The following is a 72,089-nucleotide window of genomic DNA, read 5'->3' as shown; positions in this document are numbered from 1 at the left end:
TAGGTCAGCAGATAGTGAGCCATCTTTTGGTGCTGACCCATAGAGGAACTGGAGACTTCTCCTGAGTGGCCTTCAGGTTTACAGAAGGTGCCTTCGTACCCAGTACCGTCATGATCTCCAGATCTTCTCAGCTTTGTTCCTTCATTTTTCAACTTCAGCAAGTTTGCCAGATAGTTAGGGTTTATGAAAATGGTCTTTTCTCTTACCACAGTTGCCAGATAGTCCTGGTTATCATCAGCAACTCGGAGATTGTGGTAGAACTCCCTTACTAGGTCAGGATAAGTGTGATCTCTAATGGAGAACAGTTCTGTCCACCCATTCTTCGATATCCATTCGCAGAAGGGTTGCTCGGATGTCACGAAGTTCTCAGAAACCCATCGTGAGAAGTCCACTTTCCATTCGCTAATGTTACCAAAGACCTTGGTATAGGTTCTGGCCTTGGTCAATTTTCCTTTGGAGGAGGCAGCTTGCCCAGCTTTGCCTTTGCTCGGCGTAGTGACCTTGGTAGTTTCAGGCACAGAAGTTTGCCTGGAGGGTTCATCGGAACTGGTCTTAGGGTGACCGGCACCGGAGATGTTGACGGAAACTTGAGTCATAGTTTCAGAACAAGTTTGGGAAGCTTTGAGAGTTTTTAGAGAGAAAGCTTTGCCTTTGAATTCGGTAGATGTAAAGAAAATAAAGAATGGGGATTTACCCATTATTTATAGCGGTGAAGAGTGGATCTTATCGAATCCATGTGTCAGTTTTGCCTTGGGATTGTCAACCGATAAAGATCCTGGCTTTTATGACACATTCGGTGCATACGTCATCCTAGGTGGATATTCGCGTGCTTAAGCATTTAATGCAACGGATCTAATCACTCAGCATTTAGAATACTAAGCGTTTTGGATTCTGAGTGGTCAGTAGTATATGACAGGATGATTTCTCAGTTTAAGATTTACTACTCGGTGTGCATATTGACTCAGTATTGATGTGTATTTTGTGTTAAGTACTCAGCATAACAATCACTCAGCATGCATTTGCGTAAATCATTCAGCATAGTAATTCACTCAGCATAAATTTACATTTTAGAACAGGAATTTACTGAAGAGGATTAAACATACCAATGGCTTCTCTCAGTATGCTGAACTGTTCACGAGCCAGTGGCTTTGTGAAGATATCTGCAAGCTGCTCATCCGTTGGGACGTAGGTCAGCTTTATCTCACCTTTGAGTACATGGTCTCTAATGAAGTGATGCCTTATGCTGACATGCTTCATTCTGCTGTGTTGAATTGGGTTCTTTGATAGATCAATTGCACTTTTGTTGTCGTATTTGACCTCAATTGTCTTTGTTTGAACACCATAGTCTTCAAGCTGTTGCTTAATCCATAGGACTTGAGCAACACAATGACCAGCAGCAATGTACTCAGCTTCAGTGGTAGACAAGGCTACTAACGCCTGCTTCTTGCTGAACCAAGATACAAGACAGCTTCCTAAGAAATGACATCCTCCAGAGGTGTTTTTCCGTTCTAGCTTGTCTCGACCGTAGTCAGCGTCAGTGTATCCAACGAGTGTAAAGCCATGTGTATTGGGATACCACAAACCTACGTTCACTGAGCTTTGCAAGTATCTAAGGATTCTTTTTACAGCTATGTAATGAGATTCCTTAGGGTTAGATTGATATCTAGCACAGTAGCATACTGAGAACTGAATGTCCGGTCTACTGGCTGTTAAGTAAAGTAGAGAGCCTATCATACCTCGATACAATTTGCTGTCTACTGACTTACCATTCTCGTCAGCGCAGAGGACAGTGTCAGTGCCCATAGGAGTGGATATTGGCTTGCAATTTTCCAAGTCATATTTCTTTAATATCTCCTTGGCATATTTAGCTTGACTGATGAAGATGCCATTCTTTCCTTGTTTTATTTGAAGTCCGAGGAAGAAGTTGAGTTCTCCCATCATCGACATTTCAAACTCAGTCTGCATTTGTTTGCTAAATTCCTTGCACATTGATTCGTTAGTTGCACCAAATATTATATCATCAACATAAATTTGAGCCAGCAGGGTATCTTTACCCTTTCTCTTAATGAATATGGTTGTATCAGCTTTGCCTCTGACATAATTTCTAGTCAGCAGGAAACTGGTCAGCCTCTCATACCAAGCACGTGGTGCTTGCTTGAGGCCGTACAGAGCCTTTTTGAGTTTATAAACGTGGTTTGGGAATTTTGGATCCTCAAACCCTGGAGGTTGATTAACATAAACTTCCTCATTTATAACTCCATTAAGAAATGCACTCTTAACATCCATTTGGAATAATTTAAAGTTCATGTAAGATGCATATGCACATAAGATCCTAATAGCTTCTAGCCTTGCCACTGGGGCAAAGGTCTCACCGTAGTCAATACCTTCTTGCTGACTGTAGCCCTGAGCTACAAGCCTTGCTTTGTTCCTGACTACATTTCCTTGCTCATCCAGTTTGTTGCGGAAGACCCATCTTGTTCCAATGGTCTTCTGACTCCTTGGATGTGGCACTAGCTCCCATACATCGTTTCTTCTGAATTGGTTGAGTTCCTCTTGCATTGCGCTCATCCAGAATTCATCTTCCTCAGCATCAGCGAAGTTCTTAGGTTCCTGAACTGAGACGAAGGCTACATTGCTAAGGTACCTCCTGAGTTGATTCCTCGTCATCAGGGTATTCCCAGCAGAATCAAGGATTGCACTCTCTGAGTGCCCTCTTGGAATCCTTATCTCTTTAGGTAGATTTATGTCTTGTGCTATCTGTGTTTCAACAATCTCTGCAGAAGTAGACTAGTCAGTGAAAACAATCTTAGGTTCACTCTTACTCTTGGTCAGCCTTTTAGTGAATGACTCAGCAGCTGGTTCTTGGTCAGTGGTTACTGAGTGGGGATCATCCTCGGTCAGTGGCTGGTATCTACCTGCAGGGTTAGTCTCGTCGAACTCAACATGTACTGACTCTTCTAAAGTTTGAGTTCGTTTATTAAAAACTCTGTATGCTTTGCTGTTTGTTGAGTAGCCTAAAAAGATAGCCTCATCAGCTTTTGAGTCAAACTTTGCTAAGCTATCTTTGGTATTCAAAATAAAACATTTACAGCCAAAGGCACGAAAGTATCCAATGTTGGGCTTTCGTCCTTTCCAAAGTTCATAGGGGGTTTTCTTTAATATATGTCTAACTAGAGCCCTATTAAGAATATAGCACGCCGTGTTAACAGCCTCTCCCCAAAAATACTTTGGAAGCCTATGCTCATCCAGCATTGTCCTGACTATTTCAACCAGAGTTCTGTTCTTCCTTTCAACAACCACATTTTGTTGAGGTGTTCTAGGAGCAGAGAAATTGTGGTCAATGCCGCTGGCTTCACAGAATTCAACAAACTTTTGGTTTTTAAATTCTCCACCATTATCACTTCGGATGTGAGCCAATTTTAGGTCTTTATCATTTTCAATTTTTCTAACCAAATTTGAAAATGTCTCAAAGGTCTCATCCTTGCTACTCAGCAAGATGACCCACGTGTACCGAGAGAAGTCATCTACAATGACCAAGGAAAATCTTCTTCCACCCAGACTCAGCGGCTGGACTGGACCGAAGAGATCCAAGTGTAGTAACTCTAACGGACGCTTAGTTGAGACAATATTTTTGCTGTGAAAAGATTGTTTGGTTTGTTTTCCAGCTTGGCAAGCGTGGCATAATTGATCTTTTTCAAATTTAAGTTCAGGCAGTCCCTCAACCAATTGCTTTCTTGCTAATTTGGCCAGGAGGTCCATGCTTACATGGCTAAGTCTCCTGTGCCATAGCCAGGAATTTTCTTCCTTTGATACTAAGCATACAGTTTTTGAAAACTTTTTCTCTAAGTCTAGCATAAAGACATTATCTATGCAAGGGGCAGTTAAAATTAACTCATTTGATTCACCCTCGTATATTTTACATCCAGTAGCATCAAATATAACTTTTCTCCCATTTTCACATAGCTGAGCTACGCTGAGTAAGTTATATTTGAGTCCGCTGACTAGGGAGACAGATTCAATAGTAGGATTACCTCCAATGGTTCCTGACCCTACTATCTTACCCTTCTTGTTGTCTCCAAAACTTACGCTTCCTCCTCGTTTACGCTCAAACGTGATGAACTGAGTTTCATCACCAGTCATATGCCTCGAGCATGCGCTGTCAATATACCACATCTTTGACTTCTCAGCACATCTCAGGCTTACCGGCATTGTAACTAGGTACTTTTAGGTACCCAATTCTTTTTGGGTCCTTGCTTGTTAGGTGCAACAGGTAAAACATCATATTTTATTTTATGGCGACATACTTGGACAGTATGGCCATTCTTTCCACAGAAGTCACAGCTGACCTTCTGTTTAGGTTGTCTCGCTGACTGGTCAGCACCCCAGTGCTGAGCATGCCAGCACACCTTTGTGGTGTGACCTTTCTTCCCACAGAAGTCACACTGGACATTCCACTGGGGATTCCATCTCTGCTGAGTACCTTGGTACTGAGTTCTCAGAGGAATGTGTCTTTTATTTGGAACCTTTAATTGGTTCTGGGTAGTTGTGACGTCCTTTCTTAGTTTCTTTGAAACTGATTGGACTTCAGAGACAGACTCATGTATGATCTTCATGTTACCATGCAAAGTTGAGTTGTCCTGAAGAAGGTATCTGAGGTCACTCAGCTTGACCTCTTCAACCTCGTCACAGCGCCTGCTGAGTGCTCTAATTTTCTTATTACACTTTTTGACAAGTGTATAGAGATCACTCAGGGCATTACCCATTTCGTTTCTGAGCTGGGAAAGTGATATTACCTCATTTGATTGTTCCTCATTGTCAGATGCAACGGAGGGGTCAGCATGCTCAGAGACGCACGGCTCAGCAAGTTCGTCAGCCATGAAGCATATCTTCGCTGACTCGGTGGCCTCAGCTTCTGTTGATGAAGACTCATCACTGTCGCTCCATGTAGCCACCATTGCCTTTTTGTCGTTCTTCTTATCTTTCCTCAGCGTGGGGCAGCTTGACTTTCTATGGCCAGTTTGATGACATTCAAAGCATGTAATGGGCTTTGAGTTGTCTTTCTTGTATTTGCTGTCACTGGAGTCAGCTTTATACTTATCAAACTTTCTGTAAGGCTTCTTAGAATATTTGTCATTCTTCCTGAAGAGCCTTTTCATCTTCCTTGTGAATATAGCCATCTCATCATCATCTGTTGAGCTCCCATCAGTGGAGTCAGCTTTCATGACAAGAGACTTCTGCTTCTTGTCTTCAGATTTTTCCTTCACCTCGAAGTTTTTCATAGATATCTCATGGGTCAGCAACGAGCCAATGAGTTTGTCATATTTGTAGGTGGTTAAATCCTGAGCTTCCTCAACAGCGGTCTTCTTTGCTTGCCAGTCTTTAGGAAGACTCCTGAGTATCTTTTTGACTTGTTCTTCCTCAGTGAAGATCTTCCCAAGTCTCTTGAGCTCATTGATGATGTTGGTAAACCTTGCATTCATGTCAGATATTCCCTCATCATTGTTCATCTCGAATAGCTCGTACAGTCTCATCTGCTGGTTCACCTTGGACTCCTTTACTTTATTGGTTCCTTCGTAGGTGACCTCCAGCTTCTTCCAGATCTCTTGCGCCGACTCACAACCTGAAATTTTATTATATTCTGCAGCATCGAGCGCACAGTGAAGCATATTAATAGCCGAAGCGTGATTTTGAAGCTTCTTGAGATCATCCTCTGTCCATTTGGCCTCAGCTTTTACAACTGTTTGGCCAGCCACAACTTCGACAGGTACAAATGGGCCTTGCACTATAGATAGCCAGGCACTCATATTTGTAGCCTGAATGAAATTTTTCATCCTATTCTTCCAGAAGGTATAGTTAGACCCGAAGAATAGGGGAGGCCGAGTGATGGACAGCCCCTCAGCCAATATCTGAGTTGTTTGGTTTCCTGGGAGAAACCGAGTACTGTTTTCGCCCATAGTGGGGATCAGCTCAAGGTTGTTAAACCTTTTACAGTGAGCTTTTAAGCTCTGATACCACTTGTTGGTCCCTTATAACGTTACAAGTATAGTTCCAAGGGGGGGTTAGGAACTATTTAAACTTTTTATAATTTAGGGCAGACTTCTTTTCTTAAGAGAAAAGGTTTTAACAGCGGCGCTGAGTAAACAGCAAGATACTGGCTTAGTCAACTGGTGACTAAGTCAGTTTCTTAACTTGAGTCAGGAGATAGCACTTAGAGTCTATTCCTGAGCTCAGATGTTCGATGCGCAGAACTCAGCTTGACCTCTTTACTTGGTCAGTTTTTTGTTATTTAAGCAAGCAATATATATAAGGAGTTTAAGGTAAGAGATACGTTACTCAACAGATTTATCCAGGTTCGGCTTCTAAGCCTACGTCCTGTCCCCGGAACACGTTCCGAGATTTTGAATCCTCTACTGAGCTCTTTAAAGGTAGAGCCACAAACCTTTTACAATCTTAGCAACTGAGTATAACAAGAGTACCTTCCTCTATACCTCTACTCAATCCTAATCTCTCGCTGAGTACTATAACCGAGTACTCAGCCTCTCCTTTCTAATCTCTAGAAATGATAAGTGTTTGTCCTAAACAATGATTGCTAAGACACTTTAGATGATTAAATAATCACTCTAGATTTTTACACAAAAGATATGAAATTTAGTGTAAGATTGCTTTGCTTTTTGGTTGCAGAACTTGCATAGAAATTTGGTCATCGTAATGGCTTGATCAAGTTCTGTCTTGAATGAAGCTTCTGATGGCACTATTTATAGAGACGTCTTGAGGCGTCGGTCATTTTGAATTTCGAAATAACCATTGGAGGGAAACGGCTTCCTGTTGTTGTCATCCTGACTTGCTTAGAGCTCTCGGCCAATCAGATTTGAGTATCTTCTGTCCTCGGTCAGCTTTTGGTCAGCTCGGCAGAATGTCTCTCCTTTTATGGTAAAGTCAACTGGATAATATACTGTGTCGTCTGAACTTTACCCAAAGTGGAAACACTTTGTCTGGAAGTTTTCCTTAGCCAGCTGCTGTCTTGTACGCTTTGTCGAATCAACTCAGCAGCTTCGTTCCGAAGTTGTTCCCTGAAGGTCTTCTAGATCCTTCTTCCGCTGAGTTGCATTTTGTCCATAACGACAGCGTTTTGACATACGCAGGCCGAGTTGCTTTAAGCTGTTTGACTTGGGCCTTGACTTCCGTACTGGGCTTGGGCCTTTTAATCCTTGTGTCTTATAAACAATTTAACTCAACATTGAACAAACACATTAGTAGAATAAATCAAAGCATTTAAACTTAGTGTGTTTAGAATATGTTTTTAATTATACTTAAACAATTTTGTCAAATCAAAATTATGTGGAAAGGTGTTTCAACAATAGCAACCCCCGGAGAGAGAAAATTCGGCCCCCTACTGTAGTGGATCGATTCTTCAATGCTTGCTTCCGTTCAATTGATTTTTCATCTCTTTCTCTTATCCTTGATCTTGTGTTGATTTTTTAGAGGCAACCTGCTTTGGTTGCTTTTATACGGTTGAGTTCTAATCATCTTTTGAATTGTGTTTTTTGTTTTGTGCTCGGGAACTCGGAGTAAGAGTTGTGGGCACTACGATTGCAACAATAGATAGAACTGCAAAAGGTATTTCCTTCTGTCCCTCTTTATATGAAATAACGGTTAACAGATCTTGGTTAAAGGAAAAAGGTTAAAATTTTTATATTTCCGCTGCCAAACGTTTGCCTATTTTCCTTCATAAGAGTATTGCCAATCACAAAGAACATTCAAAGCTTTAGAGTATGCGTAATCAGCCACATGCGTAATGATCATTCATACATAAACTCTATGAGCCCCAGCTTCCTAAACAGTTATATCTAACCAATCAGTTTATACCAATCATTTCATCATCACCCACAACATCATACATATATGTAATCGTTCAGTTCAAACCCACATAACAATATATATATACTCAAAATCAGGCTAGTTTCCTAAACCAATGAGTTCTATGTTCATATACATACACATACTCATTCAGATAACAAGCCAAGTGGAAGATATATTGCAAACCTATCTCAGCAGCACCACCCACAACAACATCATACATGCAACCAATCAGTTCAAACCAACATAACAACAATATATACTCAATAAGTTAAAGAAATCTTCCTATATGCTAAATGCAAGAACTGATTGACAATCTCTTCAGTCAGCCTTCGCATGTAGCATTCTTACTATCCCTGCAAATATTATGTTCAAATAAAAAGAAATCAGAACATCTTCAACAACCGGCATTGTATTGCCCTAGGTTAAAAAAGATAAAGAACCAAGCTTTTCAGCGGTGAATCTAACAATGAATACAATAAAATCAGTATCTAAGCGAGAGATCTAACCCTTTAAATCATAGGTCTGAAAATCAATAGATCCTTATTCCAGTTGCTAAAATCGACATACACAAAAGTAAATCGGATGAGGAAAAGAGAGAGTAAGGAACAATGAAAATCAATAGATACTTACCATTACCGTCTTTCGAGCTCACTCTGATTGCATGAATCAACCATGGAGATAGAGAGAGATGAGAGGGTATCAAGATTGCGTAACCTAGAAAATGGGGTTTTGGGTGAGAGATAGGCTTTTTATACGAGTTGAAATTTCAGTCAAACCATCCAGCGCCTAAATTTGGTATATGGCCGCGTAAGTGAAATTTCGTTTGCCGCTTTTTTTGTTTTCCGTATACAATGACAGTCATTTATTTCAGGTGTCATCTAATGAGTAAGTTGTTGGTCCCTTATAACGTTGCAAGTATAGTTCCAAGGGGGGGGGGTTAGGAACTATTTAAACTTTTTAAACCTTAGGGCAGAATTCTTTTCTTAAGAGAAAAGGTTTTAACAGGGGCGCTGAGTGATCAGTAAGATACTGGCTTAGTCAACTGGTGACTAGGTCAGTTTCTTGACTTGAGTCAGGAGATAGCACTTAAAGTCTATTCCTGGGCTCAGATGTTCGATGCGCACAACTCAGCTTGACCTCTTTACTTGGTCAGTTTTTTTGGTTATTTAAGCAAGCAATATATATAAGGACTTTAAGGTAAGAAATACGTTACTCAGCAGATTTATCCAGGTTCAGCTTTTTCTAAGCCTACGTCTTGTCCCCGGAACACGTTCCGAGATTTCGAATCCTCTACTGAGCTCTTTAAAGGTAGAGCCTCAAACCTTTTACAATCTTAGCAACTGAGTATAACAAGAGTACCTTCCTCTATACCTCTACTCAATCCTAATCTCTCGCTGAGTACTATAACCGAGTACTCAGCCTCTCCTTTCTAATCTCTAGAAATGATAAGTGTTTGTCCTAAACAATGATTTGCTAAGACACCTTAGATGATTGAATAATCACTCTAGACTTTTACACAAAAGATATTGAATGTAGCGTAAGGTTGCTTTGCTTTTTGCTTGCAGAACTTTGTGTAGAGATTTGGTCAGCGTAATGGCTTGATCAAGTTCTGTAAGTGTTGAAGCTTCTGATGGCACTCTATTTATAGAGACGTCTGGGCATCGGTCATTTCGAATTTCGAAATAACCGTTGGAGGGAAACGGCTTCCTGTCGTTGTCATCCTGACTTGCTCAGAGCTCTCGGCCAATCAGATTTGTGTATCTTCTGTCCACGGTCAGCTTTTGGTCAGCTCGGCAGAGTGTCTCACTATTTATGGTAAAGTCAACTGGACAGCATACTGTGTCATCTGAACTTTACCCAAAGTGGAAATACTTTGTCTGGAAGTTTTCCTTAGCCAGCTGCTGTCTTGTATGTTTGTCGAATTTACTCAGCAGCTTCATCTTGAAGTTGTTCCCGAAGGTCTTCTAGATCCTTCGATTGCTGAGTTGCGTTTTGTATACAGCGACATCGTTTTGACTAACGCGGGCCGAGTTGTATTAGAACTGTTTGACTTGGGCTTTGACACTTGTATTGGGCTTGGGCCTTTTAATTCTTGTGTCTTATAAACAATTTAACTCAACATTGAACAAACACATTAGTAGAATAAATCAAAGCATTTAAAATTAGTGTGTTTAGAATATGTATTTCAATTATACTTAAACAATTTTGTCAAATCAAAATTATGTGGAAAGGTGTTTCAACAAACTCCCCCATTTTGATGTTGGCAAAACTATTCAGCGAGAAACTCAGTATTGAGCTCCCCCATGATAGTTGACCTATTATAACTTAGCAAACTCCCCCGTCAGGGTTGAGCCACTGACTTAGTTTTACTCTAAACATTTAAAGGTTTAGTCGAGTAAGTCTAAGGTCAGTTTTCAGATATAGGTCAGCTTATGTAACATATTCTATTTACTCAGTATTAAGCGGAAGGTTTAATCATTTAGAGTGCGCTGAGTAATTTGTTTGTTCAATGAGTTCTTAAGAGACAATGTTTTATAAACACATAGGTCAATGTCAAACATGTTATCAGCATTTGATTCAATCAATAAGTTTCATAAGTATTAAACATAGCTGATTTAATTGAAGATACGTAATGACTCAGTACACAGCAACATATATCATAACTCAGGAATAGAATGAAAGATGCAGGTATGATATATTGAAATCGGAGGTCAGCGTTTACAAAAGAAAAACTTAAAGACAAGGCATATAGATTACATCATACTTAGTCTATACTGAGCTAGCCTATATCTATTTCTTTTTCTTTTGTTGGGATTGACTAGACCCATGCTGTGTTCTTGCTGGTGTTCTTGCTTGTTCTTTCTCCCCCGTTTTGTCAGCATCGGGAGGAGGAATCCTAAAGCTATCGGTTAAGACAGCCCTGGTTAGTTCGTTGGACAGCGCCTTAAGTCGGTCAGCGCTTTCATTGACACCGTCAAAAATGGCAACTCCCTGATTTGAGACTTCATCAGGTATATTGAGTTCGGCAGCGCTGATCATACTGACGATGAAAGCTTCAGACTTACCAATCCATATAAGCGCATCAGTCAGTCCAGCAATGACTTGATGAAAGGTTTTGAGTAAGTAGGTGTCAAAGTACTGACGCTGAACATTTGTGTGACAGATGTGATTGAAGGTTTGTCTTGTGATAGACAGCATCTCGTTTTGTTTCATTGCGTCAGTGTCCATTTCCTGCTTGTTCAGATTTAGCAATCGAACAACTTCACCAATTTGCTCCACTGAGCACTGAGAGTAAGAGACCATTTGCTCATTGGTCTTGAGTTGCTCGGTGTGAAGCTGAGCAAAGAGCATCTTTACCTCATCAGAAGTTGCATATCCAGGGTTCACAGCTGACAAGTTTTGTACTTGCTGTTGTAGATCATTTAAGTGTTGCACAGTTGTCAGTTGGATCTCGGCCAGCTTGGCGATGGAATCCTGCTTAGCTTGCTGTGTTTGATAGGAGATGATGACGTTCAGCAAGTCCTTGAATCCCTTAACTTCGTTGAGAAGCTGAGTGACCTGGGAAAGCTGAGTAGTCTTAATAGTTGAAGACCCAGCAGCAGGAGGAGTGGATTGTTGAAGGTCTTTGATCAATGCTTGCACTGAGTCGATTATTCTTTTGCCGGACTCAGTGGCATTCAGATAGCTTTGAGAGCCTTCAGTGACATCAGCGTGACCGGTAAGAGGAGGAGTCAAAGGAATGACATGGTCAGTGACTGGAATGGTGTTTTCAATCTGCACTTGGTTCATTTGAATACGAGTTTGATCGGCAGATAGATGAGTTGGAGAAGTAGAAACTCGAATACTGTCTGTGCTGACGGGGGCAGATATGTTTGGAGTCAGCACAATGCTGGGATGGACAGCACTAACAGCACTTGTCTCAACTTGGCTTGTTGAGGTGGCAGAAGCATTTTGGTCGGCATGTTCCTGTTGGGAAGAAACAGAGGCTTGTTTTTCCATGGATGCCGCAGGTTTTCTACCAACAAATCTGAGTTTTAGGGCAGAGGGGTCTTTGGTTGGTTGTTGAATGGCAAAGGTAGGAAGAGTTGTTAGTTCAACACGAGTCTCACTGACTTCTTTCTGACTTGCCTTGATGAGTTTTCTTCTTCGAGGAGGAGGAGGATTGTCAGCTTGAATAGACTCTCCTGAGTGAGAAGGAGAGGTTTCTTCCTGATCATGATGAGGGAGGTCAGCTTGCTCTTGGACTTGATCATCATTGTGTTGGTCAAGTTCTTGCTCTTCTCCAGCAGCCAACCCAGTATTGGCTTGCTCAGCTTCGATTTCACTAGCTGTCTCCTCGGAGTCAGCATCATCGTTGTTCTCATCATCGTCATCAGAATCCCCATCCAATTCTTCCTCAACTTGTGCAATGAACTGGTCGTCCAGATGCACTTCTTCTTCTTGTTCCTCAGACACAGTTCCTAAACACTGTGTGTAGTGAGAGTCACCAGGCACAACAATGTCAATAGGAATAGCATCGAGGGGAGTCAGTGTAGAAGACTTCTGCTTCTTCTGAGGTTGCTCATTAGTGTCCTCAGTTTCAGGCTCATCTTGCCTGCTCCGTTTCTCAACTGACTTAGGTCTCTCCTGACCCTTAGTACCAGCTGACTTCTGCCTCTTAGCTTGAGACTCAGCATCATGTGAGGTAGTCTCAGCAGCTTTTCTTTTTCGGGAAGTTGGGGCCTTAGTCCTTCTCCCTTTCTTTGGGACAGCAGTTTCCTCAGCACCCGCAGCAGCAGCAGCAGCTTTTCCCTTCTTCAGAGGTTGACCGAACTTCAACGCTCTCAGCGAAGCCGCTGTGATCTCAGATCCTCTAGCTGTTTCTTCATCAGTCAGGTCTATCTGATGATCAATGAGGATCCTGGTGATGAGCGATCCTAACCTCAGCGTGCCAGTACTGCGTTGGAAGTCAGCGATAAGGAATACTGGCATGTTGATCGGCTTGTACGTCAGCATATGCCAGATGAAGCATTGCTCGAAGTTTGTTGTTGAGGTTGTGCAGTTAATCTTGGGATAGATAAAATAACTCAGCAGATAATGAGCCATCTTCTGGTGCTGACCCATAGATGAAGCTGAGACTTCTCCTGAGTGGCCTTTAGGTTTACAGAAGTTGACCTCATACCCAGTACCATCCTGATCTCCAGATCTCCTTAGCCTTGCTCCCTCAGTTTTTAACTTAAGCAAATTTCCTAGGTAGAGAGGGTTGATGAAGATGGTTTTCTCTTTCACCACGGTTACCAGGTAGTCCTGGTTGTCGTCAGCAACGCGAAGGTTATGGTAAAACTCCTTCACAAGGTCAGGATAGGTGTGATCCCTAATTGAAAATAGCTCAGTCCATCCATTCTGTGAAATCCACTCACAGAAGGGTTGTTCGGATTGTACGAAGGCTTCAGATACCCATCTTGAGGGCTCAACCTTCCATTCTCGGACATTTTCGAAGACCTTTGAATAGGTCCTGACTTTTTCAGGCTTTCCCTTACCAGAGGAGGTTTGGCCAGTTTTTCCTGTGCTCGGTGAGGTGACCTTGGTAGATTCCGGCACAGAGGTTTGCCTGGAAGTTTCATCGGAGCTGGGCTTAGGGTGCCCGGCACCGGAGATGTTGAAGGAAACTTTAGTCATGGTTGATGAATGCGTTTGGGAAGCTTTGAGAGTTTTTTTAGAGAGAAAGCTTTCTTTGCCTTAGAATTCGGTAGACGTAAAGAGAAAACAATGGGGATTTACCCATTATTTATAGCGGTGAAGTGTGGATCTTAACGAATCCATGTGTCAGTTTTGCCTCGGGATTGTGAACCGACAATGATCCTGACATTTATGACACATTCGGCGCGTACGTCATCCTAGGTGGCTATACGCGTGCTTTTGCATTTATTCTAACAGATCTAACACTCAGCATTTAGAATACTAAGCGTTTCATATTCTGAGTGGTCAGTATTGCATAAAGGGATGATTTCTAAGTTTAAACTAACTTACTCAATGTGCAAATTTACTCAGTATTTGCTGTTCAATTAATTTCAATGAGTACTCAGCAAAATAATCATTCAACATAGTAATTCACTCAGCATGCATGCATTTAGTTCAGGAATTTACTGAAGAGGATTAAACATACCAATAGCTTCTCTCAGTATGCTGAACTGTTCACGGGCCAGTGGCTTCGTGAAGATATCCGCAAGCTGCTCGTCCGTTGGGACAAAGGTCAGCTTGATCTCACCTTTGAGTACATGGTCTCTAATGAAGTGATGTCTGATGCTGACATGCTTCATTCTGCTGTGTTGAATTGGGTTCTTTGAAAGATCAATTGCACTTTTGTTGTCACATTTGACTTCAATTGTCTTTGTTTGAACACCATAGTCTTCAAGCTGTTGCTTAATGCAAAGGACTTGAGCAACACAGTGACCAGCAGCAATGTACTCAGCTTCAGTGGTAGACAAGGCTACTGACGCCTGCTTTTTGCTGAACTAGGATACAAGACAGCTTCCTAAGAGGTGACATCCTCCAGAGGTGCTTTTACGTTCCAGCTTATCCCATCCATAGTCAGCGTCAGTGTATCCGATGAGTGTGAAATCATGAGTATTGGGATACCATAAACTTGCGTTCACTGAGCTTTGCAAATATCTAAGGATTCTTCTTGCTGACTGTAGCCCTGAGCTACAAGCCTTGCTTTGTTCCTGACTACATTTCCTTGCTCATCCATTTTGTTGCGGAAGACCCATCTTGTTCCAATGGTCTTCTGACTCCTTGGATGTGGCACTAGCTCCCATACATCATTTCTTCTGAATTGGTCAAGTTCCTCTTGCATTGCGTTCATCCAGAATTCATCTTCCTCAGCATCAGCGAAGTTCTTAGGTTCCTGTACTGAGACGAAGGCTACATTGTTGAGGTACTTCCTGAGTTGATTCCTCATTATCAGGGTATTCCCAACAGAATCAAGGATTGCACTTTCTGAGTGCCCTCTTGGAATCCTTATTTCTTTAGGTAGATTTATGTCTTGTGTTGTCTGTGTTTCAACAATCTCTGCAGAAGTAGATGGGTCAGTAAAAGTAATCTTAGGTTCACTCTTACTCTTGGTCAGCCTTTTAGTGAATGACTCAGTAGCTGGTTCTTGGTCAGCGGGTACTGAGTGTGGATCATCTTCGGTCAGCGGCTGGTATCTACCTGCAGGGTTAGTTTCGTCGAACTCAATATGTACTGACTCTTCTAGAACTTGAGTTCGCTTATTAAAAACTCTGTATGCTTTGCTGTTTGTTGAGTAACCTAGAAAGATAGCCTCATCAGCTTTTGAATCAAACTTTGCTAAGCTATCTTTGGTATTTAAAATAAAACATTTACAGCCAAAGGCACGAAAGTATCCAATATTGGGCTTTCGTCCTTTCCAAAGTTCATAGGGGGTTTTCTTTAATATAGGTCTAACTAGAGCCCTATTAAGAATATAGCACGTTGTGTTAACAGCCTCTCCCCAAAAATACTTTGGAAGCCTATGCTCATCCAGCATTGTCCTGGCTATTTCAACCAGAGTTCTGTTCTTCCTTTCAACAACCCCATTTTGTTGAGGTGTTCTAGGAGCAGAAAAATTGTGGTCAATGCCGCTGGCTTCACAGAATTCAACAAACTTTTGGTTTTTGAATTCTCCACCATTATCGCTACGGATGTGAGCTAATTTTAGGTCTTTATCATTTTCAATTTTTCTAACCAAATTTGAAAATGTCTCAAAGGTCTCATCCTTGCTACTCAGCAAGATGACCCACGTGTACCGAGAGAAGTCATCTACAATAACCAAGGAAAATCTTCTTCCACCCAGACTCAGCGGCTGGACTGGACCGAAGAGATCCAAGTGTAGTAACTCTAACAGGCGCTTAGTTGAGACAATATTTTTGCTCTGAAAAGATTGTTTGGTTTGTTTTCCAGCTTGGCAAGCGTGGCATAATTGATCTTTTTCAAATTTAAGTTCAGGCAGTCCCTCAACCAATTGCTTTCTTGCTAATTTGGCCAGGAGGTCCATGCTTACATGACCAAGTCTCCTGTGCCATAGCCAGGAATTTTCTTCCTTTGATACTAAGCATACAGTTTTTGAAAACTTTTTCTCTAAGTCTAGCATAAAGACATTATCTATGTGAGGGGCAGTTAAAATTAACTCATTTGATTCACCCTCGTATATTTTACATCCAGTAGCATCAAATATAACTTTTCTCCCATTGTCACATAGCTGAGCTACGTTGAGTAAGTTATATTTGAGTCCGCTGACTAGGGAGACAGATTCAATAGTAGGATTACCTCCAATGGTTCCTAACCCTACTATCTTACCCTTCTTGTTGTCTCCAAAACTTACACTTCCTCCTCGTTTACGCTCAAACGTGATGAACTGAGTTTCATCACCAGTCATATGCCTCAAGCATGCGCTGTCAATATACCACATCTTTGACTTCTCGGCACATCTCAGGCTTACCTGCATTGTAACTAGTTACTTTTAGGTACCCAATTCTTTTTGGGTCCTTGCTTGTTAGGTGCAACAGGTAAAGCATCATATTTTATTTTATGGCGACATACTTAGACAGTATGGCCATTCTTTCCACAGAAGTCGCAGCTGACCTTCTGTTTAGGATGTTTCACTGACTTGTCAGCACCCCAGTGCTGAGCGTGCCAGCACACCTTAGTGGTGTGTCCTTTCTTCCCACAAAAGTCACACTGGACTTTTCGTTGGGGATTCCATCTCTGCTGAGTACCTTGGTACTGAGTTCTCAGAGGAATGTTTCTTTTATTGGGAACCTTTAATTGGTTCTGGATAGTTGTGACGTCCTTTCTCAGTTTCTTTGAAACTGATTGGACTTCAGAGACAGACTCATGTATGATCTTCATGTTATCATGCAGAGTTGAATTGTCCTGAAGAAGGAATCTGAGGTCACTCAGCTTGACCTCTTCCACTTCGTCACAGCACCTGTTGAGTGCTCTAACTTTCTTATTACACTTTGATAACATTGTGATATTATCCCAAGGATCAAAAGGGATATTCGCCAAAGACCTACCACAAGAGACCCGCGGGCGAACCTATGAGGCGAATCTCCATGAACCCTCGATTCGCCATTAGAAACGGCTGGGCCGCCCCGGCAGTAAAGGCCATTAATGAGCTATCAATTAGCTAACCGCCAGCTTAAAGGTAACCAGTAACCGCCATTAATGGGACATTAATGGAGACTTTCTAGTTACTGCAAGTTACAACTTCATGACTATATATATAGCATATACATCAGGCTATCAAGGTACACACATTCACTTACCCTTTGTCAATTCAGTTTGCTCTCTTGATCTTCCTTACTGACTTTGGCATCGGAGCTTCCCCCCGTCGAACCCAACGACGCCCCCACAGGGACGGAAGTTGATCAGAATTTCTCTACTTGTTATCAATTGGTGCGGTGAACGTGGATCTCTAACAAACAGAAGATCACAAAATCTTGATTGTATAGAGTTTCACAAAGAACAAAACAATGGAGTCAACAAAATAGAAATCACAATCTCAAACTTTGGCTCAATCAGTACAACAAATCTATCCAAAGATAGAGTTCTCCATATATTGGTCGGAAATAGTTTTCTACATTAAATCTGGAATTTTATGATGAAAAAGATAAGTTTCCTCCCCTTTCTTATTCTATTTTTAATTAAAGAAAATTGAGATCTCTCACTCTTATAAAGTGCTATGAATATCATTACATGTTATTATGATAAATCTAATAAACTGTGAAAGATGAAGTCATAGACACTAATCTTTCATTAAATCTTACATGCTTACTATGCCCTCATATTTTTATGCATGACAAGTGTAATATGATATTATCATTGAATTAGTACAAACGCATGTATAAGACCCGTAATCTTAGGATTTACAAAAAAAAATCATCCATTCAATGTGATTTTTCATTTGATATTAAAATATCATAAAAGGGCTCATGTAATTACAAATGATTTAGATCTGGTCGGTCTTTTGGATGAACATGCATATAACTATTAGAAGAAATTACAAAAAAAATCATATTTGGTTTTTCCTTGTACAATTCACCATCTATATATGGCTTTTCTCCTATATAGTACTTTTAATATCAGAAATTCATATTTTTGAATATTGTTTTGTCAAACAGTTATTTCATTCCCTTTTTTACAAGGATGTGTCTATTCATATAAAAACTGTTTATTTGACATTGTTAGAATTTCTGTTACCAACACAAGGGACTTGAAAATATTGAGTCTATTTGTAATTATCCTGTAATTGTCCCTAACTATTAAGGCCATTATGGGCTGATGAATTACCAAATTGGATAAACAAAACTTTCATGTCCTGAACTAACTACAAAATAGTGCAAGTGTCGGTTTCGGATCAGAACATTAATTTATGCAAAATTCTTAGGATATACATGAGAATTTGGAGGATTGTATGTGAAGGTATGTGAGAGTGGATTTAGAGTAATTTTCCTTACACTCTAAATTGGAGGAGAATCATGGTACATGTATTTTTCTTCCAAAATTACCCTTTCTCTTTTATTTTATCCGTACAAATGAAATGATATAAGAGTAATTTTATATATAACTATATTATTAAATCATCACTTACCTTTCTTTAATTACACCTCATTCAAATGAGGCCTTAATGATCTCTAAATGTCATTAATGTATGGATGCACAATATTAATTGCAAGTAAATAGCAACTGTGTAAGATATCTTACCCAATATAGAATGTCATAACTTTTATGACGTTTAAAATAAATATGCTATCTTGGATATTAATGCGCATTGAAATACAAAAGGACATTATTCTTAAACCATTCTCATTATGGTTATTTATTAAGAATTCATTATGATATTCATGTGCAGTAGCAATCTTTATGGTCAATAATTTTCACCTGGTCAGTGACTGACCAGGTGATTTTACTCAGTCACCATTAGATTTAAGTTTATTAAAATCCTATGATAGAGATGAAAATCATCGTAAGGCTTATATTCACACTTTCTAAATCTAATGGTGACTGATCAAATTCACCTGGTCAGTCACTGACCATGTGAAAACCACCGTCTTTATGGTTATGACCGTTATATGTGATATTATTACTAAAACAAGCACGATTAAAATTCTATTATGAATTTGTTTGACATATAATATTTACTCGGTTTTATCCTTTGACTAAGTTCATTCTAGAGGCAGTGACCAACGTGAAGGAATTATTAAGTTGATTCCAAGATGAACTAAAAATTCCATAAAGAGAATTGCATCATACATGATATTTGCCAACAAGGCCAATGCAAACATTCTTTTGCTATGAAGTATGTTCCATGGATCAAGCCATTGATCCCCAAGGTAAGTGAATATAGCTTTTATGCCTTACCACAATCTTTTAATAATGGACAGAGTATGCCCCACTTCTGGAGTTCTTTCAGTGCTAACCCACAGGTACAAGGGAGTTGCTAATACTACAACCAGTGCAAACACTGATATGAAAAATAAAGCTCAATCCAAAGAAGTGTATATGCAGAGTCACTTCAGAAAAATTCATTGACTATGTCATTAGCAAAAAAGGTGAAAAGAGCGCCTAAATAAAAGCCATGCGAGGAAAAAGGTGAAAATAGCGCCTAAATGAAAACCCCACAATGGGTAAGAACAATGCAGAAAGGTACGCCATCAAGTTACCATGAATTCGCCATTCATAGCACGGATCCTGGGGTACGAAGCGGACAGAATGTTTAAAGCTTCCAACTTGCCACAATATAAAAGAAAAGATTCAATATAAGCGGGACATTACATATCCCGAACCCAAAGGAGGGGAGCATGTAACCGTTGGAAGAAACGCCAAAGCGTACTACAGGTTGGCCACCACACTGGTTGGCCACCACACTGAAGCTTGCTGGGAGCTGGCAAACTAGATAGCTTTGTCCAGAATAACAAATAACAAGCAGAAGACAGATCCCAAAAATAAATTCAAAAGTGTCATTAATGTCATAGCAGATGGACCAGTGTATCAGCCACGCGTGGAAAAAGCAAAAATATCCGCTCTGGATAAAACATCCCTCTCATTGCTCCTTTTACGGAAACAGGTCCAGTAATCTCTCCACATGCAGATGCATTGGTAGTAACAATGGCGATTCAAGGATGGGAGATAAAATAAAGCGAGTAAAGACACGGGCAGTTCTCGCAATGTCATCACCAAAGGTGCATTCGCCAAACTAAGGGTTGATCCGATCCAAATAGAAACAACCATTGTTGACATCATTGGAGTGACGGGTCACACTATCCAGACCAAGGGCCAGAGGTTGCAGCCCTAATTTCCATCCGTCGTCTGACAATGTACATTCCCACCAGCAAAGGAGGAGTAATGGTTAGAGGGAACCAAAAGGTGGCTAAAGAGACTTATACTCGGCGTCACTATCAATCCGCCCACAATCCAAAGAGGACGAAGGTGAGAAATATTAACATGTCACTACAGCTTTGGGCGACACAAAAACGCTCCTTATTGCTGATGGAAAGCGGGTGCGGATCGCCAAAGGATTAAAACTTGAGATCAAAGAGGATGTTAAAAAGTTATCATTGAGTCTGAAAGCGTATTTACATAGGAGAATGAGATCCCCACAGGAGTAAGCCCAGATGTGATTACTCATAAGTTAAACATCATTGAGGATGCGGTTCTAGTTGCTAAGAAAAGACGGAACCATGGGCCTAAAAATCAGTATTTTTACATATTCTTATATGTGCATTAAACTGTTATAGTATCCTATATTTTATAATTTATTCTTTCTCGCCATACTTCTTATATTCATTTGCCTAGCTTTTAGTGCTGATATACGCCCAGTGGCTGGCGAATCATAAGTTCCACAGGTGGATCGATTACCTCAAAGATAGGACAATTGATCCCATCACGGGCGGATCCCCTTTCCATAAAGATAAGAAGCACAGACCCTCAGGAGCTTTCAAATGAGCTCAACTCTCTCCTCAAAGACAGGAAAAGGATTGACCACCATCAAAAGCGGGTTAAAATCGTCTCAAACATGAGATCATTACACCCTCAACTTTCTCCTCAAAGATAGGAGAACACTCTCATGGGCGGATCCATCTTTAGATGATCACCATTTGAGAAAGAGTTAAAACATTCCTTGGACGCAAGGACTTTACACTCTCTCACTCCCTTCCCAAAGAAGGGTTCACAAGTCCTACGGGCGGATCGCTTCACCTCAAAGATAGGTAGCAAGTTGATCCCCTGGGCAGATTTACTTCCTCTAGAAGGAATAGAACAGCTTCAAACCTTCACAAAGGTTCACACATTGGGGTACGGCTGGCCACCTACCCTAAACAATTAGAGAAATCCTAAACCAGATTCTAGAAAATTACTTGCTAAAAGATATAATGCATTAGTAAAAATAGTTCTGGAAAGCAAAGGGTTCATCCAAATAATGAAGCCTCGTCTTCATCTCCAAATAATGAAGCCTAGTCTTCATCTCCAAATAATGAAGCCTCGTCTTCATCCAAATAATGAAGCCTCGTCTTCATCTCCAAATAATGAAGCCTCGTCTTCATCTCCAAATAATGAAGCCTCGTCTTCATCCAAGTAATGAAGCCTCGTCTTCATCCAAGTAATAAAGCCTCGTCTTCATCTCCAAACAATGAAGCCTCGTCTTCATCAAAGTAATGAATTCACGTCTTCATCATAGAAATAACAAAGTCTCGCCTTCACAAATGCAAAGTAAAAACACTTTGGAAAATGAGTAAAGGCTAAAAAGGCAAGTGCCTAGAGTGCCAAAACCCTCCACAAAATGCACAAAAGTCCCTAAATGGCTGATCATTCTTACTGATCCCTAAGGGCGGGTCATTCTCCTCAATATGGCAAAACTGAAGAAAAGAAGTCCCTAAGGCGAATCATAATCCTATGCGGTAGGAACAAATGGTCCCATAAAGGGCGGGTTATTCCCTTTCTAAAGGAAATATAACTCTCAAGAAGCCCCTAGAGGATAACAATGGATTCGGTTGGCCACCTATCCACAAGGAATCAAAAGCCCCTAAAAGTGCATCATATCCATATATGATCCCACATAGGGCGGATCTTGTTCATAAGATCCCGCATAAGGAAGCCCCAAAAGGCGCATCATTTCCATATATGATCCCCCATCTAGGGCGGGTCCACTTTCCTCCAAGATAGAAAAATAAAACACGGCGGATCAAGCCCTGATCACTGCCAGGATTAAAACATTTCTCAGACGTGAGATCTTTACATCCTTCAAAAACACGGCGGATCAAGCCCTGATCACCGCCAGGATTAAAACATTTCTCAGACGTGAGATCTTTACATCCTTCAAAACTTGTCTCAAAAAGAGGAGTTTTCTATACCTATGGCAGATTGATCCACCTCAAAGATAGGAAGCAGATCAAACGCTTACGGTAGCTTGATTCCCTCAAAAGGAATACCAAACATACAAACCTTCACCAAGGTTCAAGCCTTCACAAAGGTTCAAACCTTCATAAAAGGTTCACATTCTTAGATACGCCTTCTGGAGGAGCTTCATTCTCCTTAGTCGAGGTTACCATAGCAGGGACCGTGCTGTCAATCACAGCAGTATCAGCTTTGTCACTCGCCTCCTTAGACACATCATCAAAATCTCCTGATTCAAGGTGATAAAAGCACGCCTGGGAGATCAAACGCCCTAAAGGGAATTCTCGGCATTTTAGGGGGGCTTTTGATAACATTGTGATATTATCCCAATGATCAAAAGGGATATTCGCTAAGGACCTACCACAAGAGACCCGCGGGCGAACCTATGAGGCGAATCTCCATGAACCTTCGATTCGCCATTAGAAACGGTTGGGCCGCCCCGGCAGTAAAGGCCATTAATGAGCTATCAATCAGCTAACCGCCAGCTTAAAGGTAACCAGTAACCACCATTAATGGAGACTTTCTAGTTACTGCAAGTTACAACTTCATGACTATATATATAGCCTATACATCAGGCTATCAAGGTACACACATTCACTTACCCTTTGTCAATTCAGTTTGCTCTCTTGATCTTCCTTACTGACTTTGGCATCGGAGCTTCCCCCCGTCGAACCCAACGACGCCCCCACAGGGACGGAAGTTGATCAGAATTTCTCTACTTGTTATCACACTTGACAAGTGTGTAGAGATCACTCAGGGCATTAACCATATCGTTTCTGAGCTGGGGAAGAGTAATTACCTCATTTGATTGCTCCTCGTCATCTGATGCGACGGATGGGTCAGCATGCTCAGAGACGCACGACTCAGCAAGTTCGTCAGCCATGAAGCATATCTTCGCTGACTCGGTGGCCTCAGCTTCTGTAGATGAGGACTCATCATTGTCGCTCCATGTAGCCACCATTGCCTTTTTGCCATTCTTCTTATCTTTCCTCAGCGTGGGGGCAGCTTGACTTTATATGGCCAGTTTGATGGCACTCAAAGCATGTAATGGGCTTTGAGCTGTCCTTTTTGTATTTGCTGTCGCTTGAGTCAGCTTTATACTTATCAAACTTTCTGTAAGGCTTCTTAGAATATTTGTCATTCTTCCTGAATAGCCTTTTCATCTTCCTTGTGAACATAGCCATCTCCTCGTCATCAGTTGAGCTCCCGTCAGTGGAGTCAGCTTTCATAACAAGAGACTTCTGCTTCTTGTCTTCAGATTTTTCCTTCACCTCGAAGTTTTTCATAGATATCTCATGGGTCAGCAACGAGCCGATGAGTTCGTCATATTTGTAGGTGGTTAAATCCTGAGCTTCCTCAACAGCGGTCTTCTTTGCTTGCCAGTCTTTAGGAAGACTCCTGAGTATCTTTTTGACTTGTTCTTCCTCAGTGAAGATTTTCCCAAGTCTCTTGAGCTCATTAATGATGTTGGTAAACCTTGCATTCAAGTCTGAAATGCCCTCATCATTGTTCATCTCGAACAGCTCGTACAGTCTCATCTGCTGATTCACCTTGGACTCCTTTACTTTATTGGTTCCCTCGTAGGTGACTTCCAGCTTTTTCCAAATCTCTTGCGCCGACTCACAACCTGAGATTTTATTATATTCTGCAGCATCGAGCGCACAGTGAAGCATATTGATAGCCGAAGCGTGATTTTGAAGCTTCTTAAGATCATCCTCTGTCCATTTGGCCTCAGCTTTTACAACTGTTTGGCTGATGCGCCCTCACCTAGTCTGAGATGAAGACTCACTAAGGGATAAGTGTACCCCGTCGTTTATCAAGTAATAAATTTCTGGTTAAGTCCAGGTTATCGTCCACAGGATTTATTTCTGCAAGTATCGAGCTACTCGGTTTCAGGTGTTATCTAGGCTTAGGGGGTTTTGAGTTTGTTTGTTTAAGTTAATCTACTCCTAGGTTGAATTATACTAATCCTAGCTAAGTTAACTGATTCTAACTAAGTTATTCTATGCCTAATTAAGTTACTCTACCCCTAATTAAGTTAAACTACTCCTAATTGATCTTTCACTAATGCAATTATCTGAAGGAACATGGTATGAACGATAATAATGAAGATAGATTATTAGGTCTATTGAATAAAAACCTAATCTGAGTCACTTGTATTCAAGGCGATTAACCCTACTTACCCTCCTAAAGTTCCTAGCGCGTGATTCCCTAAGGCCAAAACTAGGTCTAAGGCTCAGTAAATTGGCGCTTAATCAACTAAGAGGTCGTCAATCTCCTAGGCTCTGACTAGGTCAGATTCAGCTCGCAATATGTGCCTACTAGATTTTGGGGCTTTTGAATGAGTTAAACCAATTGAATAAAGCGTAAGACAGAGATTAGACAAATAATCATAGAACAAAACAAAAGCTAAATTATTATTAAAGGCGAAGATAAATGTCACAAGATACAATAAGCTAAGTTCGGCAACTGTATCAAAGAGTACAAACAAGGAAAGATAAAAGGAGATACAAAAATCCCTTTCAGGGAACCTGTTTACTCTGCAGCTGGCGACCTAATCTTAAGGACGAACCTTGATAATTCCTCGAGAACAACTTTGAAGGAGCTTCAATGGAGGTCGAAGAAGATGGAGGAGATGGAGAGGAATTACAAAGGGAAAGCTAAGATAATTTACAAAAATGAAAGATACTAATTTACATTGGAAAAACTCTATTTATAGGTGTGGCTCGGCCCTCTTTTTGACCTATTTTCGTGTCCTTATGCAGGTAGGAAGTCGTGGGGTCCATCGTGGCATGGTGGGGGCGGAATTGGTCTTTTTGACCAATTCCCGCAGGTCTGCTCACCGAGCAGGCGCTGCTCGCGGCGAGCAGCGCCCTGCTCGGCGAGCAGGCCTCTGGCGGCCTGCTCGGCGAGCAGGCATCCTACTCTCCTGAGCAGGCCTCTGATGGCCTACTCGGCGAGTAGGCCTACAGGGGCCTGCTCGGCGAGCAGACATGGCCTACGGAGGCCCGCTCGTCGAGCATTCTTGCCCAGTATGCCCCCGCGTGCTTGCCGACGGCAACTTTATCAAAGAGTACAAACAAGGAAAGATAAAAGGAGATGCAAAAATCCCTTTCAGGGAACCTGTTTACTCTGCAGCCGGCGACCTAATCTTAAGGACGAACCTTGATAATTCCTCGAGAATAGCTTTGAAGGAGCTTCAATAGAGGTCGAAGAAGATGGAGGAGATGGAGAGGAATTACAAGGGGAAAGCTAAGATAATTTACAAAAATGAAAGATACTAATTTACATTGGAAAAACTCTATTTATAGGCGTGGCTCGGCCCTCTTTTTGACATATTTTCCTGTCCTTATGCAGGTAGGAAGTCGTGGGGTCCGTCGTGGCATCGTGGGGGCAGAATTGGTCTTTTTGACCAATTCCCGCAGGTCTGCTCGTCGAGCAGGCGCTACTCGCGGCGAGCAGCGCCCTGCTCGGCGAGCAGGCATCCTGCTCGCCCGAGCAGGCCTCTAGTGGCCTGCTCGGCGAGCAGGCATCCTGCTCTCCCGAGCAGGCCTCTGATGGCCTGCTCGGCGAGTAGGCCTCCAGGGACCTGCTCGGCGAGCAGACATGGCCTACGGAGGCCCGCTCGTCGAGCATTCTTGCCCAGTATGCCCCCACGTGCTTGCCGACTGCCGTCGATGCCTTTTTCGTCCGAACTTATACCTGCGCATGTACAGAAACTCCAGATAACATTAGTCCAAAGGCTAAATTGACCCGCCAATCGCTTATTTTGAGCAAACGCTTCGTTTGGTGCGACTTTTGACAGACCAATTAGCTTCAAAAGATAACGGAATTATACTATGCATGCTATTTTGGCCGTAATTGCCTAAATTGGTCATAAAACGAGCCTAAACAACGAAAAATAAATAAAACGTTTCCAATTCCTAACTAACTCACACAAAAGCATTTAAATGCGAGAAATGCTCACTTATTAACTAAATAATGCTAAAACCCGTCCTAAAACCGTACCCAAAGATAGGGGTTTTTGACCCTTATCAACCTCCTCGCACTTAAAACTTTACTTGTCCCCAAGTAAACTAAAAAACTAAACCCGCAATCACAAGCAAGCTAGAAAACCTCCCAGTTTGACTAGGTGCTTGACACAATTTCGAGCATCTGTAATTACATGCATTCAGAAATACAAAGTAGAGACACGATATCCAAAAGCCGCATTTCAATTATCATAGGTCATAGTTTTAAGCAAAAGGACACATGTTCAATTAAACGAGCTTGAGGGGATCGCTAAGTAGAACACCTCACCATAGGTAGTTCACTCAATTCACACAATTTTGGTGGCTAAAGTGTTTACTCTCGGCTTATGTTCTTGCTTAGGATTACGTTGATTTTGCATGTTCATCCGAGTTCCTCTACTATGCTATATGACTCTGATGATATCAAAAACAGCCTCGAATTTGGGTTGTAATGTGGTTAGAGGGTTGAAGGTACAACAAGGGTTAATAGTTCTAGCGCTAGAAAAACAAAGTTCAAATGGCTTTAGCAAATATGAAGTGACTGAGCTTTTTATTCATAAAATTTTTTTTCTTTTTCTTTGAGACGTTTTGATTTTAAGAACTGGGGAACGAAGTTCTCCCCTTTTTGTTCGTCTCTTTTCTTTTCTTTTCTTTTTCTGTTTTTCTTTTCCTTTTGGATAGTAATGCTCATTCACTTCTTAGCCTTTTGGCTTGCTACTTTGATGCCATAAACAAAGATAAAGCGCTAGGAACGACAAAGACTCGATGTGAGCTTTGCAAAAACTTTGGGTTAAGTAACAAACCAAGTGATGGCTTGCAAAAATTGGGTTAGAATGAAAGAAAAATCTATAAACTACAAAAATATAGGCTCAAAGGGGCTTCCTAGAGTGGATGAAAAAGAGAAAATAAGGTAAAGAAAAGGGTTAATTCTAATGAGACTGATTCATCATTTATCATCTCAAATCATTGCATGTAGGTTCAACACAGTATTAGGTGCAAAATCTGTAATCTTTCCACAAGTCAAAGCATTCACACAAAAATGTCAAGAAAAAGAGCTTTTTGATGTTCGCTCTTAGGCTCAAATTCAACTCACAATTCTTTGGGTTTCAATTTTGTGTTTACTAGTTTTCCCCAAACTCAAGTTCAACATCACATGCCTTCAGTTCTTAAGTTATCTACCTAAGTAATGATTTTAGCATTTCTTCAAAAGTAGGGTCTAAATGCAAACTTTAGCTCATGCTCTTACAGATACAAGGATTGTGTCCTACACCTAAACTAGTTGTCATGCAATATTAGATTCGGTTCTCAGTCCTCAAGGACAAATAACGAAGTTTAGATTCGAAGGAGGTTCACGGTTTTAGGTCCTAAACATGCAAAAACATAAACAAAACCCAAAAACGCTAAACTAAACTAGACACGACGCAACAAAAATTAAAAAATTATACAATTTTTGTAAGTTTGTCTACCCCTCCTCCTCACACTAAAAATATGCAATAAGTTCCAACATTGCATCACAAATCATAAAGTACGAGTGTAAAAAGTCAGGGTGGAGAAGACAACTTACTGATCGGTCGGGGGAGGTGGCCATGGCATGTTATAGCGCTCGCAGTAGTCTGACGCTACATATTCAAGGCCCGTGAGCCTTCGGTCCATGTTCTGTCCGAAGGTTGTGAACCGATGGTCCATTTGTTGAACAGTGTTGAATTTCCGAAGGTTCAGGTCTCGCATTTCTGCCATCATGGTGTTGATGGCTTGGAATTGGGCCTCCGTCCCCGGTGCTTGGTCTTCCATTTGGTCTCCTACTGTCGCAGGTTCTTCTTCCTCAGGTTCCTCATCCCTACGCTATGGTAGAATTCATGCTCTTTTCCGTCCCCCTCTGCTAGAGCTTGCTCCTTCGGTTGGGTTCCTGTTTAAGACTTCACGAAAAGTAGATCTCCCCAAAAACTTGGAGTTAAGCAAAGTAGGGTAAAAAGAAACTTCTTGAATGTCCAAATTTTTGAATTGGCTATCAAGTAAGTTGGTAACTAAGTGTCCAAGGCCAAGGGAACCGCGTTTTCTACTCGTTTGGTTTGAGAAGCCCTCAAAGATGGTCTTGACATTATCCACGTGTTTGTGGTTGGCCACACACCACAGTATGAGCAATTCTGTCTTTGAGACTTTATTGCTCTCGTTTTTGCCCAACAAGTTGTGAGCCACAAACTTGTGAACAAGGTTGAGGAGTGGGTCCAAGAGAGCGACTGGGCTAGTAGTCTTGGATTCAAATTCCGATATGCCTGTTAATTGTTCCCATGCCATATCTTTTGTCATGGGTTTCTCAAAATCTGAGATTGCCTCTGGATTGTTACAGACTCCCATCAGGGCTGCTAGTGTGGTATCACTGAGACGGTAAGGTTTACCATTCAGTCTAAAAGAATGCTTACCACAGCCCAAGGGTAGCTCTTTTTTTCCAAGTAGTCAAAAATTCCATAGTGAAGTTGTGATAAACTGGGGTCGGTTTTGTGGCTAGTCTAAACCAGCCGTGGAATTTGAGGATTTCATTGAAATTCTTTTTCAAGCCTATAGACGCTAAATATGTTTGATCAACAACTATATGGGTGACAAGTTCTTGCTTAGAAAATCTATCATACAATACCCCCTCACGTTCATTAACGAGCCCAAAAGGTGGGTCATACTTAGCTTGGAGTGTATCGCTGAACTCGACGTCAGACTCAGCTTCATTCTCAACTACGACCTTGGCTTTGCCCTTCTTACCCATAGTTCCTGAGGAATAGAAAAATGGACAAGTTAGGACATATTTACAATTTTTGAACATAAACCCCCAAATAAACCATTCATAGGCATAAACCATAGTTTAGGAATTTAGGGACTAAAACCATAAGTATTCGGTCCCTAAGTGTTTTACCCGTAATTCACAAATTCATGCAAAATTAGAAATGCCCAATGACTAAAACATGGTAAGAATGCAATTCATAACTCTATTGGCAAGTTTTTAACTATAAATTGAATAGTTGAACTTTGAGCTAAAATGGAGATTTTACCCAAATTGAGCAATTTCTCCAAATATTCACAAATTAAGAACAGAAATCACACCCAAACCACAAATTAATCATGATGTTAACATATATTGCAAGGAAATCAAGAATTAAAAGCAAACAAGAGATTTATTTGAGAAAAGAGAGAAAAACCTAAAACTTAGGTTTTTCCTTGAATCTCAAAAATTATCACCCTAAGCTAAAATCTAAGCCTAGAAACATGTTAGAAATCAAAAATGGGTAAAGATTCATACCTTATATCTTAAATTCGGGTTAGTATGGTGGATTTGGGGGGTTAAGTTTTGAAAGGGAAAGAGAAGAAGAAAGGAAGAAAGAAAGAATGAAATAAGAAAAAGAAAGAAGGAGAGAAGGGAAGAAGGAGGTAGGGAAGGGGATGATGAGTCATCCCCCCCTTTTTCTTATTCTTTTTCTTTTCTTATTTCTTTCTTCCTTTTTTTTTGGTTCGGGACTTTAAAATCCCGAACAGCCCGTGTCGGCCGAGCTGACTGGCTCGGCCGACCAGCCCGGCGAGCTGGGCAGTGCCTAACTCGCCCGGGTTGGGCGAAATTCGTTTTTTTTTAATAGAACAAAGTATGGGGGAACAAAACTTGACAAAATAAATAAAAAGGAAAAAAAATAAGATTAAAATTCAACAACCAAAATCAACAAAAATAAAAGAAAAGGAAATGCAGAAGTAAATTGTTCAAGCTTTGAATTTAAACCGAGGAGAACTCGATTTCTCCCCCTTACTCAATCCTTTCTCATGATCTTTGGATTCTTCTCCGTTGTGCTTGGGAGAGAACCCTGTGGCCTTTCCTGCCTGTCCCTATTGATCTGAGCTACCTGATTGCTCAAATCTTTGCAGAAGGCTTCATTGTTGGCAAGCCTAGCCGAGATCTCCTTCAAAAGAGTGACCACCTCGTCAGATTCCTTAGGAGGTTGCATTGGCCCTTGATTCTGCTGTTGATATGGGGGCATGCCAAGCCCCTGATCTCTATGCTCCTGAACAAAACCGCCAGGAGGTCGAAGCACATTCTAATTTGAATTTCCGTAAGATAAGTTCGGGTGTTGAGGCCTCCTGTAGTTATTGCTGTTGTTGTAGGAGTTGTGGTTGTTGGGGTTGTAGTTGTTATAGTTCTGGTTGTACCTCGGCTGTCCCCCAACGTAATTGACCATCTCCATCCCGTCTCCAGCGAAAGGGCTACCTGCTTGACATTCCTTTCCATGGTGGTCGCCGCCACAGTGCACACAGGTGGGAGGTTGGCTGAATTGAGCCAACAGGACGTCCATCTTCCTACTTATATCCGCAACACTCGAATTTTGTTCTTGTTCTTCCACAGCAAATACCCGCTGCCTTGTGGGGCCAGCGAGCTTCTGTTCTTACCACTGCACACTCTTTCTGGCCAGCTCATTAATCATATCATATGCCTCTGTTGCTGTCTTCCTAAACAAATCTCCACCTGCTGTGGAGTCTACAATGCTCTGTTGGTGGGTGTCAGTCCGTGATAGAAGACGCTCACCAATTGATGCTTGGGTATGTCATGATGAGGGCACATGCGCAGCATTTTTCTAAATCGGGTCCAAGATATGTGGAGCGCTTCGTGCTCGGGTTGGTGGAAGGATGTGATCTCACCCCTGAGCATTGCTGTCTTCGAGGGAGGAAAGTAGTAGGACAAGAATTCCTTCTCCAACCCTGCCCAAGTCATGATTGATCCGGGCTCCAGTGTTCTCAGCCATTCCAAAGCTTGCCCAGTCAGAGAAAACGGGAACAATTTCAGCCTAGCAGCATCTTGGGGAACCCCATTTGTTCTTGCGGTGTCTGCGCACATTAGGAAGCGATCCAGATGATCATTCAGGCTCTCATGTGCTTCTCCTCCAAACAGTCCGGTCTGTTGGATCAAGTGAATTATACCGGACTTGATTTCGTATGTATTAGCCGGAATATTTGGAGCGGCAATGCCGGACAAATGCTGGTGCCGGTGTGGTGCCAGGATCTCACTCATCAGACGAGTGTCATTTTCTGGCCCGGTGTTCTCAGTATTCCGTTCATTGTTCCGTTCATTGTCAGTCATCTTGATAGGCTCGATGATCTCGTCTTGCTTCAGCTTTCCGATTTGTTTGCTCCTGCGAAGAGTACGTTCAAGTTCAGGGTTAAGAGGGACACACGGTATTTTCGCTGATCTCGTAGGCATACGCTGAGAAGAGATAAATACAAGAAATAAATGAAAGCGGAAGGAAAATCATACACATCATACAAGGTTGCACAGTTTTGTACAAGTATTGGTTTATATTGATATTGACAAATATGGGTTGATGTACATGGCATAGATTATTAGAGATAAACAAGTATGCATATGAACAAATATAAATGTAAGAGTGTATTAGTATAAAAACGGTATAAACAAACACATATAGACACGTATAGATGAAGTTGACAAGTATAAATACACGTTCGTACAAACGAGTATAAACAAGTGTAAGTATAAACAAGTATGACTATTATTGACAAGTATAAATGATATAAACAAAGGTATTCACAATGAATGCCTAAACTAACAAATCGACCTTTGGTTCGATATTGCTGAAGAAATAAATCCCCGGCAACGGCGCCAAAAACTTGATGCGCCCTCACCTAGTCTGAGATGAAGACTCACTAAGGGATAAGTGTACCCCGTCGTTTATCAAGTAATAAATTTCTGGTTAAGTCCAGGTTATCGTCCACAGGATTTATTTCTGCAAGTATCGAGCTACTCGGTTTCAGGTGTTATCTAGGCTTAGGGGGTTTTGAGTTTGTTTGTTTAAGTTAATCTAGCTAAGTTAACTGATTCTAACTAAGTTATTCTATGCCTAATTAAGTTACTCTACCCCTAATTAAGTTAAACTACTCCTAATTGATCTTTCACTAATGCAATTATCCGAAGGAACATGGTATGAACGATAATAATGAAGATAGATTATTAAGTCTATTGAATAAAAACCTAATCTGAGTCACTTGTATTCAAGGCGATTAACCCTACTTACCCTCCTGAAGTTCCTAGCGCGTGATTCCCTAAGGCCGAAACTAGGTCTAAGGCTCAGTAAATTGGCGCTTAATCAACTAAGAGGTCGTCAATCTCCTAGGCTCTGACTAGGTCAGATTCAGCTCGCAATATGTGCCTACTAGATTTTGGGGCTTTTGAATGAGTTAAACCAATTGAATAAAGCGTAAGACAGAGATTAGACAAATAATCATAGAACAAAACAAGAGCTAAATTATTATTAAAGTCGAAGATAAATGTCACAAGATACAATAAGCTAAGTTCGGCAACTGTATCAAAGAGTACAAACAAGGAAAGATAAAAGGAGATACAAAAATCCCTTTCAGGGAACCTGTTTACTCTGCAGCCGGCGACCTAATCTTAAGGACGAACCTTGATAATTCCTCGAGAACAGCTTTGAAGGAGCTTCAATGGAGGTCGAAGAAGATGGAGGAGATGGAGAGGAATTACAAGGGGAAAGCTAATATAATTTACAAAAATGAAAGATACTAATTTACATTGGAAAAACTCTATTTATAGGCGTGGCTCGGCCCTCTTTTTGACCTATTTTTGTGTCCTTATGCAGGTAGGAAGTCGTGGGGTCCGTCGTGGCATGGTGGGGGCGGAATTGGTCTTTTTGACCAATTCCCGCAGGTATGCTCGCCGAGCAAGGCGAGCTGCTCAGTGAGCAGCGCCCTGCTCGGCGAGCAGGCATCCTGCTCGCCCGAGCAGGCCTCTGATGGCCTACTCGGCGAGCAGGCATGGCCTACTCGGTGAGCAGGCCTCCAGGGGCCTGCTCGGCGAGCAGACATGGCCTATGGAGGCCCGCTCGTCGAGCATTCTTGCCCGGTATGCCCCCGCGTGCTTGCCGACTGTCGTCGATGCCTTTTTCGTCCGAACTTATACCTGCACATGTACAGAAACTCCAGATAACATTAGTCCAAAGGCTAAATTGACCCGCCAATCGCTTATTTTGAGCAAACGCTTCGTTTGGTGCGACTTTTGATGGACCAATTAGCTTCAAAAGATAACGGAATTATACTATGCATGCTATTGTGGCCGTAATTGCCTAAATTGGTCATAAAACGAGCCTAAACAACGAAAAATAAATAAAACGTTTCCAATTCCTAACTAACTCACACAAAAGCATTTAAATGCGAGAAATGCTCGCTTATTAACTAAATAATACTAAAACCCGTCCTAAAACCGTACCCAAAGATAGGGGTTTTTGACCCCTATCATTGGCCAGCCACAACTTCGACAGGTACAAATGGGCCTTGAACTATAGATAGCCAAGCACTCATATTTGTAGCCTGAATGAAATTTTTCATCCTATTCTTCCAGAAGGTATAGTTAGACCCGAAGAATAGGGGAGGCCGAGTGATGGACAGCCCCTCAGGCAGTATCTGAGTTGTTTGGTTTCCTGGGAGAAACCGAGTACTGTTTTCGCCCATGGTAGGGATCAGCTCAAGGTTGTTAGACCTTTTACAGTGAGCTTTGAGGCTCTGATACCACTTGTTGGTCCCTTATAACGTTGCAAGTATAGTTCCAAGGGGGGGTTAGGAACTATTTAAACTTTTTAAACCTTAGGGCAGAATTCTTTTCTTAAGAGAAAAGGTTTTAACAGCGGCGCTGAGTGATCAGTAAGATACTGGCTTAGTCAACTGGTGACTAGGTCAGTTTCTTGACTTGAGTCAGGAGATAGCACTTAAAGTCTATTCCTGAGCTCAGATGTTCGATGCGCACAACTCAGCTTGACCTCTTTACTTGGTCAGTTTTTTTGGTTATTTAAGCAAGCAATATATATAAGGAGTTTAAGGTAAGAAATACGTTACTCAGCAGATTTATCCAGGTTCGGCTTCTTCTAAGCCTACGTCCTGTCCCCGGAACACGTTCCGAGATTTCGAATCCTCTACTGAGCTCTTTAAAGGTAGAGCCACAAACCTTTTACAATCTTAGCAACTGAGTATAACAAGAGTACCTTCCTCTATACCTCTACTCAATCCTAATCTCTCGCTGAGTACTATAACCGAGTACTCAGCCTCTCCTTTCTAATCTCTAGAAATGATAAGTGTTTGTCCTAAACAATGATTTGCTAAGACACCTTAGATGATTGAATAATCACTCTAGACTTTTACACAAAAGATATTGAATGTAGTGTAAGGTTGCTTTGCTTTTTTCTTGCAGAACTTTGTGTAGAGATTTGGTCAGCGTAATGGCTTGATCAAGTTCTGTAAGTGTTGAAGCTTCTGATGGCACTCTATTTATAGAGACGTCTGGGCATCGGTCATTTCGAATTTTGAAATAACCGTTGGAGGGAAATGGCTTCCTGTCGTTGTCATCCTGACTTGCTCAGAGCTCTCGGCCAATCAGATTTGTGTATCTTCTGTCCACGGTCAGCTTTTGGTCAGCTCGGCAGGGTGTCTCACTATTTATGGTAAAGTCAACTGGACAGCATACTGTGTCATCTGAACTTTACCCAAAGTGGAAATACTTTGTCTGGAAGTTTTCCTTAGCCAGCTGATGTCTTGTACGTTTGTCGAATCTACTCAGCAGCTTCATCTTGAAGTTGTTTCCGAAGGTCTTCCAGATCCTTCGATTGCTGAGTTGCGTTTTGTATACAGCGACATCGTTTTGACTAACGCGGGCCGAGTTGTATTAGAACTGTTTGACTTGGGCTTTGACACTTGTATTGGGCTTGGACCTTTTAATTCTTGTGTCTTATAAACAATTTAACTCAACATTGAACAAACACATTAGTAGAATAAATCAAAGCATTTAAACTTAGTGTGTTTAGAATATGTATTTCAATTATACTTAAACAATTTTGTCAAATCAAAATTATGTGGAAAGGTGTTTCAACATAAGTGGTATTCCATTTTATGATAAGTCATTTCCACTTATCCGAATGGAATCTTTGTGGTTTGGTATTTTAAGGCTCGTTGTTGCTGATAGATAGTATGGGTAAATTTCATATATAGTGTACAACGTTTATCCCATTTCACACTTTGGTTTACAATCTTCATTTTGTCTCACTAATATGTATGATCTTATAGGTGACCTCCTACTGTGTGTATGGCCGGTTAAAATGATTGGTCAACAGCAGTCAATGCTCCACCTCAACATTTCAACCTTCCTAAAAGTCAAAAATTGACTCACCTAATATAAAATTACCTTTATACGTTTTTGTTCCACTAATAAAAACATGTACTTTCTTCTTCCTCCTCCAACTTTTCTCTCTTCCACTCACTCTCTCCTTTGAAATACTTATACATAACTCTAGAAAATTACCCACTTGCAGAAACTCCACCATAACTTCACTCTCTCTCTTTATTTATGAACTATTAAAGGATTATTCACTATTATTTATTTATTTTGTTTTGTGTAGGGAAATATTTGGAAGTCATCAATTGAACATCAAATTTTTTTTGTCCGGGTAAACTTTTGTTATGATGCTAATTAGCGAAAGAGGGAAATAAGGGAGGTCAATTGGGGTGAATTAAAATATTGATTTTGTATGGATTAACATCAATCTGATGCTCATTTTTGGTCCAAAAACCACCCAAATCAATGTTTTTCATTATCAATTCCTCCATTTTTGGTTCTCTATAGTCGAATCTAAAGGGAAAGTAATTAGGCAAAGCATCATGCTTCACATTGGACCGCCCAATGCTTCACCAAAGCATCATTGAATTTTTTTATCTGAATTCAGAACACATGTTCAAAATTAGAAAATTTCTCTTCATTTTCTCCACATTAGTAATAAAAAAAGTAGCAAGGTTATCTGAAGACCCGTCACGGCCAAATGTTACAACTGATCGATCCATTTCAATTGAATAAAGAAAAACCCAAATCGTAACAGAAGAAGATGAAGTGACGAGACGTGAACCAAATCGAATCAAATGGAGAAAAAGATGAAGTGGCGAGACGTGAACCAAATCGAATCAACGTGAACTAGTGGATTAAACAAGCATATGGTTGAACTTTGGGTAAGATACAACTTCAAAGGAAGAGTTGACGACGATTGGTGGCGGCGTGAGTGGCGTTTATATGAAGATGGTAAGTGAATGACACTAATGACATTTGGAGAAAGAAAATAAATAAAATAGGAAAGTGTTTTTCTTTAAATAGCGAGACAAATTGAAGAGATTTTGGGATCTAGATGTTTCAATGGAGGAGTTATAGAGAGAGGGGGAGGAGTTAGAGAGAGAATGGATTTTGAGAAGAAAAAAGGAAAGAGAGAGAAAAGGAAAGAGGGAGAGATAGTATTTTTTTATTTAGGAATGAAGGTATTTTTATAATTACATTATCCGTGGGTCCCTTTATATAAATGAATAATAAAAAATGATGAGGTGATTCGTTGACTTCAGGTTGACCAGTTATTTTAACCAGCCATACATCAAAATAAGAAGTCGATTTCAGACATTATTATAAAACATAGATATTTTGTTCTTTATTCTACACCAATTGCATATCAGTTCGTTTAAAAAAAATCATATTTTCTATGATTTAATAATAGAATTGGAGATTAATATTTATAAATTCGACAAAATATTTTGATTTTTTTTTGTCCAACTCGTACAATAGATAGTATATTTTTTATTTAAAAGAAAAAAGAAAATTCACATCCAATCATATTACTAATGAGTGATAAAATGACTCACATGTTTAGTGTAGATGACAAGATTCGTGACCGAGAAGACAGTTGATGAATTATTTCTCAAATTGATCCAACTTGACAATGTTAGGGGTAAGATTGCTTTTGGCTACCAACATTAGGGATAAAATTGCACCATTTTAGATGTTAGTGATAAAATTGCTCATGATAGTAAACGTTAAGAGTATTTTTACACCTTATCCATTTTCTCTTTTAGAAAAAATGGGGTGAAATTTCAATATGGAGCATACTCCGTAATAAAAATTATTACTTAAAGTAGAGTTTAATGCATAACACATTTTCATCAAATATAGCAGTTTTTTTTTTATAAATCAGAAGCATTACAAACTAGAAAACACAAAGAAAAGAACAGCAAGGGAAAAAAACTAGAACAGGAAGGACATAGCCTAATACATCTCTTCCAAAACAAACCCCACGCAAGTCTTCTTGCAGCAAATTAACAACACAAGATGGGGGAGAGCTAAACTTTGAAACACCAATCGGGACGCAATGCGCATCCAGCGCGAGTTTGTCTGCCACCCGGTTTTGCTCCCTATAAACATGCTTGAAAATCATAACATCAAAGAAAATAGCGTTCCGCCTAATCCCCCGCAGTATATTTCTAGTACTACCCAACATGGACGAATTTACGTTGATAGAGCGAACCGATTCTTGATTATCCAACTCCACCTCGAGCATCCTAATACCCAAATCTTTCGCCATCTCGATCCCAGTCAGAATTCCCCAAACTTTTGCCTCAAAAGAATTCCCAATACCTATATTCTGCATAAAACCAGCAGTCCAGGCACCTAGGTCATCTCTAATAACTCCCCCAACTGAAATAGTTCCATTCGAAGCCTTCGACCCATTAGGATTCAATTTCCACCACCCTGTGTGCGGTCTATTCCACCCGACAAGAACCTTAATCTTCATTTTCCTTTCAATAACTGCGTCGGCCTACCTCCAGCCATGGATGAAGTCAACAACAGTAGAGCGAATGTTTTTAATTTTACCCGTGGGAATCTCATCGGCTCTGTCAAACACGAACAAATTCCTCCATTTCCATATAAGCCAGCAGGTCACCAGGAACAACTCATTCCAATTGTTTATATTGCTCCCACTGTTTAACAGAGCCCACTCGAACCAAGCATCTTCAGGCTGTGCAAAGAAACTAGTGTGAAGCTCTCTAGGAAGAAGTTGTTGCCAAATCCTTGAGCTGTCAGAGCAATCCCTTAAGACATGAACCATCGACTCATTCGCCTCATGAAACCTCGCACATGAAGCATCATCCGTTAAGTGGCATCTAGCTCTTTCGGCATTAGTCAAAAGTCTATCATGTAAACAGAGCTAAGCGAAACTGCGCAGTTGGTTTCTAACTAGTATTTTTTTACAGCTCGCGTTATATTGCATTAACTTTAAAATGAGTAGAAGAATGTTGTAACTTATGTTATTTTTAATACTAAAAAACTTATATATTTTTAAAAAAAGCTATTATAACTTAATATATTTAATATATAAATTTATAATATTCATTTAAGTAGAGAGTTACAATTTTTTTAGAAAAAATAGTTAGAAGTTTTATTCAAATTAAATTTATGGTGATTTTATTCAAAATAATCTCCAACAACTGTTTAATAAATAAATAAAACCCCACCTAATTAAATAAGTTCAATAATGGTTTCAAAAAATAAAAGTTCAATATTCTTTTTTTATATAAAAAAAGACATTTGTATTAAGAAAAATAAACAATATCAGTTTGAATAAAAGTTGAAACAAACAATAAGAAATTTTCAATAAAGATTTCCTCATATGATAGTGTGTGCAACTATCTTGGTTTGACATTTCTCATGAATAAATTTTATCTATATAAAAATTTGTGCTTTCTAAAAAATATCCGTAACAACCACTCCAATCCAATCGAATTAAAAATAATTTCATCTCCACATAAAAGACGAATTGCAGATAACGAATCTGAAACAATTAAAACAAAATGAAAATCAACATCTTTAACAATTCTAAGAGAAGAAAGGACAACCATTAATTCTGTCTATAAAGCACATAGTCAACACTTATTTTTTTTTTTTAAATCGGTTTAGTAAATACAATTTTTAATCACTTAAATTATTTAGTTAAGTTAGCAAATACTTATTTTGATAATTAAATTTTGATAGTTAAATTTTGATAATTTGACTTAAAATTTTAAATTGAAAATTACTAACTAATATAATTTTTTTAATATTAAACCTAAAATTTAATACTTATTTGGGATAATTACTAATCTGACCCAATCAAGGACCCCAATTTACGTATCTAACCCACCTTACCTCAAAGTTACCAAATTAGACACTTTCACCCATTTTGGACAAAACTAACCTTAGCTCTATTTGAGGAATCGATCTTCTTCTTCTTCTTCTTCTTCTTCCTCCTCCTCCACTTCATCCGCTTCTTGTTCTTCTTCTTCCTCCTCCGCTTCTTGTTCTTCTTCTTCTTGTTGTTCTTCTCCTTCTTCGTTTCAACTTCTTCATCTTCTTCAATTTCTTATACCAATCATTAGCGATTTTTGACATATTATGTTCAATTTCCCGTACAAATGGTATATTTTTTGTTTATACGCTTGCTTTTCTCGTTGGTTTTGCCTCTTTCTTCATCTTTAATGGTATCGTTTCTATTTCCTCTATTTTCCGTAAAAAAAAATTCATTTTCGTCCATTGTTGTCGCATTTGTGACGAAATTGTCGCATTTCGTCACAAATGCGACAAGAACTGTCGCATTTCGTCGCAAATGCGACAAGAACTGTCGCATTTGTTAATGCGACAACTCTTGTCGCATTTGCGACGAAATGCGACAGTTCTTGTCGCATTTGTGACGAAATGCAACAATTTCGTCACAAATGCGACAGCAATGGAGAAAAATGGAAAAAATTATGGAAAAATAGAGGAAATTGAAACGATACCATTACAAATGATGAAAGAGGAAAACCAACGAGAAAAGCAAGCGTATAAGCAAAAAATATACCATTTGTACGAGAAATTGAACATAATATGTCAAAAATCTCAAAAATCGCTAACGATTGGTATCAGAAATTGAAGAAGATGAGTTGAAGAAGAAGTTGAAACAGAGAAGAAGAAGAAGAAGAGGAGGAGGAGGAGGAGGAGGAGGAGGAGGAGGAGGAAGAAGAAGATCGATTCATTTTAGAACTAAGGTTAGTTTTGTCCAAAATGGGTGAAAATGTCTAATTTGGTAACTTTGAGGCAAGATAGGTTAGATATGTAAATTGGGGTCCTTGATTGGGTCAAATTAGTAATTATCCCTACTTATTTTTGCCTCCTTTGATTTACTTACTTTAATTAAAGATTTAAGTTACCAAAACTGCAGATTCCATTAATCGACTCGACCTATCAACAAAGACTGAAGTCAGACTCATTTCTGAATTCACTGACTTCAGTTCATGCTCTCTCTCTTTCCGCTTCTTTCAAAGATCGAAGATTTTCAAGTACAACAACAAATTGTAGATCTTTATGTGCAGAGAAAATGTCTCTGAATATGTCGCCAGTTGAAATCGATAGTCACCCAGTGCCATTGCAAATTTACAATCCTCAAGATTCCTCCAATCCTGCTCCGAATTTCCACAATGTGGCTTCAATTATCCCGGAATCTCGGGATTTCGACCTCGATTCAGCTCAAAACGACGACTCTCAACGATCTCCCAGATCTTCTCCCCCTTCCTCTTCTCCTCAGAATCTTTCGGAGAGGAAGGAGCAGTGTGGTTTAAACGATTCGTTGGATAAGGTGAGTTACGCTTTTTCTTTTAAGTCTCCTTTGTCGGGGATGGAGAATAGTAGCCGTTCATTTTTCCTTTTTCCGTTTTTATCTCCCTCTCGTTTTGATAAATTCGATGTCTGTTTTGAATTATTCTCTTTGGAATTCTAGTTCTGGTACTTTATGAAATGGCTTGAGCAGTTGTTTGCTTACTCGGAAAAAATCAGCTGAGGAAATGGAATTTTTGAATTATTATCTTGTTTCTGGTGTTATGTTTATGGTACGTCAAGATATGGGCTAATTTACTGTTTGATTACTATGAGCAGCAGCTGACATAATTGATTTTGTTTTCCTTTTCCATAATTATGTTATGCATTCTCTAAATATGAAATTTACTTATCATCAGTTGGTAATTTTGATTTTTTTTTTCATATCTGCAGACTCAAAGTCAACGCATTACACTCGAGTAAGTCTAATTGTTCTATGTTGATTTCTCTTTTGTTTCTCAAGTTTGTTTTTCTGGACTATAATTTCATCTGCTACATTGTAGAAGAGAAGCAAAATGCATGGAAAAGGAGGAGTTGCATAGCTCTCCTATAGTATCCTCAGTTGTTGATGGAGCTGAAAATGGTTGTTTCAAAGATGCATGGCAAATTTGTTCTACAAAAAGTTGTGATTCAAAACTTATGCCATTGGCTTATGGTGCTATGAATTTCAGAAGGTCTCCAAGATTTATGAGCCCATGTGTCGACAATAAATTTCTCAAACTGCTCGGCAGAGGATGTGATGCAAAGACTAAATCTGGAGGAAATACTACGAATTCCTTACAATCTAGTCAGGCTTGCAACATTGAAATTAACTTGGAGTATAGTATATTATCTGATTCATTGGATGAACAACCATTTAAGAGAATTAAGACCAATTCGGAGAATTCTGATTTGGGTATATTAGATACCAAGTTCTTGATGCATTCTCAAGAGGAGAACGCAGAGAATACTGATTTGGGTATATTAGATACCAAGTTCTTGATGCATTCTCAGGAGGAGAAAGCAGATAATCAATACACTTCTAAGAAGCAGCAGTCGTCTTCAGGGAAAAAACGGAAGAAAAATGAGAACTTTTGTTGTCTGATAGGAGACCCTCTCCCTAGTGCTGAAGCGCAGGAGAGATGGCATTGGCGCTATGAAATGAAGGTGATTAACTATTTGGCTCTTTACACTCTTTAATCTTTCTTTTATCAGATTAATTTTCACTTGTATGCCACACAAAGTGTCCACTGTTGCAAATTATGGGTGTAAGCTTTAGAATGATACCATGATCCTTTTTTTTTATCATATTATTTTAAAAACTGATTGATGATGATGAGTTTAATTAGGATTTATTTGTAATAGAATATTTTGGATAGGCACATATAAGTGTTGGAACCTGTGCTGCACAAAAACGGAAATGGATACTGCGAAACATTATTTCTAATAGTTTATAGCTAGGAAACGGTAATGGAAACGGAAAAGAAACTTAAAAGGATATGAAATGTGGAAACACTAATGAAGAAGTGTTTCCGTGTAACATAGGTTGGAACTTATATTGTTTGACCTTCGATTATTTGTTGAATAGGTGCTTATCTTATTTTTGAATGAAATTAAATTTTAGAATGATCAGCAGTCTCATCCATAGAGGTGCAAACCATAGTCACTGCTATCGGTTGTAGATACCCTTGCAAACCAAAAAAAAGGGAAGTGAAATGAAGTTCTCCTCACCCTAATTAGATTAGAAACAAAGATCTAATGAATACTTCTTTTAGTTTAGTTGATTATCATGTAGACTGGAGTTTTGTGGTGCGAAAAGCTAAAACCTGTGAATTGCTGAATAGTTGATTAGCTTATCATATCCTCTCACGCCTAGATTTCGGCGGAGAGAGGAAACAGAATAAGCAGATTGTTCATCTTCGTTTTGGCCAACCGAAAATGAAAACGGAAAGGTGATAGTTGATTAATCTTGTTGTGAATTGATATAATAGCTTGTGCGCTCTGATGTTTGATATAATAGCTTGTGTAATATGATTTGCATGGTGCTCTGATGTTTGATTCGTCTCTTCCAGAACTCAGTTGCTTCTTCAAGAATTCTAACTTATATATCCTTTCAATTTATTTATTCATTGATACTGAAACACAATATATTTGCAGAATCAAAGATCAAGCTCTCGGAAGCCCTTGCTAGAGTAAGCGATGATTTATGAGCCTACCTCCCTCACTGGTTTTGTTGTCTGTTCTTCCAATTTTTAGTGTATTTTAAACCGGCAGGGATTTTTTGCTTATAATCTTGTCAATGCTTCTTGTTTTAGCGAGGATGATGAAGATAAAATTGTTTGGAATGTGGAATGCCATTATGCTCAAGCTGAAATAAATGGGTCCATCTTTGAACTTGGAGATTGTGCATATGTAGAGGTAAACGTTCTTAATTTGACAAGAGTCTAGAAAAGAAAAATTTTCATCTTCATTATATCTTTTTTAAACTATAATTTTGGTTCTCTCTTATTTTCTTTTTATTTTGATGTTATCTGATTGCATTCTGTTCTCTATTCTCTTTACGGGGTGTTTGTTAGAAGGGATATAGGAGGTGGGATAGGGATAAAAAACACGAGATAAATTATCCCGTGTTTGTTTGGGAGATAGAAGAGTGAGACGGACGAGGGATAAGCTTCTTATCCCTCAAATCCTATACCCAGGAGGGGGGTGGTATAAGGAGGTGGGATAAGCTCCTGCAATTTTAATAGGATGGAAAAGTCCATCTTATCCCTCAAATTAATGTTATGTAGTTTAAATAGGGTTAAAATAGTAAAATGTATTATTTTATCCCTATCCCTATCCCACGTACCAAACATTGAATAATAATTCTCGACTATCATATTTTTATCCCTATCCCAACCATTTATCCTTATCCTTATCCCAACTTTTATCTCTATCCCTATCCCAATAGAATACTAGTGCTGCATCTGATAATGTGTATATTTTGGTCGATTAATCATTAGTAACTTTTGATTAATCAGTAACTTTTAATAGATTTTTTTTGATCCGTAATTATTTATTTTAAAATTAACATATAATTATTTTAACCTTAAATAAAAATATTAAAATTCAAGTTCAATTAAAAAAAATCTTTTAGACAAATAAATTTCAAGTTTTTAATTTTTTTTTTCACTTAAAAATTAAAGAGACAAAGTGCAAAAATACTCCTAACGTTTACAGGCAGGAGCAATTTTACCCTTAATGTCTAAAATGGTGCAATTTTACTCCTAATGTTGACAAGTTGGATCAATTTTAGACATTATTATAAAACACAGATATTTTATTCTTTATTCTTATCAATTGCACGTAAGTTAGATTCTAAAAAAAGATTTTATATTTTTGTGATTTAATAATAGAATTGAAGATTAAAATTTTTAAATTCGGTGAAATATTTGAAAATTTTTTTCGTCAAATTCGGTGAAATATTCATGTTTAATCATATGTTTGTGATCTGTTACTAATGAGTGATAAGTATATCACATGTGAAAGTATAGATGACAAGAAGACAATTTGATGAATAATTTCTCCAGTTGACCCAATTTGTCAACGTTAGGAGTAAAATTGCTCTTGGTTGCCAACGTTAAGAGTAAAACTGCACCATTTTGGACGTTAGGGGTATTTTTGCACGTTAACCCAAAATTAAATTTAAATATATATATTTACATATGGTTTATTGAAATCCGATAAAGGCTATGCTTACTTTGTTTTTAAGAAAGTAAGTCTTACTTTGTGTGTTTTCACCATTGGATTAATTTTCTAATCCATCATCCAATGGTGAAAACACACCAAGTAATGGTACTTTGTCAAAAACAAAGTAACCATAAAAGGCACCTTGAAATCCTACATATATATTTTTTTTGAAGTAAAATCCTACATATATTAATATTATTATATGTGTGCATATATGTAATCGGGTTTCATTTCCGTTTTGAAAGTTTGTTTTTTGGTTATTTTTGCGCATTCCTAGTTTTACCCTTTTTTGTTTTTTCTTTGTTTTCCCCTTCTTTTCTCAATCTTCTTTGGTTTTCCTTGTTTTTTTGGTTATCTTTTTTTTTTCACTTAATTTTACTTTTTTTTTTCCATTTGCTTGTAAGATAATACGATTATGATGAGATACCAAATTGTCACCCCTAGTATTATAGTCAATTGAACATGAGTACAATATATTTCTTGTATCATTTCTTTTTTGAACTAAAAATTGGAATAGAGATAGCTATTCCATTCCATGAAATAGCGACTTGCACGGCATAGCGATTTTATTTCTCCTCCATTTCATTCCAGAAACTAAACATGCCTTAAAGCTTGAGCACAATCAAAACTTCTAATGAAAACATAATACAATTAAGGTTCCTTAGGATATTTTTGTTGAGCATGAGAGCTCATGTTTGTGAAGAACTAAGAAATTGGGAAAAATTCATTTTTAAGCCTTGAACTTATTATGTTTAATCTATTAAGCCCTTATAATATTGTTTTGTTTGATTGGTTAGGTTTTATTTTTTTTATTATATTTAAAGCCCGTACACTATTAAATTTTGTTATATTATGTCCTTGGACTAAAATTTAGCGACTCAAATATTTTTTATTTTTTTTATTTTTTTGTATTGGTTATAATGATAGACTATCCTATTATTATGTAATTCACTCGAGCTTTACATATGACTCAATTTGAGAGTGATATGAGTTTATTGGGGAATGAGGAAAATATGGTAGTGGATAGGACGGACTGGAGGGAGAGAATTTATGTCATTTATGTCGCTGACAGGACTTGATTTCACGGTTTCGTATGACGGTTCATGTTAGCCGACCCGAATCATTTCTGGACTAAAGCTTTGTTGTTGTTGTTATGTATGTTATTGAAGCATTTAATAGAAAACCATTTCACGAATGTCCATTTTTCTATTACTAGTTTGAGAGTCCATGAAAAGGGCAAAAGCATATTAAGAAACTATGTGACATTGATAAGCTTGCCATGGAACTAATTTGTGTAATTTTCAATTGTTGCAGGGTGATGGAGACAAAAAACATGTTGGTAGGATTGTAGAGTTTTTCAAAACAACAGACGGGGAGGATTATTTTAGGGTTCAGTGGTTTTATAGAGTAGAAGATACTGTAAGCAAATAAGATCTTTAATCAATATTATATGAAAATTTATGATGCTTAACATGGTATTTGGTGCTTTGTTGTATTTGCTTCTCAGGTTATACAAGAAGAGGGTGCTTTTCATGACAAGAAACGTTTATTTTATTCAACAGTAATGAATGATAATCCAATAGATTGCATTATCTCAAAAGTCAACGTTGTACAGAAATCGCCTAACGTATGGTTCGACATTGAGTCTATCTCTTATTTAGATTAATTTTTCTCTCACTTGGCTGCTTCATATTGCTTGATATTTGTAATTCTAGGCATCATGCCTGTTCCTCTTTTAATTAACTGATGCTATATTTAGATTATTGAACCAGTATGTTACTTGTTTCAGATAGGTTCAAAGAGACAATCCATTTCTCCTTCAGGCTTCTATTTTGATATGGAGTATAGTGTGGAATATTCCTCATTTAGAACAATGCATACTGGTGAGTATTTTAATTTTTCATGATTCCACATTGTTTAATAAGATTTGGCTACTATAAATATTTTGATCCTGAGCAAGTCTAAGATAATTTTTTAAATTTTTTCTTGGCAATTGCCTTATTCTTTCCATGAAGTCTTGTATTATCATGTTGGTAAAATCATACCAACTACAATTAGCTAGAGCTTAACAAAGTAAAGTTTGTGCGCTATTAAATATCCAAGAAAAAGGTCCATAAAACACACATGCGCTATTAAACATTCCACAAGTTGTTTTTAAGTAAAAATAAAAGTACATACCAGACAACTATCTAGCTTTTCTTTCAATGAAGTGTCTATAAATGCCATTTTTGTGAGGTCATGTTGTACGAGATTATTTGTTATGCTGATGGCTGACTTGTTGTCATAGTAGAGTATAATGATCTTGACCTACAATAGTTTGCAAATTCAGAAGCCATTGCTCATAGTTTAGCCTTCACATTTGTTTTCAGATTATAATGTTGACATCAGAAAAAAGTGTCAGTGACGCATGTTGGGGATTCTAAGTTTTTCTAGTAGACTTTTAATAATTGCTTGATGCAAGTTTGTCCAACTCTCAGATAGGCAAAAGTCAACCAACATTGTTTTTTCTATACTACAATCAAATCTTTTACCCCTGATAACTTTCCACAATGGTTGCTCTTCTTTCTCTGTTTTGTTTGTTGTCCAATAAATATTCCCTATTTGAAACTTCAAGCTTGTTTATCTTAATTTTCTTAACTAATGATTAATTTTCCACTTCTAACTTAGAAGTTACTCACACGACCTTTACAATTAAATTATGTAATTTTACTCATATAATGTGACTCTAAAGAAATTATGTAGGAAGGATCTTTTCACCTTTTTACAAATTCAATGCCTTCTGGTGCTCTCGCATTTTTGTGATAGCCCAGTGATTTATGGGCTTACTTTTAATTCTATAGACAGAGTTGGTAGTTGTTGTTTCTGAAAAGCTAATGCTGATGTTTGCTACTTATTCGATCTGCCATCTTTTCAGACTATTCTTTCAAGAAGCATAAGTCCTCAACATCTCCCAATGTGGTTGAGCCTGTTCCCTTGACAGCCAGCAATACTTCGTCCGAAAATATGCCTAGTAGCAAAGGCTACAAAGCAGAGTTGTCCTTGTTAGATCTCTTTTCTGGTTGTGGTGGAATGTCAACAGGTTTATGCCTTGGTGCAAAAGTTTCTTCTGTTGATCTTGTAACGGTAATTTCTCTAATAAAAAATTTCCATTCTTAAGCTATGTACAGTTCTTTGTCAGCCTTGTGTTACTTAGTTTCTGCATTTTACTTTAGAGATGGGCCCTTGATTGTGATAAGTCTGCCTGTGAGAGCTTCAAACTAAATCATCCAGAAACTCACGTGAGTATTCCTTTATCCAAACCACATAAATATCAAAGTTCTATTTTATTTGGTGAGCAGATGTTACAATAACCAAGATGCTGGTACGCTTATTTTTATAGGTTAGAAATGAAGCTGCTCAAGATTTTCTGGAACTACTGAAGCAATGGGAAAAGTTATGCAAAAAGTATGCAGTCGATGACAAAGGAAGAATACATCAGTCAGATTCAATGACCTTAGGAGATGCCAAACAAAGGGAAGATTCTTCAGAAGATGATGTAGCCCCAGACGAATATGAAGTTTCGAGAATCGTTGATGTTTGTTATGGTGATCCTGATAAGACTGGAGATCCTGGACTGAGATTTAAGGTACTCAATAGAAAATGCCATGTTTTTGTGGTTACGATTTGTATTGAAGTCTTCATGATCTGTGAAATATACAGTTCTGGAAAGGTTATATGACTTTTCGCATGTTGCTATTTCATCAGGTTCACTGGAAAGGTTATAGTTCAAGTGAAGATACATGGGAACCAGCCAAAAGCTTAAGGTATGCTCCTTGCAATTGTAATAAAACTTATGCTTGATTCATTCTATGACTTACTCAAAACTTAATTTCTTAGCAACTGCCAAGAATGTATTCGAGATTTTGTAATATGTGGCTTGAAGTCCAAGCTCTTGCCGCTTCCTGTAAGTTCTATTTGATTGGTACTGCAAACAATTTCTTGCTAATATATATTTGGCTTTGATTTCAAGTCCTAACTATGCAATCCATTCCAGGGTGATGTTGGTGTGATTTGTGGAGGACCTCCATGCCAGGGGATAAGTGGCTACAATCGCTTCAGAAATGTTGATTCTCCTCTTTCTGATGAAAGAAATCGTCAGATCATAGTCTTTATGGACATAGTGCAGTTCTTGAAACCAAAATTTGTATTGATGGAAAATGTTGTTGATATTCTTAAATTTGATAAAGCTTCTTTAGCAAGATACGCTTTAAGTCGTATGGTACATATGAAATACCAAGCGAGGCTGGGAACCATGGCCGCTGGCTGTTATGGCCTTCCACAATTTCGGTTGCGGGTATTTATGTGGGGAGCTCATCCTAGTGAGGCAAGCTTCTACTTTTTGTGTACCTTCAATCAACATAATCAAATTTATAGGAGCTGCTTGACGATTTTTGTGGCCAAACTTTAATTTGACTCTGAACTCTATTTAGCTCTTATTATTAGGACAGACTTTTGCAGTGGTAACTGCTACATAAAGCAGTTAATATAAGGATAGATATTTACTCTAAGATACACACACTAAGGACACTGATAGGCACATACTTAGGGCACTTACGCATAGATAGGACACTCGTGCATATTAAAAATATCACGGGCTGCACACATACTGACAACAACAATCTTTGATTTTCTCTTATTCTTGACATCTGTTGTTTAATTTTCGTGCAGAAACTACCTCAATTTCCTCTTCCTACTCATGATGTCATTATCAGATATTGGCCTCCAAATGAGTTTGAGGTGTCATTTACTTTCAGATATTAATCAAGACAATGACAGCATGTATTTTATACCTAAGTAATCAATGGTGTTTGTTTTCAGCGGAATACTGTTGCGTATGATGAAAACCAACCTCGTGAAGTAGAAGAAGCCTCAGTCCTTCGAGATGCCATATCTGATCTTCCACCGGTAGTCTCATCATATCTATTTGTTGTTTCTACTGCTACATTGTACTTCTACTGTTGCTTAATCTAGCTTGATGATATAGGTCACAAGCCATGACAACTGTGAGGAATTAACATATGAGAAGCCTCCAGAGACCGATTTTCAAAGGTTTATAAGATCGACAATACATGGTAAATCGTTTTTATCTTTATGAGAAGCGGAATTAATAGGGTTATAGTTCAGCTTTCTAGATATTGAGATACGATTCTTAGTTGTCATGAGGAGCCATTTAGTTAATTCATAGCAATATAAAAGGTGTGACCTCTTTTTATTGACCCCTTGGTGTTTGGTTATACAGAGATGACTGGTACTTCACAAGGTAGCATTACAAAAATGAAAAATATACTATATGACCACCGTCCTTATGCAATAACGGAGGATGATTATGCTCGACTTTGCCTGATACCTAAACAAAAGGTATACATATGAAATACTGGCTTCTTTTTTTTAGTGAGTGTATCTAATTCTTATTTGCTTCTCTTTCTAATCTGAACATTACAGGGAGCAAATTTTAGGGATCTCCCTGGTGTAATTGTTGGAAATGATAATGTGGTTCGACGAGATCCAGCAACGAGTCAGGTGTTGCCATCTGGAAAGCCACTGGTGAGTTCTTTATTACATTTCATCGTAGAAGCATAGGCATTATTCTTTTTCCATATACATCGACGGAACCTATTTTGGCACGCCATATTTTGGTCGCAAAAAATTTGGGTAAATGAAGCAACATAAATCTATCTTTTTTTCCTATCTACTTGTAGGTACCAGATTTTGCCTTCACATATGAACAAGGGAGGTCCAAAAGGTTTGTCAGATGGTTCGAAATGCTATATTCGTTATTTTATTTTATTTTCGTTACATTTTAACCAATTGAGTATACGCAGGCCATATGCCCGAGTATGGTGGGATGAGACCGTGTCAACAGTGGTTACATTTCCAGATCTTCACTGCCAGGTCCCTCCCTGCTCTTGTTTCATGTTATCAGTAGTAATATGTCCTGGATATTGTTTTAAGTCTCTTGATCATATGCAGATTGTGGTACACCCGGAGCAGGATCGAGTCCTCACTATACGAGAATGTGCGAGGCTGCAAGGGTTTCCCGATTACTATAGATTCTCTGGCTCAGTTAAGAAAAGGTACGGAGCTTTTTATTTTAGATACACTGTTCACTTTTCATCCCCCTGGAACCTGTGTGATGACTGCATATATCATATAAAGTGTTTTGCATAAAGTTGGGAACTTTTCTTTCTATGCACAGGTATCGACAGATAGGGAATGCCGTTGCAGTTCCTGTTGGCCGAGCTTTAGGATATGCACTAGGGATGGCATTTCAAAAACTAAGCGGGGACGAACCATTGATGAAGCTTCCACCTAAGTTCTCTTATTCAACCAATCTCGAATTAACCGAATCATTGTCTAAGGAGAAAAAGACTGACCCATTGATAGAAGTTCCATCTACATTCTCTTATTCAACCAATCTCGAATTAACCGAATCATTGTCTCAGGAGAAAAAGACTGAGCCATTGATAGAACTTCCACCTACATTCTCTTATTCAACCAATCTCGAATTAAGCGAATCATTGTCTCAGGAGAAAAAGACTGACCCATTGATAGAACTTCCACCTATGTTCTCTGATTCAACCAATGTCGAATCAGCCGAATCATTGTATCAGAAGGCGGACGAGGATTGTTATATGCAGCCGAGCCTACAGGAAAATGGACAGTAAGTTTTTTCTTCTGATGTTTGCTTCCTGTCCTATGCCAATGGTGTTCGTTTGTAACTTGTAAGCTGTTGTACTATGATGCCTCAAAGTAAATTAATAAACTTTTAAAAAATAAAAATAAATTAATGAACTTTGTTGTAGAGACTATAAAGTTTATTCAGCTTCTTGTGAAGTTGTAATCTGGGTTCAATAAAGTTGTAACAATATCCATACATCCATCCATCCATCCATCATAACAATTTGATTACTAGATTGGATTGATGGTTCCATATGATGGAAAAAAGGGCATAATATTTTACTATGTAATGCTTCTTTATTAATTTATTAGCTGACCCCGAATCATTTCGGGGTTAAGGCTTTGTTGTTGTTGTAATGTTTGCCTTGAGAAATAAGGTTAGAGTAACTGGAGACATTTTGTATCTTAACTTGATGTGTTACCTTTATTTTCTTTTACAATAATTAGAATAAAATAATTGTGCTGCTCAATTTTCTTTATACGAAATATTTTTTTTTTTTATCATAAATCCATTAATGTGAATATATACATGCACTGCATGTATTTAATAGTACTGAATTATAATTTAAAACAAATGGCAAGGAAAACAAATTAATTCACCGTTTTAGATTATATACTCTTTATTTCCTGAGTAAATAAATAAAATCAAACTAAAGAAAACATTAATAAAATGTGTAAAATAGTAGATAAACAAAAGAGATTGTCTTGATGATGATTCTCTTCTATTTATTTAGATATTTATGAGTTTCATGTCACTAATCCAAACTTTTAATAGCCAAATTAGAGGGTGTACATATTATTATGGGTCAAATATGTTAATATTATAATTAACTACGAAATTGTAACTAAGTTATATCACCAAACTTAATTCTTAATATATCATTATTTTCTATATATTATGATTTTACATCATAATTTAAAATTTCTAGACACCAATTCATAAGTCATAAACTCTAGAAAATATATTCTAGACTTTTAATTTATAAATTCTAATCCTTAAAATATATTAAAAGTACTGATTTTACTAGTTTGACATAGTTGTAAATAGTTTTTAAAAGATGAATTTTCATGTAATTTTCCCTATTATTATTAGCCCGATTCAAGTTGGCCTGTCTACGCTCAATATAGCCCAGCTAATAATTGGAAGAAATTACATTTACGGGGCATTTGGTATTCTATTGGGATAGAGATAAGGATAAAGGTTGAAACATGGATACAAATATGATAGTTAAGAATTATTATTCAATGTTTGGTATATGGGATACAGATAAAATAATACATGTTACTATTTTAACCTTATTTAAACTAATAACATTAATTTGAGGGGGTAAAATAGACTTTTCTATCTTATTAAAACCGCAGGAACTTATCTCACCTCCTTATACCACCCCCTCTTGGATATAGGATTTGAGGGATAAGAGGTTTATCTCTCATCTGTCACACTCTTCTATCTCCCAAATAAACACATGGTAACTTATCTCGTATTTTTTTATCATGTTTCACATTAATTTACAAGTAGTGTAGATGATTTTATATTTTATCATTAAAATAAATTCATTTAACCATTTTTTCTTTACAGATTTTCTTGTGTTCGTTGACATATTCATAATAAACTTATATCACTTTTGATTTTTTCAGATGAAGTTTTCTAAGTTTCTAAGTTGTGAATAATTTGTATTTATTTAGAATGTATGTGAGTTTTATGTAGAAAGCCCTTATAATTATGTAGATTCGAATTTTAAAATTGAATCCCAAACCCGACAACCCATTTAAATGTTTTTTTAACGACAAAACTCTATGAGCTTTAAGTTTTAACTACCTATAGATATTGAAAAACTCTATGAGCTTCAAGTTTTAACTACCTATAGAAATTAAAGCACCTCCTATCATGGAATAGTATCTTTCCAACAGTATCTTTCCATTAGTTGCGTTCACATGGATCCCGATGACCATATAAATTTGGTCATTCACCGTTTGATCTAGACGGATTAAATATAAGCTTTAGGATGTTTTGAACGTTCACCTTAGGATTTTAATTCGTCTAGATCAAACGGTGAATGACCAAATTTACGTGGTCATCAGGGTCCATGTGAACGCAACTGATCTTTCCATCATCTATGTATTCTCATTGAGATATGTATCCTCATTAAGATAATCTTGATCAGGAATTTAGAACTTCATCACAGTTAAAGCTCCTCACCTATCTTTGTGGATATATTTAATGAGAATCAACCCTGAAATCTCTTCCAACTGAACTCGAAATTGTAGGACCTTTCATACCGTTAATAACTCTTCACCCCTACCGAGCTGACCCAAAGAGAGTTTTATAGGCATAGGATGCTTTACATCTTTTTATAAAGGTTTTCTTGTAGCTAATGGAACTATTATTGTAAATCTACTCAATCCCACAAACACAAACAAGAAACTTCAACGAGACATTCGCCATCATCATCGTCTTTCCAAAATCACACTTCTTACTCATGAATCCATGATGATTCAAAGCTCGACAAAAAATGGACGAGCTCGAACTCAGTTCGAACTCAACATCCTGAGTGAGCTCGATACATTTTATGAGTTGCTCGCGAGCAGCTCGTTTATTCGCTCGCAAACAACTCATTAATTATGTCCATAAACTACGTAGTTTTGAAACCTATAAAACTAAAGTTTCACATAAAAAATAAGTAGTTTTACAAGAAATACTATTATTAGAAAAAATAATCGAACTGATTGACGGACTTGTTCATGAACCTATAACTGAACCTGCTGAGCTTTCGACCGAGTTCGTTGACTAAACTTATTTCAAAGAAATAAACAGTCAGAGATGTCGAGAATGCTAATATCTTTATCATAATCTAGACAACTCAATTGTTCATCCTAATTTGAATCCAAGCAATATTCTTCTTCATGATATACCGAACATTGATTCTTCATTATGCACGCGGAATTCATGGTTTGTGGTATTCAGGGACGATGAATTTGTCCATGAAGAGCTAAATCTCATTAAAAAAAATAAGTTTAAGGGCCAAATGTCACCATGTCAAAGTGAAAGGGCAGAAATTCAAAATTTGTCCAAGTACAAGAGCCAAAAATATTGTTTTGCCTGCAAAGAAGCCTACTAGTGACATTTTGCGGAAGGTCTTAACCTTCATAATTTCTCACAAGAGGAAGCAAGATCAAATAGAAATAGAACTCCAATACAAGAAAGAACTGATTAAAATTGACTATCTATCTAACTTCCATAATAAAGGTTAGAGTAACATGTTTACAGAATATCCTCAAGAACGAAAGGATATAAGTAGTGCAATCAATGAGCTAATTTCAATCAGAAACATTCACTTGCAAGCTAGCACAGGACCATCACACAAACAAACAAGTAAGAAAATCATTGTTTCATTTTTGCTTTGCTTCTAAATGATATTTCACGCACAGTTAACTGACGCAGCAGGGAAGCTAATGTATATAAGCTGCTGCGTCGCGGTATGAGTATCTTTATCTTGACATGATTAATGCACTAATACATTAGAGCTATAGTATAGATGGGGGAAGAAGATGAAGTTCTATAAGCACTTCAGCTTGTTGAGTTTTTGTTTATATTTCTCCCTATTCTTCTTGTGCCTAAAATATTGTTTAAATAAGAGAAGTAGAGAACTTCTAATTGGAAATTAAGAAGTATGTTTTTAAGATTTATAACTAAAAAGACAAAGCTTTCTAATGTGCAAGTGACTTTCTCCTTGATGTTTAGTATAGGTATCAAGTTTTTAACCTAAGATTTCTAAAACGTAACACAGCTCTATATTCAAAAGAGTTTCTAAAATACAAGGAGCTACAACATTTGGGGAATAAAACATCATCCTTGTGTTCCTTGACAATATATATTTCTGTCTATCCTAGCTCCTATGATTTATTCATCGTATAATGATTAAATATCGAGTGGCTCAAATGGACATTCGACATAATTACTAGGAACTCTGCTTGCATTCACCCAAAAACTAGAGTGAATTTTAAAAATCTATATATAACAGGAAAAAGAAAGCCGTTTCTATTTTCAGACAATAAGTAGTAATTTTAGAGATCCAATAAGTTCTCTAGTCACTTCAATCAATGGTTTCAAGAACTTGCAGATCTTGGAGAATAAGAAGGAAAGAGAAGAGAGATTTAAATTGATTTCCAATGGACAATAATGAACATTATTTTTACCCATGTTATAACAATCAACTATGCTCTAAGTTATAACTCAAACACAGTCAACTTCTTTTATGGTGAAGGAGCAGATCTGGTGCAGGGTAAAATCCAAACAGTGTACAGTGTTTTGTGTCATTTTCTTCCATTTCAACAAATAAACTAAAGGCAAAAACGATAGCATAAACAACAATTTCAATAAAAAAAAAACGGTGGAGGAGTCTCCGAAAAAACACTGATGAGTCTACACCAGAGAAAGGAACCGGATTTGTAACCATTCTTCTATCCAAAGTAGCAGCTGTAATCCAAAAAGTATTGCATCAGAATGTGCATTTCTTCAATTCCATCCGCAACTATCTTCTGCCTTGTTTATCTTAGGTAACCTACTATGGGTATGTATTTGCAGGAGGAGAATTCTAGCTAAGAATCTCTATATTCCCCTCCTCTGTTATGGAGAATGACTTTAGAGAAGTAATTTAATGTGCATGTCTATATATAATATATGCCTAATGGGAAAACAAATTTCCAGTTGTTGGCTCCAGTAACAGGGGTGTGATTCAACAACTCAAAATCGGTGCGTATTGGATCATGCTATGAACTAACTCAAACTTCTCAATTGAAGCTGAAATAAAATGATGCCTAATTACTAATTAGACACCACTTCTGCTTAGCTGGAAACTGGAAACTGGCTAAAATGTTATCCTCTATGAAACTCAGAAGCTAAAGCTCCTCTATTCCACTTCACAATTCAAAAACCCACAAACAAACGCATTATAAAGTATATGATAAACAATGGAATAACACTTCTGAGATTCAGCTCAGAAAAGCATAGTGATAATGGATTTCACTATTAACATGCAGGAGAAATTTTTTTGGTAGTACAAAAATAAGATTATCTTGTCTTAACAGTAAAAAAATCAGTGATTTCTTATTTCCTCTCAAATTAATACATACATGTATCAATCATTTCAATTCATCAAAAATTCGATGTATATCCAAAATTTATCAAATCAGATTCTCACCTTAGCAGGGTACTCTACACAGGTCCAATCTCTCCCAATTTCTCCGCTCCGTCAACGGCGACGCCAACGCGTTTCACCGAATCAAACAGCGGCAAGACTCTCTTCCTGTAATGGATAGGGCGAGAAAGCTCCTCTTCGAGATCGATGTTGATACTGGTAACCCCAATATCTTTGAGTCGAAACCCTAGCTTCTCGCCGACTCGAGACGCGGTTTTTGCATCCCAAAAGTGTTGGGATCGGGGAAAGCGATTGAGTCTGATGCGATACAGGGCGAGGAATTCTTGCTCAGATGAGGAGGCCATGGCAATTATGTTGGAGGTGTCATGGCTAGTGACTTGGGCGGTGATTTTCCGGCAGGAGAGGACGAGGCGGAGCAAGTGTTGATGATTACTCGACATGTTTATCTTTCTCCGCATACACAGAGAAACAAGATACTGTTATTCCGTTACTTTGATCGTTGCTGACTTGCAATCACATTTTCTGCAGCTTCTAAACGACAACGTTCGACTCATGATAGTTGATTTTAATTTTTTAATTTCAATTAGTAAAACTCAATTGTGAATTGAAGCAATAAGACAACCAACAGCTATTTTACTCTAAACTTGATAAACTGGATAAATTTTAGACATTGTCAAAAAAAAAATTAAAAAATTTCGTTGATTTATTCTACATCAATTACACATTAATTGATTTAAAAAAATTTACTTTTTGTAATTTCATAATAGAATTAGAGGTAATATTTTTAAGTTAGAAAAAATATTTGGATTTTTTTTTTTGTCCAACTTGCACCGAACACGATATAAATTTATAATTTTTTTATTCACGTGTATACGTTTGTTTGTAATCTGTTACTAATAAATAATAAAATGGCATACGCATGGAGATGACAAAATTCATGACTTAGAATACATTTTGATGATTATTTCTTAAATTGACCCAACTTGTCAAAGTTAAAGGTAAAATTGTTTTTTTCATAAGAAAGATAGTTGTTCATTAATAGAAAAATGGTACATTTCGATATAAGTAATTAAACAATCCTGAAGTACATCAGAGAAACTTGAATCTGCATCTTCAATGTCGTAGTTCGTGATAGAACAATAATATACATTACTTGAAATTGTTTTTGGCTTCGAGAAACGCATTCCACCAAGAATCGACTTCATAGTTTTATTCTCCAGAAATTACTTCATGTTTTTTTATGAGCCAGAACTATGTGATGATAGATATATCTCTTCTTTTTTTCACGAAGGAAAATATGATAACACTAATATATAAATGACAACCACCAATATCATAGATCATGATACAACAATAATACAATGTTTGAAACTGTTTTTGGCACAATTCTAAGAAACACACTCTACCAAGAATCGACTTCATAGTATTTTTCTCCATAAATGACTTCATGTTTTTTTAATGGGCCAGAACTATGTAATGATAGACAAAACTCTTATTTTTTTCAATGAAGGAAAATATGATAATAAACAAGCAACAACCACTCATATAGGAAGACATACCATAACCACCAATAAAGGGAGAAAGAACAAAAACCTACAAATAGAATAAACTACCAAATGTAGCATATATAACATAGTAGATCAATCAAAACAATTATTCAATAAAGAAAAAGCAAAACAAAGCAAATAAGAAGTTTATCTTCCGACTAAAAGCCAGAAGACAACACCAAAACCTGGATGAAAAATGCGAGAGTTTCTTAGCGGCTAGATTTAAGTTTCAATCCAATTAAAATTTTGGGATAAAATTGCTCTTGTTAATGTTGAGATTTAATGATAAACGTAATTGAATGTATATTATCTCAATTGAGTAAATTACAAAAGAGGTGAGTAGGTATTTATACTCTTATGTACAACAACTAGGATATGAATGATTGTGTGCTGATATTTAGGGATATGAGATTCTTAGTCTAACTGATGAATTTGAATAAGTCTTGAGACTAAGTCAAGAGGTAAAAGGGTAAAGGTATTTACTGCAAGGTAAAGTATTTAATTTACTCTAACATCCCCCCTCAAGCCGAGGACGATGGAGAACTTGTAGTCGTGTGCGAAGCTGTTGAAAGCGAGTGGAAGGCAGAGGCTTGGTAAGAATATCGGCGACCTGGTCATCAGTAGGGATGAATCGAACATTTAGGAATCCAGACTGTACTTGTTCACGAACAAAATGGTAGTCAAGCTCGATATGTTTTGTGCGAGCATGAAATACGGGATTGACAGTGAGGTAGATGGCACCGACGTTATCACACCATAATTGCACCGGCGTAGGCATGGGATAGCCAAGGTCATGAAGTAAGGAACGTAGCCAGAGAAGATCGGCGGTGGCATTAGCAAGCGCTTTGTATTCACTTTCTGTCGAAGAACGAGCAATGGTGGGTTGCTTGCGAGTATGCCACGAGATTAACGATTTTCCTAAATAGATACAATAGGCGCCAGTGGATCGATGATCATCAGGGCAGCCACTCCAATCGCTGTCAGTGTAGTAGTGAATCTGACGAGTGGGAGTGGGTGAGAATGTAAGTCCATGCTCAGAGGTGCCTTGAACATAGCGAAGAATACGTTTTACAGCTTTCCAGTGAGCGTCGGTTGGACAGTGCAGAAACTGACAAAGCTTGTTGACAGGAAAGGCAATGTCTGGACGAGTTATCGTGAGATATTGTAGGGCCCCAACAATACTGCGATATTCCGTTGATGATGGGAGTTGAGTGCCAGTTTCCTTGGATAGGATAGGGGTAGTGGCCATAGGTGTCATGCAGGGATTGTTGTCAGTCAGCTTGACCCGTTCTAATATGTCATTGATATATTTGGTTTGACAAAGGTGAATGCCGGGCTTCGTGTATCGAATCTCAATTCCCAAGAAGTAAGATGCTTGGCCCAAGTTGCGAATGGGAAATTCTGATTCGATTAGAGAGACTGCTTTATGGATGAGTGATGGTGATGTTCCAGTAATGAGGATATCATCGACATAGCATAGGATGTAGGTTTTGTCATTTCCCTGACGACAAACAAATAGAGAATTGTCTGCAAGAGACATGACGAATCCAATGGTCGTTAAGTATTTCTTGAGACGTGTAAACCACTCACGGGGAGCCTGCTTAAGATCGTATAAGGATTTTTTGAGCAGGAAGACATGGTCAGGTTTATCGTTGTCACGAAAGCCTTGGGGTTGCTCCATGTATATCGTTTCAGTGAGGTGTCCGTGCAAAAAGGCATTGGATACATCAAGTTGATTGACGAACCAATTGTTAGATGAAGCAAGTGCAAGGACAGTGCGAATGGTGGTGGCTTTAACAATAGGACTGAAAGTTTCTTTGAAATCTAAACCAAACCTTTGTGTCAATCCCCGAGCAACAAACCGAGCCTTGTGTCGTTCAATTGAGCCATCCGCATTTCGTTTTGTACGGAACAGCCATCTGCTTGTAATTGTATCCCTATTTCACGGACGAGGGACGAGTACCCAGGTTGAATTGTCAAGAAGTGCTTTGATTTCGGTTGACATGGTTGCTCTCCATTCTGGAATTTTGTTTGCTTTGGAGAAGCAAGTAGGTTCAATGTCTCCAGATGGATGAGACGCAAGTAGGCTTGCAAATTTTCCAAGAGAATTGTATGCGGATGGGCGTAGCCGCATTCGATGATTGGTTGGTGCAGTAGAACGGAGAGCTGTATTTGAAGGGCGAGCGGAAGGACGAGGATTTATGAAAGGAGGAGATGGTGCAGAGGTTGTCAGGGCAGAAGTGTTATTGTGCGTGCAGGAGAGCTGAGGAGGCGAGACATTTGCCAAAGGTGATGTTGGAGTAAGGGTGGTGGTATTGGTAATTTGTAAGGGGGACAAGGGTGACGAGAACGTGGGCGAGACGTCCCTGGTAGGAGAGGTAAGTGTTGTTGATGGCGCAGGAATTAGGGAGCGAGTTGGTGAGGCGACAGCAGATGTAGGCGAGGCAATACACGCAGGTCCAGGCGTTAGTGGTATAGGCGGGGCAACTGTGGTCATGGGAGAAGGGCTGTTGGTAATTATAGGCAATGGGGTTATGTGCTGCTGGTTTGAATTGATAGCAGGAGGACAAGTTTGAGGAGAAGGGACTGATGTAGGCGGCAATGCATGGTGCTGCTGCGTGGAGGGCAAAATAGGAGGTATGGGCACATTTTGATTCGGAGCAAGAGCCAAGGAAGAGGTCCGAGTAGGCGGAATGTATGCTGGAATTGAAATTGTGTAGCCCGAGTCTTGACATGGAGCTGTTGGTGCTGCTGTTGTCAGATTAGATGCAGGGAATAAATCTTCACGATATTCAACATGTTTGCAAGTGTATAAACGTTCATTTTGAAGATCAAGACATAAATCTCCTGCATGATTAGGGGATGGTCCAAGATACACACATAGTTTGGATCTATAGTCAAATTTGTGACGATTATACGGACGTAAGAACGGAAAAATTCCACAGCCAAAAATACGAAGTTGTTCATATTTGGGATGCACTTTGAATAAACAATAGGATGGGGATTCATTGTGAAGGACTGGAGTGGGCAAAATATTTATCAATCTTGTACTGTGTAAAATTACAAAATTCCAGAATTTTAAAGGTAAAGCAGATTGGGCAAGTAATGTTAAGCCTGTGTCGACAAGATGTCGGATTTTTCGTTCGGCAATGCCGTTTTGTGCATGAGTGTGTGGACAAGCAATTTTGTGAATTATAACCTTTTGTTTAAAAAAGGAAGTGAGTTTCTGAAATTCACCACCAAAATCGGAATAGAAATTCTTAATTTTTGCATCAAATTGATTTACAACCAAGGCATAGAAATTAGAGAAAATAACAGACACGTCACTTTTATTATGCAAGCAAAATACCCAAGAGAATCGGGTGAATTCATCAATGAACACAACAAAATATCTATGACCAGAAAATGAAATAACTGGAGCAGGGCCCCAAACATCAGCATGAATGTTTTCAAAAGGCATTCTGCTTGTTCTTTTAATAGACGGAAGAGGAGCTCTAGATGATTTTCCTAGAGGGTAGTAACTGCACGGACCAACAGTGCCAGCTGATTGCAGTTTATTCTTGTGGACAATTTTACTGACAGTCTTATTATGGCAATGTCCAAGTCGAGCATGCCATTGGGAGAAAGACACAGCTTCACCAACCAATGCTTGCTTAAGACTCGGAGGCAACACATACAATCCATTCCTACTCGGTCCTTATAACCGGATTCCTTGGTGACCTGATCTTTCACAAGAAATTGATTAGACCAGAATTCAAAAAAACAGTTGTTATCTTTTGTGAATTGTTGAACAGAGAGTAGTGATTTTGTAAGTTTGGGTACAAGTAAGACATTATTTAATTGAAGGTCATGAATTTTAGTGTTTCCAGAATGAGTGATAGACAAACCTTGGCCATTACCAAAATAGACGGGATCCTGACCATGATACGGAGCTGTATACGGGATGTGTGTCGGATCTGATGTCATGTGATGCGATGCACCGGTGTCTGGATACCAGGGTTGCTGTTCATCAAGGTCTGAGATATTGTTGGGCTGCTGCCACGCCATATGGGCCTGTGGTCGTGAGTGAGACGGACGTCGGGTCCTGTGTTTTGTGCCATTATTGCCTGTGTTCTGCCTCTTAGATGTACATTTGTCCGCCTAATGTGTGGTGTCTCCACAAATGTAGCAATAGCCCCATTTCTTAGCCTGATGAGAAACATTTCTGGTGGAGTTGGTACTGATATTGGCAAGAATAACTGGATTTTCACAGTGTCCTTTGAGTAATGTTTCATATGAAACCAGTTGATGTCGAAGTTTGAAGTAGTCGATATCAGTTGATGAAGCCATGAGTGAAGCGATGATTGGTTTGAAGTCTTTGTGGACTCGCTGAAAAATTAAACCAGGTAAAAGGTCGGATGGATAGGGATGCCCAAATGCTGATAAGTCATCCAGAAGAACTTTGAGTTTTGTCAGATATTATTCCACAGTCATTCCATCTTGAGTGAGCCTGTCAATTGCCACGCTAATTTCCAATCTTCGGCTGCCAGAGATTACGCCATATGTGCGTTCAAGCGTGTTCCAGATATCATAAGAGGTTTGTGAGTTTGTGATAACATGGTAAACATCTTCATTGATTGAATTCAATAGAAGAGCTCTAGCAATATTTTCAATGTTATCCCAATCAGCATAAGATGGGTTAAGGATGAAGTCCATCGGGTTATTCCTGTGGTGAAGATATTTTGGTGGAGCTGGGGATGGGCTGGTAACATGGTCGAACAGCTTTTGGGATTTCATGACAGCAGTAATGTTCATGCACCAAGCACGATAATTATTATTGTTCAGTTGAACCTTGACCTGTACATTTGTATTGGCAGGCATGTGGAGAGGTCTGTTGTTTGTAATTGTGGAACCAGTAATACCGGACTCAGGGCACGAGCCATTGGTCATTGAATTTACCGGATTGAAATTGAAGGTGGTGTGTGGTGGTATGTAGGATCCGGGATTGAATTGAGGACAGGAATTTTGGATGTGCATTAGGCCAGGCTGCGATTGCTGAATTGGATGGCCACTGGTTGTGACCGAGTGGTGCGGAAGAGAAAAACCCATCTGTTGCTGTGTGGTGTTCTGAAATTGCAGGTGATTGTTCTGATTCTGCAATTGAGAATTAATTTCAAATGCCGCTGAGATTGGCGTCGTCATGGATTGCGAAGTGAAGCCATTAATGATTGATGTCGTGGTGGTGGATGGCGGCCCAGTCGGGAATAAGGGAGCGAACGGCATCTGTGAGGATTGCGGATTTGTGAATCCCGACTCAGATGAAGTCGGAACGAAAACTGTTTGAGGGACTCTGGTTGTCTGCGGAATTTGGTGTGTTTGCCAGGAGGAAATGGAATTGGCGTGGGTAGCTAAGGGAGGCGGCGGTGGTAGAGTGGATGCAGAAAAAATAGGTTGAAAAGTAAAGGGCGTGTGTTGTGTTGCGACAGATGAAGCAACATCAGAAATTAGAGTGTATTCGGATGATTCGGCTGTGAATGAATTTTCCGGAATCGATGCCGGAATGATTGCCGCAGAGGAGGTTGGCCCAGGATTGGTACTGTTATCTGATACCATGTTAATGTTGAGATTTAATGATAAATGTAATTGAATGTATATTATCTCAATTGAGTAAATTACAAAAGAGGTGAGTAGGTATTTATACTCTTATGTACAACAACTAGGATATGAATGATTGTGTGCTGATATTTAGGGATATGGGATTCTTAGTCTAACTGATGAATTTGAATAAGTCCTGAGACTAAGTCAAGAGGTAAAAGGGTAAAGGTATTTACTGCAAGGTAAAGTATTTAATTTACTCTAACAGCTCTTAATTGTCAATGTTAGAGGTAAAATTACTTTTGATTATCAACGTTCGGAGTATTTTTCCACTTTATCCCATTTTTTTAAGTAAAAAGGTTGATTAACAATGTTGTGAGAGCTTTCATCTAATTTCAAGGTGTAAATCATATAGAGCCCCTAAAATTATCCATTTTGATCAATTTGCCTCTGAAGATTCTTATCGGGATTCCATCCTCGAAGGGACGGATCCCCGGCGGAAATGAAGAATCGTCGCCCCATTTGCATCCATAGAAAAGAAAGACTCCACAGCCTGCATCATCCTGCTTAGTATGATAGAAGATGTCCTAACTAAGCAATTCTATAAGTATGAAAATTCAAAGAACCTATGGAACACTTTGAAAAGAAAGTTTATAGGGGTGTCTATGACTAGACTCTAATATCTCACGATCAAGCTCGACACTTACAAGAAGAAACTTGATCACATTATGACGAAACATCTGAGAGAATGTTCATCATGATCAATGAGCTTAGTGATGTTGGTCACGAGTTGACTGAAAAGAAGAAAGTCCAAGTTGTATCTGCTCATTGTCAAACAGTTAGGAGCATATGAAGATGCACCTGACACACTCTGAAGGTGTCCCAACTTTCGAAGATGTAGTTTGCCACTTTGAACTTGAGAAAGACTGCCTTGCATCGATTAAGATCAATGTTTAGGCCAACTATGATGGTTCACACTCATTTGGAAAAATTTCCAACGATCAACACAAGAAACATAAGCATTTCAATGGCAAAGGCAAGGAAAAGGCTAAGGAGCCCGAGCAGCTGTAATAGAAAATGAATAAGAGATCTAAGAATATGAAGACGACAATCATCTCAAGTGTGAAAATTTTCAATTGCCTGATGTGAGGGCATTCTACAAAAGATTGCACTGCATCTAAGGTACATTCTTTTAACTCAAGTATGAGTAAAATACATGCATCAAACACTAAGTCTTCTATATGAATTTGATCCCTTGGCTCTTCATTCAAAACTAATGAATGTATGTTGATGCATGTATAATTTGCGACCACAAGATGAAAAACATTATATAATGGTGATCCATTAAGAGGAAATTTGGGTAGGGAAGTCTGCCCGTAAATGAAATGTAATGGATCCATTAAGAGGAAATGAGGCTAGGGTTTTTGCTAGTCGCTCCTTATAAAAAGATAGTGGGTTGTCTAGTCCTAGAACATACAATTGAAGATACAGAAAAGTCTGCCTTTTCTCTCCCTCGATGTGTTGTGCCTCGCCCCTCTCTCCCTCTCACGTGCGATTGCTGTTAGTTCGTGGATTGATTGTTTCCTCTTCTGATTAATACCAGCATAGTTGAAGTGTGACCGGTAATACGAAGATCGTGGTGATTTGTCCTTCTGTTATAAATCACTTCAGAGGTTATTAGTGTTTCAAAACGTAACCCGATAACTGACTTGAATATGTGATATTTATCATTAAAAAAATATAATTTTAACATGGATCAATATTTCAAGCTATTTTTTTTGCTTGAATTTACCATATCTTCTAATGATTAGTAATTTAACTGGATTACATCTAGGCTGTGATTTTGGAGATTCTTGAATCGGACGGAATATCCGAATAAAATGATTCAATTTTAGGACCAAACTGAATTGTATCATTGATTTAATTAAGTACAATTCTGGAGATTTTCAAATTCTTAATATCACTAAGTAAATATGTTAGAGATTCTGGAACTGGACCGAATATCCAAAAAAAGATCCAGAACTGGATTGAACCTTTGACTTTGCTTTTGGATGGAACTGAATTGTACTATTAACTTTAATAGATACAATTCTGAAGATCTTCCAATGGCGGAATTTTAACAAACTGTACTCACCCCTTACATCAATTTAAGTAGGATAAATATATATATATGAAATTAATCATGTAGAATTCCAATTTACAGAAAGAAAATCATAATTAGAGTTCAAATCTAAATTTACAGAAGCAGGTTCAACTTTATCTGTGTTCATATGAAATAGTGAAGATGAAGAATTAGAAAAATCTTTAAATCCAAATTGAATGGTATCAGCTTCATTAATATTATTTCCCAGCTTCTTTTGTGCTTTCTCTATTATTGCTTCCAAATACTTCCCTTGTGCTTCTATTCTCATATTCACCTTCTTCTGCACCTAATTAAAATTATTCCCAAAATAAATTATAAAATTCACTTAATTATAATTACTAATTAGGTTAATTACAAGTAGATGCACTATGGTTATATGGATTTGTAGATGGATATCTATGATATTTTTCGTTACAAACGCAACTCTATAGTTTGCAAAATTATGCATGTTTTTTTACTTTGTCAAATTTGATCGATAACGACCTCAAAATAAAAAAATTCAATAATTAAAGTTGTTTAGTATCATATTTACTATGAAACCATATTTTTAATTTTTCAAAATCATCACTTTTAGTATAAACATTAACTTTCTCTCTAATAAAAAAAACAACGCCTAAATGACTTAAAACCTAAAAAATTGAAAAATTAAAGTTGCTTAAAATATCATTTAACTCTTGAAAATTTTCATTTTGAGGTTGTTATCGGTCAAATTTGGCAAAGTAAAAAAATACAAAATTTTGCAAATTGTGATGAAAAATATCGCAGGTGCTCCATCTACAAATCCGTATAACCACAGGGCATCTGCTTACAATTAACCCTTATAATTAAAGGTTATTAATTAATTTTAATCCATGTGATTAGAGTTGCACCTCAACCTGTTCTTGTACTTCAATTTGGGATTTGGATGCCTCTGCAATTGGAATTTTACTGCTGCTATAATACAATATTAGAATTGAATCAGCCCAATTTATACATAATTTACTAATTAAGGAATCATTAACAACTAATTACATTTTAGATTCCTTTATTTTTCTTTATATGTATAAGTGCATTTTGTCATAATTATATGAAAATAATTATTTGAAAATGATAATCCAGAAATTTTAATTGAATATTAGGCCTTACTCAATCTAAAATTATTATTTATTTATTTATCTAATTCAATGTGAAAAGTAGTAATTCACCATAAAATTTGTATGAAAATATGATATTTCAAGTTGAATAAAAATAACATTTTTATAAACTTTGGAGTGAGATGCAAACTAGTGTAGAAACAAATTAATAATCAAAGCATTATCATGTTATCATTTTCATGGGATAATAAAAAAAATTGTTAAAAAAAAAAAAAATAGTAGCTAAGTATTTTTATATAATAAACTGAAGTTTATGAGCTAAATGGGAATTACTTCAAAAATCATAAATGAAGTTTACTTTTTTTTAATTGTTGAAATGGTACTAAATTAAAAAAAAAATTACTTGTAAAAATTTATCTTATTTGTATTTTATTTTTATTTTTGAAATCTTAATTGTATTTTACTATTTTCACACTATATAAGTTGAAAGTGAAAGATTTTTTTTAGCATAACACTCACTCCAAACTAAAACTTCAAAAAAAAAATTAAAACCTTAAATTATTAAAATCATCGATCAAATCTTTGAACTAAGCAAAAATCGTCAATTTAGTTCCCATTCTATCCAAAAATCATCAATTGAGTCTTCATCAAAACTCATTCGGTTTAACAGTTTCAGACCTTTTTTTTAAACTCATTTTGCATCAATACATAAATCATTACAGTTCGTATTAAATAGTCACAGTTTCTGATTTTAAAATATGATGAAGACTCAATTAATGATTTTTGCTTCGTTCATGGACCTAATTGATGATTTTGATAGTTTACTGTTCTAATTGATGAATTAATTTTTTAATTCATCATCCAATGGTGAAAACACACCAAATAATGGTACTTTGTCAAAAACAAAGTAACCATAGAAGGCACCTTTAGTTTAAAGGTGAAATGAGAGTTGTGTTATATATATATATATATATATATAAATGGTAGATTGATGTAGTAATAACTATCTAAAACTAAAATTAATTAATATTAATTTGGTTTGTGACATACCTTAGGTTATTATGGACAGTAGGTGTAGTGGTACTTATCCCAGAGGAATGGTTGCTGAAATTTACACATGAAGTCCCTAAAATACACATATTTTAACTAAACAAAATTAATTAACTATCTATATTATATTTTCTCATTTTTATTTGAATAATGAAAAATTCTACTATATACCCGGATCAGTAGTTCATTCAGATGATGCCACGTCATTCCCAATTGCTGATGTGGCATCATCTGAATAGAAACACCATTAGCATCATCTAAATAAAAAGATCACTATTGATCCTGATACACAGTAAAAATTCTCTTGAAAATGATAAATCATATTAAATAATTAACATTAACTGTATTCTTGAAATAAACATGATGATGTTCAATTTTATATACAGAAAATAAAAAATAAAAAAGCTAAAAAATCAAATATGAGATTATAATTCAATTTTTGAAGTAATTGGATGAAATTTGTTTTGACTTATAATGTGATATTTAGGCTTGTAATCAAGCTGGGTTGAGTTTTAGTCTGCTCACGTTCGATTTATTAGAAAATTGATAAGTCTGAAATGAAAATCTTATTTATAAGTTGCTCGCGAGCACAGCAACTTGTTTATTTATTCACGAATTTTGCTAGTGAGCATCTCATTGATTTTGTTGACGAACTTTGCTCGCAAACAACCCATTAATTATGTTCATTTGAAATTTCTTTAACACAAAATTATGTAGTGTACTTTTACATTTTTCCACTTATATTAAAAAATATAATCGATCAAAATTTGCCCATGAGCGAGTTCATAAACATTATAACCGAGTTTGTTTATAAACTTCATCTATCTATAACTGAGTCTGCTCGCGAGCTTTCTAATCGTGTTTCACGGTGCTCTAGTCCATTTATAAATCAAGCATACTCATGAGCTTGTCATGAACAGCTTGTTCGCGAACTTTCGAACTGACAACGATCAATTTTGTGTCACTCATTTACAGCCGTAATGATATTGGGAGCTACATAAGCTTTTGTGTGTGCATAAGTATATGTAGATTTTAAGGTTGATCAAACAAACTAACCAGCAGTGTTGTAATCTCGACATTGTTCTCTCGTAATTTGTTTCCGAGACTGTTGTTGTCCCAACCTATATTTCTGCATACAAATAAAAACAAAAACTCAATGTAGTCATGGAGGGTCATCAACGCCAGCAACCAGAAGTAATTTAATACTTCCTACTAATCATGCATAACACATGTATATTTTTTTTTTTTTCTTCCACCAATCATACTCATATAGTGAGATTAAAAACAATTTTGATTGATCGAGAGTATTACTCTCAGAGTACTCTAAAATTTCTCCAACACGAAAACGAAATAGAAAAAATACATATAATTCCGTCCGAACATTTCATTATATTCAGAATCAGTTAGCGGTGTTTGCGACGGAATTATCCGTCCTGAAATTAACTAAAAAAGTAAAAAAAATATATACATATAGTACCTGTAAATGGCTCTTCAAATGGTATAATGTCAAACCCTTTAATCCCATAAGCCTCAGTACCGATTTTGGAGTTGCTTCTGTAGATAGTAATTAAGTATCAAATTTGAAATTAATACACTAATTAATTGAATTAATTAGCAATAATTAAAATGATTAAAATGATGATTAAGAAGAAGAAGAAGATATATACTTACTATTGGGACCGCCGAGTTTAGTGACGGCGTCAACAAAACGTTGATGAAGATCACAAGTCCACCGTAGCCTTGGCTTTGTGTCTCTTGTCATTACAACTCCGTTATCGTACTCGTACCCAAACGTCGTCGTTCTTCTTCTCTCCTCCATTCTGATCTCTTCTTCTCTGCTCAGACTCATCGGAGCTTCGTTTCCATGTTTCTGTTCTATTATATGCCAATTTTCCTTGTTATTATTTTATTATTTATTATCTATCTAATCATGCCTTCTTATTATTATATTAATTTCATCAACTTCCTTTTGTTTTCTCCATTACAAGACAAATTTCTTCTCTTCTATTTTTTTAAATAAAAAATAAAAAATAAATTTGCATTATTATTCTGTAATTGAATAATTTCTAAGCATATTCTGTTTTGTAGAAGAAGGATAATGGTTTTAATAGTAGAAAAAAAATATTAAATCTCAATATAAGTAATTAAAAAGTATAATTATGATATCGTGATAAATAATAATAATAGAAACTGTTTTTGTCATAACAACGAGAAATATACTCCATCTGAAATGGATTGCATAACTTTTTCTTTCAGGAATAACTTTACGATCTTTCAATGAGTCATATCTATAATATAATAGATAAAACTCTTATGTTCTTTCATGAACGAAAACATAATAATAAGCATATATGGAAACATATCACAAGCACACATAAAACGAGAACAAACAAAAAGAAACTAGTAAATATACCATAATATATCAATAAAAAAAACAAAAAATGTGCTTTTCTTTCAGCTAAAAGTCAAAAGAAACCGTAAAACCTGGATGAAAGTGAGATTAAAAAATAATAAGAATGTATCTAGTTTGGCCTTGGTGTCAAAAATCGAAAGTAAGATTGATCGGGTTGGATTTAGTGTCATGTATTTTTTTGGGTTAATTTCAAATAAATGTCATGTAGTTTTACGTTTTTGCAGATCGGTATCTGTGATTTTTTTTTATTACAAACTGAATCTTGCGGCTTGTAAAATTTTCATTTTTTATTGGCTTGACAAATTTGATCAATAATGGAATCAAAATGGAAATTTTCAAAAATTAAATTTGTTTAGTATCATATTTACAGTGGAACCACATTTTTAATTTTCCAAAATCATCAATTTTGGAGTTTTCTCACTCTAAACATTAACTTTCTCTTTCATAAAAAAACAATACATAAATGACATCAAACCTAAAAAGTTGAAAAATTCAAATTGCTTAAAATATCATTTAATTTTTTAAAAATCTCATTTGAGGTCGTTATCGGTCAAATTTGGTAAAGTTAACAAAAAAAATAAAAATTTTGCAAACCACATAGTTCAGTTTGTAACAAAAAAAACTACATGTATCAATTTATAAAAACGTGAAACCATATGCATTTATTTAAAATTAACCATATTTTTTAATCATATATAAAAAGTATGGCTTAGAAGTCTATGTATTTTCTTCTAGTGAGTATTATTGTCAGACTTTGGAAAAAAAGATTACAAGAAAAATTAAATATAAATATAAAGTTGGATGGTTTTGATGTTATGAAATTTAGTTTAGTATTATTGTTTCATTCCTATACTTAAAGGATTACTGGTATAATTGATCCGAGATACAACAAGCTTTCTCAAATAAATATACAAATTGGTGTATGATTTTTGAAAAATTTAGGGGGTGTTTGTTTTAGCTTTTCGGAGGAGCGTTTAGCGTTTTATTCCAAACCGCAGGAAAAATAGCGTTTGGTTAGGTTTATATAACCGCAGCGTTTAGCATTTTTTCTGAAATCTGCAGCATTTTGGAGCGTTTCACGAAAAACTTCTATTTGGAGCTTTCATAAACAGCTGTTTGTAGTTATTTATTATTGACAAAATTATCTTTTTTATTTCTACAAAATATGTTTATTCTTTAACATTATTTATATTTCTACAAAATAATTACCGGAAGAATATTTTTTTTATTGCATTCAATAAAATTTTTATTTTTTATATAGATTATTTTTATTAATTTGTGTAACACATTTTTTATTTTATAATAGGATAAAGTGCAAAAATACCCCTAACATTTATAGCTAGGAGCAATTTTACCTTTTAACGTCTAAAATGGTGCAATTATACACCTAATATTGGCAATCAAAATCAATTTCACCACTGACATTGATAAGTTGGGTCAATTTGAGAAATAATTTATCAAACTGCCTTCTTGGTCATGAATATTGTCATCTACACTTCACATGTGTACCATTTTATCGTCGTTAGTAACAGATCAAAAACATATGATTAGACATGAATTTTTTTTAAGAAAATAAAAAAAATATTTGTACAAGTTGGACAAAAAAAATTCAAATATTTCACCGAATTTATAAATATTAATTTTCAATTTTATTAATAAATTACAAAAAAATATATGAAATCTCTTTTTTAAAACTACTGATATGTGGAATTGGTGTAGAATAAGAAATAAAATATCTATGTTTTTTAATAATATTTGAAATTGACATAACTTGTCAATGTTATGGATAAATTGCTCTTAACTGCCAGTGTTATAGGTAAAATTGCATCATTTTAGACGTTAAGAGTTAAATTATTCCTAGTTGTAAACATTATGGGTATTTTTTTCACA

General features: G+C 37.5%; 3 protein-coding genes across 4 annotated transcripts; 1 reads left to right on the top strand and 2 right to left on the bottom strand.

Annotated features, from left to right (window-relative positions):
• Positions 1 to 40,379: 40,379 nt before the first annotated feature.
• On the top strand, positions 40,380 to 51,698 carry LOC136232365 (DNA (cytosine-5)-methyltransferase CMT2-like). Its single transcript, XM_066021477.1, has 23 exons — positions 40,380 to 40,798; positions 41,209 to 41,234; positions 41,319 to 41,961; positions 42,952 to 42,986; positions 43,110 to 43,212; positions 45,838 to 45,942; positions 46,031 to 46,150; positions 46,313 to 46,406; positions 47,438 to 47,646; positions 47,736 to 47,801; positions 47,903 to 48,148; positions 48,268 to 48,326; positions 48,400 to 48,466; positions 48,557 to 48,886; positions 49,231 to 49,299; positions 49,381 to 49,467; positions 49,547 to 49,634; positions 49,802 to 49,920; positions 50,005 to 50,106; positions 50,262 to 50,305; positions 50,385 to 50,454; positions 50,533 to 50,636; positions 50,759 to 51,698. Exons 1-23 carry the CDS (start codon positions 40,541 to 40,543, stop codon positions 51,225 to 51,227), a joined length of 3,513 nt encoding a protein of 1,170 aa, XP_065877549.1. The 5' UTR covers positions 40,380 to 40,540; the 3' UTR covers positions 51,228 to 51,698.
• On the bottom strand, positions 46,813 to 56,923 carry LOC136232366 (uncharacterized). Of its 2 annotated transcripts, none has more exons than XM_066021480.1 (2): positions 56,442 to 56,923; positions 46,813 to 46,830 (listed from the first exon to the last, which is right to left on the bottom strand). In XM_066021480.1, exon 1 carries the CDS (start codon positions 56,855 to 56,857, stop codon positions 56,456 to 56,458), a length of 402 nt encoding a protein of 133 aa, XP_065877552.1. In that variant the 5' UTR covers positions 56,858 to 56,923; the 3' UTR covers positions 46,813 to 46,830; positions 56,442 to 56,455. The 2 variants fall into 2 exon arrangements, with proteins under 2 accessions (XP_065877552.1, XP_065877550.1); XM_066021478.1 differs by lacking the exon at positions 46,813 to 46,830 and adding an exon at positions 55,428 to 55,717 and having other exon boundaries at positions 56,442 to 56,922.
• Positions 56,924 to 65,700: 8,777 nt separating this feature from the next.
• Positions 65,701 to 69,598, bottom strand: LOC136233608 (myb family transcription factor PHL11). Its single transcript, XM_066023339.1, has 6 exons — positions 69,458 to 69,598; positions 69,264 to 69,340; positions 68,843 to 68,915; positions 67,787 to 67,862; positions 66,539 to 66,596; positions 65,701 to 65,949 (listed from the first exon to the last, which is right to left on the bottom strand). Exons 1-6 carry the CDS (start codon positions 69,546 to 69,548, stop codon positions 65,701 to 65,703), a joined length of 624 nt encoding a protein of 207 aa, XP_065879411.1. The 5' UTR covers positions 69,549 to 69,598.
• Between the last annotated feature and the right edge of the window lie 2,491 nt (positions 69,599 to 72,089).

This window comes from Euphorbia lathyris, chromosome 6 (assembly GCF_963576675.1).
Source record: "Euphorbia lathyris chromosome 6, ddEupLath1.1, whole genome shotgun sequence".
Lineage (NCBI taxonomy): Eukaryota > Viridiplantae > Streptophyta > Magnoliopsida > Malpighiales > Euphorbiaceae > Euphorbia > Euphorbia lathyris.
Note: the sequence above shows the minus strand (reverse complement) of the source record. Positions and strands in the feature narration are given on the sequence as shown.

Coding starts and splice junctions, on each gene's coding strand:
- LOC136233608 (XM_066023339.1), bottom strand. CDS start 69,548: ATGACAAGAGACACAAAGCCAAGGCTACGGTGGACTTGTGATCTTCAT. Junction 68,916..69,263: donor ATTTGAAGAGCCATTTACAG/GTACTATATGTA, acceptor ATTTGTATGCAG/AAATATAGGTTGGGACAACA. Junction 65,950..66,538: donor AAATTGAAGTACAAGAACAG/GTTGAGGTGCAA, acceptor AATTTTAATTAG/GTGCAGAAGAAGGTGAATAT.
- LOC136232366 (XM_066021480.1), bottom strand. CDS start 56,857: ATGCGGAGAAAGATAAACATGTCGAGTAATCATCAACACTTGCTCCGC.
- LOC136232365 (XM_066021477.1), top strand. CDS start 40,541: ATGTCTCTGAATATGTCGCCAGTTGAAATCGATAGTCACCCAGTGCCA. Junction 48,327..48,399: donor GAACCAGCCAAAAGCTTAAG/GTATGCTCCTTG, acceptor TTAATTTCTTAG/CAACTGCCAAGAATGTATTC. Junction 48,467..48,556: donor CCAAGCTCTTGCCGCTTCCT/GTAAGTTCTATT, acceptor AATCCATTCCAG/GGTGATGTTGGTGTGATTTG.